Below are 72,089 nucleotides of genomic sequence, written 5' to 3' on the forward strand. Positions count from 1 at the left end.
ATTTGAGAATCATACCAAAAATTCTGAGCCAGTAATTTCTTTCTTTTATCCTTTCAACCCTTTCAAGAAACAGCAGTTCCCATGCTATATATAATATATCCTCAAACAGATACTCAGATGAAAGATACTTAATTCATTGTATTAAGATGGGCAAATTTCTGCTAGTAAAACTTGAGAAATATAACACCTACACAACACACAAAAGAAAAAACATCCTCTATGTTAATACATTTTTAAATCTCAATAAAAGAGTGATCTCGTATCACTAAAGTAGCTTCTACTGAACCAAAGTGGTTTCTTCAATTGCCACGTAGGTCCCTGACACCCTAGACTCATGGGTGAGCCCATCTATTAGAGGTGAGCCCATCTCTTACAAGATGGTGTATGAATGGGGCTGTGCTTCCCAGAATTATTTGAACCAACCAATACCCCTCCCATTTGTGCTTACTCATTTTCTAGCAATTGCTGACTATGGAAAGTTGAGTATCATGATGGGAGGGTAAAGGGTGGGAAGGACAAGAGTGCTTGAGCTACCTCAAAATCCACATTCATGGGTTACAGACTCTGGTTCTGAGACCAGAGACAGATAGTGAGGGTGGTACAAAGCATTTGCTTATCTATCTTCAGGGTGTGTGTGTTTGATGAAATGAAGTCTTTGTTTCTGCTTTGTTTTCAAAACTAATTTATTGTAATTTGCCTTGCAATTTGTAAAAATTCCTTCAAGATTCTGGCACTAATCTGCCTGCTAATTTGGATTTTCTGCTATTGTATATTTCTCTAAGTTTCCTTCTTGGGTCTTTTAAAACAAAGTTTGAGAGTCATAAACTGCTGTTCACTGCCATTTTGAACTGGAAGCTGAGGCCACTGGATTCTTCCACTGAGCTTATTCACCACTACTCATCAAAGCCAGTCATTTCTTGGGGCTCAGTGCTGACATCAGAGGCTGGTTGGGTCTGACAGAGTATGATTTCCCTCCAGCTTACCAGTTTCTCTTGATGATCTTGTCCAGAGCCCAACATTATATATTCCTTCTTATATCCGACTCCGTCATGTTTCCTGAGCTCAACTTATTGAATCATTGTTTTTATTCCTTTCCTAGCTATGTGTTACTAATTCTCCAAAGGGTATGGCTAATAACACAGTTAGAGCTGGAAATGTGTCCTCAAGCAAGAATGTCACAAGGGATCCTTTTGTGTCAATTGCAAAATAAATATATCTCCGGCCTGTGAAAGGAAAAAAAAAAAAATGTCAAGAGTTTTCCTTTATTTCCTAGAGAGACCAGAACCCCTGGGGGAAATGAGTCCGGTTCAAGCAGACATTTTTCATTAGGTAAAAATAATTAGCCAAAGTGCATCTTGTTTCTAAAAGCAAGGTTTGGCAGAGACGCCAAGTTTCTTAATAACACTCTGGATATAATCCAGAAGAAAGGAGGAAGCCTCTTTATCTTGGGGGCCTTTATTTCCCCAGCCTTTAGGGTGTGATCAGGCTGGTAAATATGTAAATGTAAGTATATGTCACTTCTCAGATTAGTTTTGAGCAAGAACAAAGTGCAGAGCAGTGCAAGTAAGGAAATTAGCAAAGAATTTGCAGCTTCCTGAAGTCTAAGGCATTTGGATTTCTGGTTAAAGGCTGCCTGGCCTGCCACCAATGCAAGGGGGAAGCTGCCTTGCTCCCTCTGCCTCCTTGCAGCCTTCCTTTGCTCTGCAGCAGGCAAGACAACTCAGCAGATAATTAGTAGCAGCCAGCAGGCCTCACGGGTGGTCCTCCAGACCCTGTGAGCATTTGGCAGCACCAATCAAGGCAGCGCTCCCGCTAAGGACAGGAGGCATCTGCCCTTGATCGCCCCAGTCTATTGTGGCCGTGCTGGCCCATCCTGCCACTCCTGCCCCAGGAAGCTGCTGCTCATAGACAGCACACACTTGTGATTATGCACTGCCCCCTTCCTGGCCCTCACCACTCTTTAGTTTTATCTTTTCCTGATTTCTAGAGAAAACTCTCTTTGCTGTACACAAGCTGTTCTCAGATGCCTTTGTACTGAAGCAGCATGGAAAAGCTTTGCAAACTGAAAAGCTGCTCCGCTGTAGGGATCAATGAACATTTCCTTACAACGTGCAGTGCTTTCTATTGTCCTGAGTTCTGTCTCAGTCTCCTTCTCTTCCCAGATCTTTCTGTTTCTAAGGTGCCAGGTCCAACAGGGCAAGTAATTACTCTTGCTTCTTGTTTAAAAGATGGGATCCCAGTATGTAGAGAGGAAATGCCATGTGGTATTGGGTAAAGCACACAAATTTTAGAAGCATCAAATTTGGACTTCAGACCTTGCCCTGCCACCCACCGACTGTGAGCTTGGTAAAATTACTGAACCTCAGTTCTCTATTTGTAAACCAGGACACAAATCCTTACAATGCAGAGCCACTGTGTTAGAGATAACGCATGCAAAGTGTCTAGTAACACCTGGCACTTAGTAGGTGCTTAATAAATAATTGCTATTATTATTATCACTAGCTGACTTGTATTAGGTTCCTTTTTTTGGTGAAAATTAATTGAGGTGTGAAAGTGCTTTTAGGGGCAGCCTGGGTGGCTCAGCGGTTTAGCGCCGCCTTCAGCCCAGGGCCTGATCCTGGAGACCTGGGATCAAGTCTCACGTTGGGCTCCCTGCATGGAGCCTGCTTCTCCCTCTGCCTGTGTCTCTGCCTCTCTCTCTCTCTCTCTCTGTCTCTCATGAATAAATAAATAAAATCTTTTTTTAAACGTGCTTTTAATAAATTGCTAGATAAATTCTAAAATATTTTCCTACTTTTCACATATAGAAAAGTAGCTTTTACACAGCTTTTACTCTCTCATGGCATTCTGTGTATAACTTTTCTAAATATAGTGGCAGATTTATCTAAATAATACATGTTACAGGAGGGTTGCACATTTTGGGAGTCATTTTCATTGTTCTATTACTAGTTATAGAATTCAAGTTTATTTACATGGTATTTTTGGTTGCAAGTGAAGGAAACTAAACATATATTATATAGAAAATTACATGTATAATAGGTATATAACTATGGATATTCAAATACATAGAGTATATATATAAAGAAAGATACAGAAGTAGCTCACAAAACCTTTAGAAAAGCTATGAAAACTAAGAACTGGAGCCTAGGGATCTAAAACTAGGTATTCAGCACTTGCTGGTATTGTCATTGTCCAGTTTTTATCTCTTCTCCATGTGTTGGGCACCACCGTCAGCAAACTACCATCAGCAGGTAAAGCTTATTTCTCTCCTTGTTTGCTTAGGTCATGTGACCACACTAGAACAAATCATTTCACAGGGCAATGGGGGCTCATGATTGGCCAGGCCTGGGGCAAGAGTGGCTGGACAGGATAAGCACAGCCACACTAGATAGGGGTGATCAAGGACAAATGTCTCTCTGGTCACTTTGTTAGCCAGCAGAGCAGAAGCTCTTAGTACAAAAGGAGGAAGGAAAATTTACTGGGCTGATAAGTATAACTACCATAGTTTATTACATTCCACCTTGTGGTTGCTGAGGGATTACATTATCCTCTATTCCAGTACTTACAATCAGTGTAGCATTCCTAGTGTAACTGTTCCATGTGAAATCATGTATGTATTCACCACCACCTCCTGAAAGGAAGATCACCCCAAATCATATCCAATCTAGCTTCAAGACCAGGACCCCTGGGTAATGGATATAATCTTGTTATGGCTTCTTTTAACCTGTCAATTTATAGCTAATTGATAAATTTAAGCATCCCCAACATGCTGAATAATCAGTAGTAGAAGAAAAGCAGGAAAACCACAACAGGAGCACCCATCTATAAAGGGGGAAGCTGAAAATGCATAAGATACCCCATCCTCATCCATAGCATGTCCTCTGCTTCTGTGACTGGTTGGCCAGTGTGGCTTCCTGGGTCTCCTCCTTGTGAGATTTCATATATCTGTTTCAGCTGCAGGACCATGGCTAAGAAGCGTGTAGGGATAAGTTCTCTTCAAGTTGCTGCTTTGGCAGTCCCCTTCCTGGTGATTTTGGAGCCTGGGAATTGTTTTAGGAGTTCAGTATCATAGGCTTTTTTCTAAACTAGATTTTCTTTGTTAGCTTAACTGCCCTAAAACCCTATTTAGCTGCCAGTCTTTTCAATTCCTGGAGAAATTTCTAGCCAGTAACCAAAGCAATATATTTAAAAATCATCTTTAACTCTAGGCTAACTTCATTCTCTTACAGTTTCCATCTCTTTGCAACAGGCCTAGCGGCTCTGCCCACTTGACCAAACTTCAGCCTCCACACTGCCATGGCACAGCCTAAAGGCAATAGGTCAGGCAGGGAGGCAGAGCCCTCTCTTCACCATCCCAATGTGTCACTGAGGAGTAGTTAATGGTGGGAAAATGATCACTTCTAATAGGTGTTACATGCACAGCAGGACATGTTTAGGGAGTTGGGGTTAAGTTCCCTTTTTTCTGTAGAGCAGAGAGATTCTAGTCTTATATCAGGTATCAGGAAGAAAAGGCACAAAGGAGCCCTATGTGGTGGGAAAAGGGCCAGGGAGCAGACTCTCCCCATTTGTGAGGACAATCCTTCACTCGGTTTCCATCATCACCCTGCTTCTACTCACACTGAGAATTCAACTCACCCTCATAGGTCCTGGATTACTGGTCACAGGAGAAAGATCAGCTGCATTTGGCTCTCTTTCTGCTTCTATTACATAGGTCAACTTGGACAAGAGCCTTTTCTTGAAGGATCTTCTTGATCCTTCAAGAGTAATAATTTAGTCAGTCGCTGTAGGACCAAAACTGAAAGAACTACAGCCTTTTGCCTCTTTCCAATCCCTTCGCTACCCTTCTCCCTTCCCCAGGGCATCCTAGAGGACACTACAACCAACAACTAAAGGGGCAGCAGGATTTCAGAGCTCAGGTCCACACCTGGCATCCGCCATGATTGGAGGGCCCTTGGGATTTACCCAGTTGTAAACTATATTTTGAGTATCACCCTTGCTGAGAACTACAAGAGGTAGCCAATATCCTTGAATAATCTGACATTTTCTGCTAAGTCCCCTGAAGTTCCATGTAAGGTATATGATCTCAATCCTAATAAACAGTTACTGTTTAACCATTTTTTTGTGTGTAATGCATTAAATGGGTCTGAGCCAGGACAGAATGAACTACAGTGCATGCTTCCTTCCAAGCATGAGTAAACCAAGTTTTATATTTAAGATAATATTTTAAGTTCTGTTATTTGAACACCTCACTTCAGGTTTGAAATTTTGTATTAATTAGTATTTTAAAATTTAAGTTACATAAGACAACTCTGTCCAACTTAGGCATAAAACAGTATTTATTGGAAATAAAATGACCAAGTTTTTAATAACATACAGAAAATCTGTATGCAGAAGAATGTTCACTTTCAAAATACTCACTGTGAAAAAATTCATATTTATTCCAACCATCTCAGACTTTATTTTTGGACTAACTTCGAATTGCCTTTAGAACCTACAGCTCATTCTTTTGAATATCTGAATTAAATCAAATTTTTGCCCTTTGAAAGTAGATTTGATTTTCTTAGAAAATCATTGAGATCACATCTAGTGAATGAGGTAACTTATCAAGGTAAGTAATACTGGTTTGGGTAATGATTTTTTTTTTTTTTTAGTTTTTTTTTTTTTTTTTTTGTGACAGAGATTGAAAAGTAAGGGTAAATTATTCTCTCCTTAATATTACCTAAGGTTCCTCCTCTCTTTACCTAGTGAATTTCTAGGCAGTAATTAGCTAATAATTGGCTGACAATCACCAACCACTAGCCCAAAAGAGAGAATGTGTGCCAAGGGAAAAGTAAATTTCAGAGTCAAAGTAAAATTCAGGCTCAAGGAGGTGCAGCAAACTGACCCAAGAGTTAGAGAAGGGAACCATCAAGGGAAATGACTGAGAACCATAATTCTGCCCAACAGACCAATTTAATCAGAAGATAGGGGAGCTGTAGAGAAAACCATCAACTCCTGGCAGTGTGTTCTTTCGAGAGAGCATGGTTATGGCAGAAAGGGCTTGGAGTAAAGTACACCTGAGTTCAAATCTGGACTTCTCCATATGACCTTAATCAAGTTACATAATTTTCCTGGAACCCAGTTGCGTAAGCCACAAGGTAGGGATTTTCACACCTACCAGTGGGTTGTTGTGAGACCTACATGCGAATCCTTATTTTAAAAACCTGGTGCAATCCTTAATAAATCATAAAGAAATAATAATACTATTGTCTCACCCTTAGTGCCAGAAATGAATGAGTGTTAATTTATTCTTAAATCTATCCCTGAGAAAAGACGAATGGAGGAAATGCTAATGCTACATACCAACGTAATAGCATAAGGAATCTCCAGATACGAAACCATTCCCAGAGTTAGAACGTAAAGACTGCTAACTCTGGGAAACGAACTAGGGGTGGTAGAAGGGGAGGAGGGCGGGGGGTGGGAGTGAATGGGTGACGGGCACTGGGGGTTATTCTGTATGTTAGTAAATTGAACACCAATAAAAAATAAATTAAAAAAAAAAAGAAACCATTCAAAAATAGATTCGGGAAGTTTAATATTCTATGCGATCCAAGGTCAATAAAAATGTATCAAAAAGTATGACAAGTGTGAGGAGATAAGAAATTGCTTCCTGGGTAAACATCTCAGCCTCCTTCCTCTGCTTTTACTGTCCCTGGCTCCCCACAACTGCATCTGATTTCCCTGCTGGCTGCTGCCTTCTTTCTGTCTGCCAGCTTCTGGGGTAGACAGGTCTACTCACAGGAGCCCAGCAGGGGCCTCTAGGCTCCCTCAGAGTGTTAAATCAGTGCTGATGTTAAGAGATGAAGCACAGTGTTCTGACCCCTGAGAGCTTTTGGTTTGTCAATGAATGTTCAGAGAAGTGTCTTTTCTTTTTTAATTCTATTTCCTATAGCAACTAATTTGCAAATGTATACCCTTTCTGAGTCTTCAAATATTTTGCTTCACTTGAATTTTTCCTTAGGGCCTTTGTTTGTAAATTTTATTACATTATTATTTTTTAGTCAACTAATACTTTAGAGAGGAGCTATCCAGGCCTGAGATCTATCCACAGAATTTTAAGAGGTTATCAATTTGGGAGTACCTAGCTACTGGGTGCTGCTAGCTCCCCTCTTCCAACTTGGACTTAGAGGCATATCTGACTGCTCCCGCCCCAAGTTCTTGGGCTTGGCCAGACATCTCCTGAAGGACTTGCTGAACTGAAATAAGCTTTTTCATCTGCTCTCTGAAGACAGAAAGGAGTCACCTCTAATCTGCAGCTCTCATGTTTATATTTGTGGTACCCCAGTCTTCACAGTTCCCAGGCTTTTTCTAGGGTGACCACATATCCCAGAACACAGTGTGGCCTGGCCAGTTCTCACTCACATCTGTGCCTTTTCTCAAAGTTGAGTCTGAATGGAAAGAGACACACTGCTGTGTGGTTGATACAGGGAGCAGCAGACCCAACCACTCAAAAGGAAGTTCCCATCACATGGTAGGTGTTGGGTTCCGTGGGTATCTGCCCATAGGGGCTAATGTTGGGGATGAGGTAGGGCAAGGTAGGTGCAGTCCAATATTGTGTTTCTCAATTTAATACCCACTGATAAGGCAGTCATTGGAAATTCCCCATTCATTGGAAATTCCCCAGACTGTTTTTCTTATCTTTATATTCAGTTGTCTTTGCTAGATATTTCCCTTGTTATATATCTCCTAGGGTATTAAAATAACATGGTGAGACAAGATGAAGAAAGCAGCATTGATCTACTACTATGCAATAAAGCAAGACTCGCATTTAAATTTTGTTTTCTTTGGTCTGGAGTGTCTCTATCATCATCTGCTAAATGTTTACATAAAGTTTATATAAATGTTTTTATAAAGTTCAGCCAATTGGTTATCCATTTTATCTTTTAGACCTCTCTGTTCAAAAACCTTTGAACTCATCAAATTTGTTGTTTAAAAAAAAAAAAAGCAAAAAAAAAAATTTGTTGTTTAACTAAAGGTGCATGGTATATTATACATATATTATCAATGTATAAATTATATATGTTATTCTATATTATATCATAATATGATATTATATGACATTATAATTATATATGTATACATGTGATGCATGTCCATTAGGCCCACCATTGCCTATTAGAATTATCGTTCCTTTGAAACCAGATGTGCACTTGTAGATGATATCAAGAATTTTTTTCCCATGGGCATTCTGCTGCCTTCCCTTGTTAACCTGCAAACCTCTGCCTGGGCATAAGACTTTACATCATGATAATTACAAACAGTCTCTGGCTCACCATAGAGCTTCTATTGCTAACATGACCCAGGCTTTAGATGTTCGAATATTTCTTAGAAATACATTTTGTTTATATACTAAGACATGGTTGAAGACAACAGGCTTTCATTATACAGAGGATGTTTTGCTATGGATAATTACAGAGCATAGGCAGATTGAAATGTTGATCAGCCAGGAGAATTTTATGATTGACTTATTATGATGCATTTTGGATAGATGGTTTTTGAAAACTTGCATCCATGACCTCATGATAAAATGGTTTCAGGCCTGTTATTATAAATTTGCTCAGTTCTGCTATCATCCTTGCTTGCCTGAAACCCACATAGTCCTTGCGTATGAGATAGTTTTCTCCTGGAATAGCTCTCTTAGATTTTATTATGTACCAGGTTATTCATCCGCTAAGCAAAAATGAGTCAAGCATCCCAGGATCTGTTAAGCACCTTCACGTTGGTCCATTCAAATCCACAGGCTTTCAGACATTAACCCATCCCCATACAGTCTTCGTGAAATAGCTCATCAAATGCCTGGCAACGGGATGAAGCCATCTGGTGAAGGGTGAATTGTAATTATAACCCATCCAAATCTGCCTTCTCATCAACAACAACACTATCATCTCCCTTACCCGTATAATCAGTCATGAAACCCTAGAGAAGAAAGATGAAAAATAAGCAGATCTGACCACTAGGGGAGTTTTGGTGTCTTGTTTTTTATTTTGTTTTTTCTTAGCTGGTGGAACCCAATCATACTCTCACACTCACCCCCGAGGTAAAAACACATTTACCTTATGGAAATTCCATCAGTCATTGAAGACCATTATCTCTTAGCATTCGCTTTCCCAGCTGCTGGGCACATGGAATATTCTGGGTTATCATTACACCTCTTCCTCAGCAGGAAGCCCCTGAAAGCTGACAATGAGGTGGTTCAACAGGAATTCAATAGAACAAGGTCTCTCGAGTGTATTTGGTGGGCCTCTAGGCATCCTCAGACCCCCAGAAAAGTGCTAGAGCTACAAAGTCATGCTGAGGAGTGAGTGACATATCAAGGCCAATTTTGGTAGAGTTCTAATCAGATGGCTTATGTTGCATTTCCTATAAAAACACTGCTCCAGTCATGTGGCAGTGGGCAGATGAACCAGTGATCTTGGTTGTGTGGTGAGACCTCCTGGTGCCTGAGTCTCACTCCTGAGGCTGTTTCCCCATTTGGTTTTACTGTGCAGCCAATATTGACTGCTCCGAGTGTTGTTAATAGGCCAGCCAGGGAAACATCATATGAGAGTTCATCAGATATGCAGAATCTCAGCCCTACTCCAGACCACTGACTCAGAACTTGCATTTTTAAAAAAGATTTATACATTTATTTGAGAGAGAGAGAGAGAGAGAGAGAACAGGGGGAGGGGCATAGAGAGAGCAAGAATCTCAAGTAGGTTCCCCACCAAGCGCAGAGTCAGACATGGGGCTCAATCTCACAATCCCAAGATCATGACCTGAGCCAAAACCAAGAGTTGGCTGCTCAACTGTCTGAGCTACCCAGGCACCCCAGAACTTGCATTTTCATAAGATCTCCAGAGACTTTGCATGCACATTGCTGTTTGAGAATCACATAGGTATAGCACTGCTTCCCAAAACAGGCTACTCTTCAGAATCACTGGGAAAGCCCAAACTAACAACATCAGCATCTCCAGAGGTGGAGCCTAGAAATCTTGATTTATAATAAGCTTTCTAGGTGCTTTGTATTCTGTCAACCTGGCACAAGCCTGTGAATAGAAGCATAGTCCAGTGGCTTCCAAATTCCTTTGATGGATGATAAGCATCACCTAGAGGAATAAACTCATTACAAAAAAAATTCAAACCCACTTCCCAGAGATTCTGTTTCATTTGGAGCTTGGGGTAGTACGTGAGAATCTGTATCCATTCCCCACGCATAGACAAACACAAGTAATTCTTGCAAGATTTGGAAAACATTAAGAGTGATTTCTAGCAATGGCTCTTAAATGTTAATGTGCAGCAGAATTATCTGGAGAGCCTGCTGAAAATATTGTTTCCTAGAACCCGTAAGAATAAATAATGACTACCCAAATGAGAATAGGCAAAGTCTATTTATTCAGAACTTGCTGTTACAAGGGAGTTGGCCACCATCACTGGATTTTGCAGGAACACAAAGGCAGGTATAGGGAGTGTAAAAGGTTCTGTGGAAAAGGGAAGGATTCTGGTGTGCTGTGATCAGAGGTTGTTGGCATGGGAAAGCGGGAGGAACTAACTGGAAGTGGGGCATCATATGTGATTGGTTAGGAGAACACATTTAGATTTCTCTGGTTTGTGCTAAATTAGGAGCAGGGACAAAAATTAGGGAAGCTGGCAGTTAATTGATCAGATCATGGCTGTTTGGGGCTGATTGTTGTGGAGGCTGTGGTTTGGCTTCATGGACTGGTTGCTGCAGAGGCTGTGGTCAGAATTCTATTTTTATATATGTACTCTGGCCATGGTCAGTTTGTTGGTTTGAGTCTCTAAGCACCCACACCAGAATTACTAAATAGAACAATGGCAAGGCTTGGACATTGATATATATTTAGATTTTATTTATTTATTCATGAGAAACAGAGAGAGAAAGAGAGGCAGAGACACAGGCAGAGGGAGAAGCAGGCTCCATGCAGGGAGCCCAATGTGGGACTCAATCCTGGGTCTTCAGGATCATGCCCTGGGCTGAAGGCGGTGCTAAACCACTGAGCCAGCCACCCAGGCTGCCCTGGACACTGATATTTTAATGAGCTCTACAGATTCCCAAATTTGTGAACCATCCATCTGGAGACATCCTCCACCCATCTGGAGACATTCAAAGATGTTAAGTAGCTTTTACCCTAACTCTGACCCACACACACTATTTGAAGCAAGAACTTCATAGTTGAAAGGGGCTCATTGGCAGCTTCTCACCATTTATACACCTAACTATAGCTCCATTATGGGTGGTTGGCATGATGTCTGAATTCTTAGGCTGTTAGGCGTTTTATCTGGGGATGGGACAGGGGAGAAAAATTAGAAAGAAGACATCAGGATGCCTTTCAATAGTTCCCATCTAAAGAACAGATATAGAGTTCTCCACCACATAATTATATCAGAATCTCCTAGACAGCTTCCATAATCAGACAAAGCTTCCAGAGGGGCATGTATCCCAGAATTGTCCATGTGGAAGGAAGCATACTTTGAAAAAGCCCCTTGATGATTCTGATACTCCTCTACACCCCTTTGTTGAGAATCACTGGTGCAAAGAATGTAATAATTTGGGGACTGCAAACTTCAGTGCCTACATGGGCCATGAAAGTAACATAAATTAGTGGGATGGCTGGATGTTGTAAGTTGTCTTCTTTTGACAAAGACCCAACTTGTTTGCTTCTTAAACATATGGATTTTTTTCACTTGTATAAATAAACATGGTCTGTCATTTATCTTGGGGGAAGAAAGTTTTCAGCCTGCCTTTCATTTTTTACTTTCAAGATACAGTATTTTCACTATTACTAAGAAACAGCTTGAGTGTGATGATGCTAAATGGCAAATGAAACTCACTGTCAAGAAAGGAGCTCTAAATGATAGACAGACTGGGGGTGGACAGCTGCTACTCAGTTCTAGGCAATTAGAGTCTGTGGGTAATGCAGACTATTGTTGTCTTACCTGATTTTATCCTATTCTGATTTTCCAAAATGCCCAGAACTGAGAGTGTTTATATGAAATCACCTGTTTATAGGAAATCACCTGATCTTTAAATGTTGGCTCAATGTTTTTTTTAACTGTGAAGATCAAAGAAATAAGCCCCGATGGGCTAGACAGAGTTTGCAACCTTGGCATTATAGCATTACTTGTAAACACAATGTTAGCACAGGATCCAGTTCTTGCCAGGAGCATCAGTATGTTCCCCAAACAAATACACGCTAAGAACAGGACCACATCAACCCCACTCAACCCCCATTTCCATTCATAGTTGATTATTTTCATAGTAGATTTCAACTTTGCTCAGTATGTCACCAGAAAACAAAGATGTCAACCAGATCCACTCATAGCCTCCTTTTCAATGATGAGCATAATCTCTCTTTCCTTTCCCTTTTGTCCTTTTTAATTCACAAATCCCAGTGGTTAGGTAATCTTTGTAGCAGAAAGTATGGGATTGGAAAGTGACTAGTCTCTTTTAAGCACTAACTGAGGTAGCTAAACTGTTTGTATTTTAATTTTAATTTAAAATGGATACAGAATCAGCAGTTACTAATTCTTTATTAAATTAAAGAAAAAAAAGATTTTACATTTCCAAAAGTTTTCAGTTCTATTTGGAATCACTGGACTCATATTTGGGTCAGGATTGGGGTTTTGTTGATTTGGGGAATCAGAAAGGAGGAGTGGAAAGTTCTTAAATATTTTAACAAAATCTTTCTACAAGGGATGTTTTTAGAAATTACTGAAGATTTCTAGTATTTTCAGAGTCAGAGTCAAGCAAAAGTGGGCTGTAAGACTTGGAAGGCTTACTGAGATTAATATTTTTTGGTGGAGCACTTGATTAAAATTGATATTTTGGTTAAAATGGTTGATTCACTTAAGCAATACTTTGACAGGTAATATCTTTTCTAAAAATCACTGAGGCAAATCTGAATAATGGTATTAATTAATTAAGATTCCCAAGTAGTGAAATATAAATTGGAATTTCTCTCCATCAGCCTTCATGAAAAGTCTTGGAAAAGCATTCTTAAACAGCATCTCTTCATTTTTTTTTTCTTTTCTATTTCTGTAACACAGGTATTTATGCTGCATGGAACCCAAGGCTGGACCACGAACTGAGACCAACAAAGCCAGAAGTCAGGTGAGCTACCATCCTGAAACTAAGTGGTACGTAACAAAAGGCTGATTACCTGCAAAGGTGGTAAATTGTATTAGCTAAATTCTCAACTGGTTTAATATGCTTCACCCAGGAGTTGCCTGGTTTGAAAAATGACATGTAGGAAATTTTTTATTCTAAAAATAAATATGGAGTATAAAATCTTTGTAAGTAGTAAATTAGTTTCTCATCTTCATTTTTTAAAAAATGAATAAATATCTGTACATTGGAAATAATTTGGTTTGTTTCCTCAAAGTTTAATTGGACATGGTTTTACATGACCCCTGGAGCCAATAATAGGCAAACTTTTAATACTCATGCCTGTTCATTACTAAGTACTAAAAAATGATGAGCCAATGAAGAAGAGGAGATGGCAATTTTTAGAATTAAGTGCTTATGACCATTGATTTAATTAAAGGCTTAAATTTTAATAGGTCTAAAAATGAAAAGACTATGTGTAAGAACGTTTAGAAACTGTGAGGGGGAAATGCTTATGAAACCGTAGGGCAGAGATCAAATAGATTAGAATAAAAATGGTAGGGAAGAGATCAAATAGATTAGCTAGTCTAAGCTAGCTCAGTCTAAGAATGAAGCCCCTAAAGAACAATTGAAACTGAGAAGAATCACCAAACATGGTAGGTCTAATCAAAAAGAGAACCAGATATGATTAGTCAACAAGCTATAATCAACACAGAAGAGCAAACAAAAAAGATTGCTGGAAGAGCAAGTGCTGATGTGAAATTTGAGAATGTTCTGTTAACGTGAAGTTCACACTTCAAAATCTGAAACAGATATGTTTTTCTTATTCAAAAGAAATCAGTTTTCTATTTGCCTAGCTTTTCCAATAATCAAGTCACAAAGAGACTTTTGAAGAAATTTGCTGAAACCTTTTAATTAGCTGTCCACTCTGTAGGGCTTTTTCAGGTATTCTCATTGGCTTCCTTAGGAGTTATAACTGAGAGGGATCCCTGGGTGGCTTGGCAGGTTTAGCACCTGCTTTTGGCCCAGGGTGTGATCCTGGAGTCCTGGGATCGAGTCCCACATTGGGCTCCCTGCATGGAGCCTCCTTCTCCCTTTGCCTGGGTTTCTGCATCTCTCATGAATAAAAAAATAAATAAAATCTTTAAAAAAAAAAAAAAAGGAGTTGTAACTGAGAAAAACAGGATGTTCCTTGAGTATATAGTGAAATTATATATTTATATAATAATATATATTATAATTTATATATAATAATAAATATATAATTTCACTGTATACTATAAATAATATATATTAAGAGTAATTTGTTGAAGTATTATCAGTAGCTAATAAGTTCAGTCATAATGGATTATGTTTCATCTGGGAGAGCTAATGCAAGCATATCTGTTTGAAGGGGTATCAAATTATTAGCCCACCTGGGGCACCCTATGCATTGTCTAACTGTGATCTGGGCTAATATGAGATAATAGAATATATATATTTATTTATATATTGGTTTCTGCCCTTAGTTCCTGGCACAAAGTTCTGAAAACCCTTGTAACTTCCTAAGTGATAAGAGCACTAGAAGCATCTTTTTTGCTAATGAAGTGACTGTGGGTGGGCTCCCAGATGGAACTGGTCACCAGAAAACCAAGCCATGATTAGAAGCTTGGAATTTTCAGCTCCAAGCTTATGCCCCATCTTCCTGACTAGAAAGAGGGGCTGGAAATAGTTAATAATAGATCAGGCCTACATGAGGAAGCTTTCATAATATCCCAATAGTATGGGGTTTTGAGAGCCTCCAGGTGGGAACACATCCTCATACAGGAGGGTGACACACCCCCAGCTCCCCAAGGATAGAGCTTGTGCACTTGAGACTCTCCCAGACCTCATCCTATGTATCTCTCCATTTAGCTGTTCATCTGGATCCTCTTTCAGATCCTTTAGTGAATTGGTAAATGTACATGTTTTCCTGAGTTCTGTGAGCAAATTTATTAGACCCAAGGAGAGGGGGTCATTGGAACCTCTGATTTGTAGTCAAATTGGACAGAAGTTGTGGGTAACACTGGGGGGAGGTGGTGGGCACCTATTATTTGTAACTGGCATCTGAAGTGGGTGCACTCCTGTGGGCCTGAGCCTATAACCCGTAGGATCTGATGCTGTCTCTGGATAGATGGTGTCGGTATTGAGTTAAACTGTACGTTGCCCAGCTGCTGTTGGGGAAAACCTTCCCACATCTGGTGTCAGAAATGCTGGGCATGTGCTAGTGTGTGAATTCTACTCGGTTTAAAAACCTTAGACCCCCCCCCCCAAAAAAGAAAAAAAAAAAAAAAAAGCTTAGACCCTATTCTCTGTGTGCCTTCTCCTCACTCCCGTGTGATTTGGTTCCTCCCACCTCTAGCAGACACTTAGACTCATTAACCTAATGGCCTACTTCCTGCTTCCTGAAGCATACTGTGGCAGGTAGATGGGAGGAACAGGAGGTGAAGAAAAAAAAATCTTTGAACACAAGTTTCTTTTGTGTCTCTGAGGAGCTCTATGACCCAAGAGACTGGAACATTTGTGAGACTAGGGTAAAGGGTTATTACTGATTTATTATTTACACTGATGTTTTCTTTATTTAATTAAGCTGTTTCCCCTTTTATTAAGTTGTATCAGTTGCCTGTAAGGATGGGATGGAAGCAGAGACTTACTGCAAAAGTCCATCAGAGATAGTTTCCCATGTCTCTGGGCTTGGGCAGGAGTTAAGTACAAACCCCTAAAATGTTAAGGCCCCGGGATATCTCTGACCAAAGGTCACAGACTTTTTGTCTGCCATCTTCAAACCCAGTCATAGGTTGCCTCATGCATTTTTGTTGTACTGCAAGCAAGTTTCTTTTTATTTTTATTTTTTTTATTTATGATAGTCACACACAGAGAGAGAGAGAGAGAGAGAGAGAGAGAGAGGCAGAGACACAGGCAGAGGGAGAAGCAGGCTCCAGGCACCGGGAGCCCGACGTGGAATTCGATCCCGGGTCTCCAGGATCGTGCCCTGGGCCAAAGGCAGGCGCTAAACCGCTGCGCCACCCAGGGATCCCCGTGCAAGCATGTTTCTAAGCATGTCTGTGTGCCCTTTTGAATTTTTGAGACCTCATTTTTAAAAAGTGCTGATCCATTGTTAGAGCCTTCTTTTAAAATTTTGGTTTTTCTTTCATATAGGAAATAACACTCAAGATAAAGCTGTTGTCTTCATTTTCCTGTAGCTTCCAGCTGTTTGGTATTTGTGCTACTTTATATGGAGGTTTGCAACCATTTTCAGTAGACTAATTTTTCAACCTCAAGAAGAGTCACTAATAGTAATAAAACTTTATGCTTAAATAGACTTTCCTCAGGAATTTGAAAATGGATTCCAAACTTGTGCTTTGATTCTTTGCTGTCAGATGGAACCAATTATTCCCTCTAGCCATGGAGAGAAGCAAATTTTCCTCTACTCCCCAAATACTTCTCTTTTAAGTTAGATTTGAAATTGCCAATTCTCCCAGCTGCTCTAACTTCTAGGCTGCTTTTCCACTGACACAGGAAAATACAAGTAGGAATCATATAAAAGGCAACCTAACTCCTTGTGTCCAATTTGTTCAGTACAAAGGATTAGCCCAAGACAAAATGGTTGTTCACTCTTGGATTTGGAGTCCTTTCCAATTACTACCTTCTGCTCTTGCCCTAGAAATCTACTACTTGATGATGTTCTTAGGCCACTCCTGTTTGGACTAAGGCTCCTGTCCAGACCTGCTTCCCCAGCCAGATACCCATTTTTTGCGCCCAGATCACCTTCTATCCTTTGTGGGAAGAAATGTATTCCTAAAAGAAAGTTATCTGATACGGTGATTATTTATAAAAAGTTGATGCCTGAAACCTCCCAACAGATTTCAATTTTAACAAAAATATGCTTACCTCAAAGGAGTTTAAGGCCAATTGAGGAAATACTCTTTTTAGTGAGGCAGGGGGACCCTTTAGGATACTTTCTAATAACCCTCATATAATCGTGAATGTATTCCACCTAAACCAATTCCTTGGTCAGTGCCCTATCATCCAGAGTGGATATAAAGCCTCCCTGTATATCCAAGGCTACCTTCAGAGGTTTCCTTCTCTAACCCTCTCCACCAACAACCCGGGACCACCTCTTCGGTCTGCAGGTGGTCCTGTCCCATGCTCACCAGCTCACACACTCACTCCCACTTCCTGAGCACCCACCTCGTGTTAGGATCATGTAAGACACTAGGAATGGAATATGATAATAGTTCTGTTCCCAAGGAGCTCACCATCTTGTGAATGAAGCAAATGTGCAGACAAACATTGCAATGTACTAAGTATTGTAGTAGAGCTTGGACAGGGCTTCATTCTGCCAGGAGAGGTCAGGGAATTCTTCCCTGAGGAACTTTTCACTGCCTGCTTCATCATGTTGGTTTACATGGGTATAATCTTCCCACATTCATTATAAACCATTCTTGTGTCCCTCATAGTTCCTAGTACAACACTTCATATGCACTAAGCGTCCAATAAGTGTTTTTCAATGTATTGAATAATCATACATAAACATTTCTTTGCCCAACTTTTCATTAACCACTTCGTGAGGACCAGTGATGAAGAGCGTCATCCAGTGGGCAGTCTAGCTATTACTTTCAACCCAACCTTTACTTGTTTAGTGCCTTGATATTGTCAACTCTCCAAATTGCCCCACATACCCTACCCACACTACCTATATACATTCGCAGACAATGTACATACATTTTTCTGACATGCTGGAATTTTGAACAATCTGAAAATGAGGCAATTGCATCTCAAGACTAAATACAACAAGCTCTTATCGGCTCATCTGTCCCCCTGGATTCCCCCAGGGGGTGGCTCTCCAGCATTTGTCATAAACAGAATGGAGGTCATTAAAGCCTGGCAAAACCCAACAACATATCTAATTATAGGATTGAAATCATAGAGCCAAGCAGTAACAACAGGGCATGCTGAGTTTAGTTACTTCTGAACACACTTTATTGCTTTGCTCTGGTACATCATTCCCCATACTTAAAAAGAAGTGAAGATTTGTAGCATCTCCAAAGGGGGAGTCAGTAGGACAACATCCTCAGGCAGAAATAAAGAGTTTTTAAATTTTTCTAAATGGACTTTTTAAATGCAGTTGAAATGGAAAGTGCAACCCTTCACAGCAGGCAAAACGAACCTTAAGGTCATCTGGAAAGTGTGTCTGATGACTTACATTTATCTCCTAAATATGTCCCCCCTAAGTTCTCACTAGCCATGAGAGAGTTGCCAATATTTCTTTAAATTGCAGGGGGAAACTAGGTAATTTGGTCAACAGAAAAGAAAATTAACAAAATCACAGTTGTGGTTTCTGTTTGTACATTGTTTCTGGAAAAAACTTACATAATATATATGTATACAGATGTGCATATGTATTACATATCTGTTTTTCTAAGCCTTTTTAAAGTAGTTCAGAAACGTATGTTTTGTTCTATGCCTTTTTTATTTTAAATATTTTTATTTATTTATTTTAGAGATAGAGCATGTGCATGAGTGGGTGGGGAGGAACAGAGGAAGAGAGAAACTCAAGCACACACCCCGCTGAGTGCAGGACCAATGTGGGGCTCTATCTCCGGATCCATGAGATCATGACCTGAGCCAAAATCACAAGTCCATTGCTTAACTGACTAAGCCACCCAGATGCCCATGTTATATGTCTTTTTAAAGTAGTATGAATATAATATACATATATTTATATATGTATGTATACATCTGTATATCTTGAATCTATGTTTTGCATTATACTTTTTAAAAGTGGTCCAGAATATGAAAACCTTACAATAATGTGTATGTTGCTATTATGCAATATAAAATAAGAAAGTTTAAACATATTTTCAAGACTTACTGATTGGCTTTTTTTATTAATAAAATAAGAACATGTCACTTAAAGTAATCATACTGATATAAAAATAAAAATGTATAATATTCTATATTTTGTATCATAATAATATTGGATGATCATCCCTATAGTGCACATAGATTATTGGTAAATTAAAATTTAAAAAAAAGTTTTTTAAATACATGAAACAAAAATAATTATTTTATTATTTTTTTAAGATTTTATTTATTTATTCATGAGAGACACAGAGAAAAACAGAGACATAGGCAAAAAGAGAAGCAGACTTCCTGTGGGGAGCTTTATTCAGAACTTGATTCCAGGGCCCCAGGATCACAACCTGAGCCAAAGGCAGACATTAAACTACTGAGCCACCCAGGTGCCCCAAAATAATTATTTTCAGAAAGATTTTTATTACCTTGTAAAGCAAATCATTTTATTAGTTGTCTTTTCAAAATGTTATTGGATAGTCTTGCCCTTTTATTCCTTCAGAAAAATCTAAGTATATATGTCCAATTCCTGAAATCTCCCTTTACAATTTTGAAAAATATTATAGGTATAAATTAATTTGGGGGACATTGCCAGCTTTATAAAATTGAATACTTTTTTAAAGATTTTATTTATTTATTCATGAGAGACACAGAGAGAGAGAGAGGCAGAGACACAGGCAGAGGGAGAGGGAGAAGCAGGCTCCATGCGGGGAGCCCGACATGGGACTCGATCCTGGGTCTCCATGATCAGGCCCTGGGCTGAAGGCAGCACTAAACCACTGAGCCACCAGGGCTGCCCAAATTAAATCTTTTTTATCTACTTTTCTGCTGTACTTTTAATTCAAAGACCTTTTGCATTTTTGTTTTTAATTTTATTCATATAGGGTCTAAACAATTCTGAGTATGTTGATCTCTCAGTATTGTGACTATTATATTTGAATTATTCTTTTATTTTAATAAACATTCTACTAGTATTATACTGCTAGCATCACTTAGGAGAAATATTAATCATAATGAATGAATCTTGCTACTCTTCACACTTCATTACTATATAAGATGACATGTGAGAAGCAGCTTGACCATAAGTTAGGGATTGCAGTTTGGAGAGTTTTCCCCAAGAGTTCTGATACAGAGTATTTATTTGAAACCACCATTTGACTGATTGTTTTTGTGTGTGTGTGTGTGTGTGTGTGTGTGTGTGCATTTTGCTCCTCTTTCCCTGTCACTTTATTACCCATTGTATTTTTTTACTCCTTGACATTCACATCTGCCTCCCATGCCTCTCTTTGGGTAGAAAATATTGCCCATATCTTCAAAGGCGTTCCTGGGAGACCTGAACAAAAGTTTATGTCTCTCAGCCTGTTTAAAATCAGATAACCCAGCCTCCCAAACACAGCTTCTCAGTTTGTGTAAATCTATCCATCCATTTTCAAGAGATATAATCATAAGCATATTATATTTATATAGTTTATTTAATCTATATTCATAAGCCAGATTTGTGATTTTCTTTTTCACAGCCTATAGATTTTGTTTTCAGATAATACTTGTTTCTTAATATAAACTGTATACATTGCTATCATTCTCTGAACTCTGAAATAATTCCCATAGTGTGGCTGATGTTAAGTTTTTGGAAGTTTGAAAAGATGCTTTAGTCACCTAAATGTGCTTTGATACCTGTTCCAAGTCTTCTCTGTCCATTCATTCAATTTATTGAATGCCTACTCTTTGCCAGAAACTGTATTAGGTATATTTGGATTTCTACTTACTATTGATTAAATTTGCAGTAAGTATTTTGTCCTGGAGACTCATCCAATTCATTGAGCTATTCAAATTAGTTGAATGGCATAATGAACTTTTATCATTTTTAGATCTCCTTTAATTTCAACTTTATAATTGTGTCCTCTCTTTCCTTTTTGATTAAACTTGCCATATTTGTGTCCTCTATTGCTTATATTTAAAGAATTTGTTCTAAATATCTCAATTCTGCTTTTCCCACTTTTAAGTATATTAGCTTCTGATCTCATTATTTAAATTTTTCTATCTTTAGATTTTTCTTTTTAAAATTTATTAATCTATATTAGTTCTTATCTTAATAATAAAATTATTAGTGAATTTATCTTTAATAACTGCTCTGGATGCCTCCCCATACATTTTTATATATACTATTTTATATATACTATTTTCATTTTTATATACACTGCTTTATATTTTATATATACTTTATAAAAAATCTGTAATTGTGAATATTATATTTTTGTTACAAACAATATATATTCAGTCATTTTTGCATTTCTCAAAAGAATCAGACACGTTTAAGCAAGCAAAAAACTCTTCTACAGAGCCTATATGTCTTCTGGCTTTGAATAATAACAGTGATCATAATAATTTCAATTGTTAAAAAGCTTAATGTTAAAAAGATTAAAATTAAGCTACAGATATTAATTAATGGAATATATCCAACCTAAATTTCATTACTAAGAACCTTATCCTCTTGTACTGACTTTTAGCTAATTGTGTACTCTACTGATGGGGTTCAGGGCATGCTACCCCAAAATACAGCAGATTGGCATATTGAATATTTTAAGCTGAAGGAGTTTGAGAAAACAGGAGAAGCAGGAAGATCACTCTGACCTTCTCTCTCACCTTACCTCTCCTGAAATAAATCATAAAACCCTCATGTAAAAGGTGCCCTGCCTCTACCAGGAAAAAAGGAGCATCCTTATCATTGAAGATAAGCAGCCACAAGAAGAATCCAAGCAGGTTTCTCCTGCACTTACCTCACACTGTTTGACCTATCCTATTTCTCTGTGACTGTTCACTCTTCATCAAACCCAGCATAAAAATACTCAGGTTTTATCACCTCTTTGGATCTTCAATTCCTTATGAAGGTTCCTGTGTCATGTAAAACTTATATTTTAAAAGCTGTATGCCTTTCTCCTGTTAATTGGTCTTTGTCCATTTAATTTTTAGACCCAGCCAGGGACCCTAATAGGGTTGAGGAAAATATTTTCCTCCCCTCCACAATGAAGGCAAAAAACTGGGCTTTGTTCATCTTTTTTATTCTCCAGGACTTGCATAGTTACAAGCTCAGCTCATAAGTTTAGTATATGTGCTGCTAAATTGAGCACTACAAGCTCATAAGTTTAAATAAGTTTTAATTCAACACAAAAAGCAGGCAATAGACAACATAGTTGTCAACTTCAGGAACCTGGGTAGCCTTTGGAAACATATCATATTAGAGCAGCCGCTGTTACAAGTGATAGAAACTCAACCTAAAATGATTTGAGAAAATAGAGAGATCTGGGGTAGAGTCTGTGGATTGAGTAGGTCCAGGCAAATGTGCCAGGATTACAATGATGTTATCAGGGCCCCTTTTTATTCCATCCTTTGTATCTACTTGCTTGCGTATTTGTCAGCTTTATTCTTAAGCCTCTGTCCACATGCTGGGAAAGATACCAATGGCAGCTGTAAGCATACATGACCTACCAGGTAGCAATCTCAGGAAAGAAATCAAGATTTATCTCCCAAGTAAAGCCACCAGAAGGGCTCAGTCAGCCTGTTTTGGACTTAGTTCCTGAGGCCAGGAGGGTGAAATGTTTAGAGATTTCAGGCCTGGGCCATGTACATTTCTTTCTTTTAAACTTTTGAATATCCTGTTATTTCAGTTAAGACATGCTTGCCTGACATTAATCCCCAACTCTGAGCTCCCTGAACAGTTCCCTGGTCCTGAATTTTCTACTTTTCTTTAGTCAAGGTGCTTCAGCTAGATCTCAGCTCCAATTACATGGCTTCTCTTTTTTTCTTTATGGTGGGGGGAGGGAGGGTTCCACTCCAGACCTTAGAGAAAGTTAGAAGCAAAAGATGGATCTAAATGCTGTTTGATAGGCCATTTTTAATCAGAGGAGAGCAATCTTCCCCTCTCAAAGGAGGACTCTTCACATCAGGTATTTGGCTTGAGAGGTGCTCACTGATTAATTACTTACATTTACATAACATTAATCTCCTTCCTAACAATTTAGCAAGCTTCCAACTGCTGCCCCCCATATCCGTCTGGCAAAACATCCTTGCTCATAAAAGGGCCAGAACTACTTTTCCAGTGCATGGATTCTGAAAACATACTTAAACAGAATCAAGGTCTTTTTTTTTTTTTTTTTTTTTTCAGAATCAAGGTCTTAAGCAAAGCAATAAATGATTATTTTATTTCTTCCGTGTATATTAGGAAGATATTTCAAAGAAATGCTTGAGCTTCACAATCTGTTTTGAGTTGTGTATATAGAAAATGTGTTTCCTTCTACCTAGAGCTCTCTTTCCTGATTTTTCCCCCCAGAATCCTAGTCATTTATCAAAGCTCTGTTCTAATAACACTACTTTTTGAAGACTTCCCAGGCCTCTTGGTCCATAGACATTTTTCATTCCACATTACCAGGTAGACCCACATGGGATTCATTCAACACACACTCACTGAACTCTTCCAATGCTAAACCTTGTGTAGATGCTAAGAACACGATGTGATTTAAAAATAGTTCCTTCTCCCACAGAGTCCCAAGGTCAGAAGTGTGTGCAAGGTATAGTGATGACACAAAGAAAGGAATTTAGTCAAGAGGAGATACTTGTGTTAGATCTTGAAGAATAACCACAAATTCACCACACCAGCAAAGAAGGTAATTGGCAGTACCGTTGTTAAGGTAGGGCTGGAGGACTCCTTGCCTGGTGCCCCATCCTTGCAGGGTTCTGATATGGCTCTTCCCCAGCTCTACTACCCAATGCCTCCCCCCCACCCCACTATCTAGACCAAGTTATAAGTAGCTAGTAGTTTGAATCTCCTGCCTAACATCATCAACTCCGCTTCCTCATCTGTGCTGCTTCTTCCCCAAGTCCAGCCTCTTGAAGGCAGAATGTACTGGCAGTGTGTGCACTCCTAGTTCCAGGTGTAGCCAGAGGTGATTCTGGGGAGTATGGCAATTTGGATGTGTAAACTAAGCTGTCCATACACATATACATGAAGCCCTTTGTTGTAGGAGTGAGGGAAGAAGTAGGGCAGGCTGAGGTCCAAGGCACAGGGATAGGAGTTGGCCTCTTTACACCGCTAGGGTCCAGGGTGGAAATCCAAAGAATCTGAAAATTCTGAAGTTGAGCCTGGCCTTCAGGTCAATAGGAAGATACATTTGTCAAGGTAGGACGGAATAATACATTTTATATCACGGTTTGTTGGCTTGATTTATAATCAATATGTACATGTGTGGTAGGTGTGCCTCCATTTATACTCTTGCAAGGGCTGCAGAAATGTTAGAGTAGTACTGGGAGTTGGAGAGGCTCAGAGGCTGTCCTGAGTAGAGAAGAAGACAGAAAAACGTAGAGGTAGGATTCAGAGAACACAAGCACAAACAGGTCAGTGTGATCTCAAGACGATGTGGAGAATAGTTAGTTGAGCATATATATCCCTCTCTCCCACCAGACTGTAAACTCTTTGAAGTGAAATCCTGTGGAACATTCATTCTTGTGCTTGGCACACCGTTTTGCACAGACTAAACTCTCAACTCGTGGTAGATGAATTTATGTTGAACAAATGAGGTAATATGTGTCACTCAGAGGGAAAGTGCAAATACACTTCTCACTGTTTACTCATCTTAAAGACAACTACAGATAAATGAATAGTAGTCTTTAACTATATTAACTGATGCTGTAAGTGGACCAGTTTCCATGCTATGTTCATCCCAAATAACTGATAATGAGAAGAAAAAGAAGAAAAACAAAATATGGCTAGCATAAAATAATTTTCTATCTACTTTTCTAAAAAAAAAAAAGAAAGAAAAGAAGAAGAAGAAGAGAGAAGAAAGAAGAAAGAAAGAAGAAAGAAAGAAAGAAAGAAAGAAGAAAGAAAGAAAGAAGAAAGAAAGAAAGAAAGAAAGAAAGAAAGAAAGAAAGAAAGAAAGAAAAAGGAAAAATGGGGCCTGTTGTATTAACCTAGACCAGGAGTGCAGAAATGCACTGAGCATTCTGAGGTGATATTTTGTCAATGACAGTTTGGCAGAACCAACCCTCAAGGTATCCATGAGGCTTGAGAGTGTTCACTCTTAAATGTACAATCTTTCCAGGGCTATTTAGAATGGATTGTGAGTGTAGGACTTGAACATTTTTAAAAGTATTTTTTTCCCACAGGTTCAAGTCAGTCAAAAAGAGTATGCCGGTGACCAGTCCCCCACAGGGCCTCACACAACCTTACCCATTGTAGGGAGTTAGCCATCTTATAAAACCCCTCATAGATGGACATACACCTTTGTTGTTGGAGTGTTTCTTTCTGCCAGCCAGTGGAGGGGCAGAGGAGAGAGAAGAGAGATAGAGGAGAGGGACAAAGGTAGGTAGTAAGGGAGCCCTAAGTGGAAGACACGCGTACAGATAAGAATCTCCCTGGAATGCACAGCTTACTATTTTCTTCATGGCCTTCTGGGCCCTCTCCTGTGCAAGTGGACCCTGACCTCACCACAGGGTGCGGTGCTCTCCTGGTGCTCAGCAGTCTCTTCTACTGTGGAGCCCTTCCACCTCCTTGCACACAACTAATCCCTCTCAGCTCTGCACCTTTGTACATGGGCTTCCCTCTACCTGGTCCTCTCCTTCTCCTGTCTTATTCTCCAGATGGCTTTAAGTCATACTCCTCAGTCCCATCTCAAGCCACAGAGGCTGCCCTCGACCCTCCAGTGCTGGGTGGCTCCCCCTCCATCTACTCCCATTTTTGCCTAGGTTTTCCCCACTGTGGCATTACTACATGATATTGTAAATATCTGCTTACTTACTTGTATCTTCTGCTTGACTGCAAGCTCTATGCAGGTAAGAAATGGTGTCCTCATAGCCTTGCTCATGACCTCCATAGATGTTTGTGCATCCATTTGTTGAATGAATGATTAAATGAATGAATACAACCTAGGTTGGCAGATAAGCTTCTGGTGGAGCCTAAACTTTCCATTCATTTCTCATGTGAAAACCAGGACTCTGCCACAGGTAGAGCCACATTTCAAACAGATGCAGGCAGAAGATGAAGTAGGCACAAGTCTATAAAAAGTGAGAGCCTACTGTGGCAACCATGGGCAGGAATGGAGGAATGCACTGAGCACCCCACAAAGGGTGACAATGCTACCAACCCAGTTGCACATATGAAGGGAAAAAAGGCATTCCATACCTACTGAGTATCTACTCTTTGATAAGCATTATGTCAATTATTTATATATGTGATCTCATTAAATCATCACAACAACTCCATTGAGGCATTAACTGATACTTCCATTTTACCCAAGAGGACACTGAGGCCCAAAGAGATTAAGCAATTTGCCTCAAGTCACACAGCAGTGGATTTTAGGTCTAGGATTTAAATCCAAGTCTGCCTCTTACTACTGTATCATTCTGCTTCTGGAGGCAGCGTGAGGTATCTCAAAAGCACCATGACTTCCAACACTTGGAAGCCCATTGGCATCTCCTGGCAGGAAATAATGAGGATCTGAACCAAAATACTGTGGACAGCTTTGGGGAGAGGAGACAGATGTAAGAGCTCTCTGTGAGGTAGGAACTAAATTAGTGAACCTAATACAATGTTTACTCATTTACCTATTCAACCAATATTCATTGAGCTTTGTTACCTGCCAGACACTGTGTTTAGTTGGCCCAGGAATGTAAATAAGAGTAAGACTTGGTTTCAGCACTTAGTGAACTCAGATTCTAAAAGAAGCAGTAGATGAAAACAAATCATGATGCTTCAAGCTCACTATGTACTTTGACTCTGTCTTTTAACATCTCTACCCATTTCTTCTTTTTTCCTTCCCTGATGTGTGGTTCACAATCCTCCTAATATCCCAACCATTGCTGTAAGCATCACACACATGGCCTTTGTGGCTTGCATATATCACTAGCTCTAGCTGCATTTTAAGGCCATCTCATGAATACCAGCCAGGAACCAGTTCCTCAGTTCACTGGCTTAACCGCTTACCTTAAAAGCTGACACATAGGGGCACCTGGGCGGCTCCATCGGTTAAGCATCTGCCTTTGGTCACAATCTTGAGGTCCTGGGATCAAGCCCTGCATCAGGCTCCCTGCTCAATGGGGAGTCTGCTTCTCCCTCTCCCTCTGCTGCTACCCCTGCTTGTGCATTCTCTCTCTGTTGAATAAATAAAGTCTTTTTGAAAAGCTGATATATGAAAACATTAAAATATTAATAATCATTTATTCAGCACATTCTATACATCAAGCTTTTGATCAGGCATCAAGTACACCACCATAAACACAGTAGATGTGACTGTCTTCAAGATTACATTTAGAGGGAGATACAGACAAGTAAATGGGCAAATGCAAAACAGTTGTAGTGTTTAAAAGTGCAAACAGTATAATTGGGTAAGTGATGGTAAAATATAGGAGGGACATCTCATATGACGTAAAGGAGTCAGACATTCAAATTAAAAACGAGAAATATGTATGTCTGGAGATTCTATTCAGTATAGAACCCCTTGTCTCACTCAAAAGAATTGTTCTGAATGTATCTTTTGAGATAGAAGGAGAGAGAAATATTAAAGAAAAAATTGATTATTTTCCCTGGAACCTAAAGAAATAAGTTGAAAGATGGAGAATGTTCCCTCACTAATGACTTCAGTCAAAAACTCAGAATCTACATATCATCTTTAATACTCAGAGGCATGTTATGAGGGCACCAACTAGATTCTGTCTTTCTAATCCTTTTTCTCAGTCATCTTTTATCCTTTCCATTGCTTCTGCTGAAAGAACTGTCAAACCTCTATTTCCCTGCTCTGGAATTTAGGCTGAAAAATGGAAAGACTATTTCCATTGGGAATATTGACAGTCTCCAGGCCTTGACTCTTGGGTTTTGAAAGAGGATGCTGTTTTTGTTAATGGAAATTCATGAGTATTTGGAACACACTGATGCAATAGTCCCTAAGTCAAAGGTCAAAGGGGGCCTGTGCGTGTTAGCAGGAGGCACTGGCTCAAATCTAATCAGTGGTGGGACGCCTGGGTGGCTCAGCAGTTGAGCATCTGCCTTTGGCTCAGGGCATGATCCCAGAGTCTAGGGATCAAGTCCCACATCAGGCTCCCTGCAAGGAGCCTGCTTCTCCCTCTGCCTATGTCTCTGCCTCTCTCTGTGTCTCTCATGAATAAATAAATAAAATCTTAAAAAAATCTAATCAGTGGTAACCTTAAGACCGTTAGAGATCAAGCAGCTCCTTAAGTGAGGCCATATCAAAGTTTGCTGCATAGCTGTAAGTGGTGTCACTGCTGGAACCCACAGGATCTCTCTGTGCTGCTCCATCAGCTCTGCTTGCCGCATCTGAACCCAGCTGCAGACCACCTTTGCCTGATAATGTTTCCAGTTCCCTAATGGGCCTCTGCCAAGAACTCCAGTCCACTGCAACAGAACCCTGATGCTTGCCTGACCTCCCACAACCCTGTGTATAATAGTTTGAGAGGAAAGAAGGCAAGGAAGAAATCTATAAACACATATTCTCTGTATCTACATCTTTCTCTGTCCCCCTCCTTCTCTCTCCCAATGCAGACTTGAAAAGCCAGCTCATTTTCACAGTCATGAAACCATTCTGAAGAGTGACATTTCATTTTAAATGGATTTTATCAAAAGTGCAGCAGGCACGTGGACTTGTCATCACACGGCTCTATCCATGGTGACTCCTGAAAACAGCATTTCTCACAATTAGGACTACAAAGGCAGCATTAAAGTACCCATAAGGAGAAATAAAATAATAACCACAACCCCAAAGCCCACAGGGTATTTCTTTAAGAAGCATTTTTTTTTAAGTTTTTAAATTTTTCCCCATATCTAATTAGGAAAAATTTTAAATGGCCTATCCCCAAACCAACCCCTGAAGGCTTGTGCTAGGCTTGTTCTGGGCTCATGGACTGAATTTGCACAGAATGGGAAGAGGCTCCACCGAGGCAGAAGGCTGAACCGGCTGAAGCTGATTTAATAAAAATCCACGGGGCAGACTACAGGGGATCAGCCCAATGCAACAGCTGTAGCAAAGACCGGCAAAACAAAGGAAGTCAGACTGACACTTGTTAATGGCATTGGTCCTACCAAGGATCAGGCAGGATGGTAATGAGGCAAGCTTTTAAATTCTGGAATTTTCAACTGAGATGAGAGCAGGACTGACCTTGGCTTAACTGGTAAAGTTTATGTGCGTAGTACCACTCTCTCCGGGGTTACTTTGGCTGGCTTTCCAGGATGGGGCCTTTTAAGTAGATAGATATGCAAGATATATATAATGCCTCAAGTGCTCCCATTTGATGAGGTTTGTTGTCAGCATCCTCAGGAGCCTCTGGTCCTAGATGAGGGAGCTCCTGTCCAAGAACTCTCCTGTCCTGGATGATATTTGTCTTTCAGTTTAGGAAGGAGCTTCAGCATGAAATCTGAGAGCATGAGCTTTGAATATGGCCTATGTTCAATACTGCACCCTATTTGCTAACTGTATCACAGAAGGAAGTTCCTCCATCTTTCTGGTGCTCTCTCTACTCATCCATGAAATATCGGTGCTATACTAACTGTACCTACTTCAAAGTTGTGAGAATATGAAAGCGATAAAGTAAACAGAACTTACACTCTGAGCCTGGCACATTGTAAAATCTCAACAAATTGCAGTCATCGTTGTTGGTGGCAGTGTTAAGATGCCACAGGTTCCTTTATCTAGGGATAATGAGGTGTTGCATCACAATTGCCAGGCATTTCTCAAAGATGGACCAAGCAGTGTCTCCAGGTCCTGCCTAGTTTAGCTACAACTCCTGTTGGGAGAGACCAGATCATTCAGCTCCCCCTGCACATCTCCCTCAGCACCGTCACTGCTGGGCTTCTGCACATTACTGAGTCCTCCTCATCTCTCTACATCAACTTGTGCTGCCAAGGCATCAGAAAGATGATTTTTTCTTCTTCAGGAAGAGATTGGGACTCTCTCCCCAAGTTCCTTCACTCCCCACTAGCAGTTTCCACCTGTTGGCCCAGCCTCATGTTTAGCTGTGCAATTCTAAAACGTTTGAGCTTCTGACTTTTACACTGAATACTGGATGCTCTTCCAAATGATTGCCCAGTGTTTGTATATTCCCCATGAAAAGCAGGGCTTTTTTTATTCTTCCTTTTTTTTCTTTCATATCTGGCTACCTTGGCCTGACTTTCTAGCTCTTGGCCTTTTGGGAATAGGCTATTCTAACAACAATTGAGACCCAATCCAAACTGATCCCATTTTTTTAACCTAATTTATACCAGTAACAGTAGCTTTATGAGCTATCCTTCTTAAGATTTACTTTTAAATGTAGAATTCCTATACATGGCAATAATTAAATGCAAAATCACTTTATTACTGGTGGAATTTCAGGTGCCATGGCAGATTGTGAAGAAATATGTTTAGTCAGAAAATGTTCCTACTAGCCCTGACTTTTCTACTGTATCTCCCCCAGCACATAACTTCTCATGAACTGCTGGGCATGGACAAAGTGGCTGAAAATATGTCTTCATTTATTAAGAGAACTAGAACTTTTTGAATCCTATTTCCCCCCTTCATTCAACTCTTCTAGTCACTATAGCAATTTGGCATTTAAAATCAAGTATGAACAAATCTACTTATCTCTTATTCTAGAATAAATACTGTCCAGCTATACCAGACAATCAATAGCGTTTGACTTTTCATTTTGTAAACATAAAAAAAATTATTGGATGTATTTCTGGACCTCACAAAATTGACAGGAAGCCTGAAGATCCAGACATGATAAATGTGCGGGAGAAGAGGGGTCAGGCGGCTGACAGTGCGCTAAGGTCAGGCCCCAGGAGTGTCTGCAAGGGAAATCACTCTGCTCTGCTACCACCAATCTGAAAAATCTCCAATTATTTCAGGCACTTCGGATCACCAGGCTCAAGGTTCAAGTCCCAGGTGGGGGCATCCATTTGGCTTAACCTAGACCATCCCCATAATGAGGAAGAAAGGAAAGGGGAAATCTCTCCTCTTTAGCTTCTTTAATGGGAAGTAGTGTCCTGCCACCCATATAATTTGTGAATTCTTTCACGTAGCAGAAGTGTTCATATGCCAGGTCATCCCCCCTACCGACACAGACATACTCTTTAAAAAGGGGGGAGAAGGAAAATATTTCCTCCATTAGAAATCCAACAAATTTGATCTTATCTACATGGTTTTGTATAATAGCTTAAGCCAAACCATTGTCTTTTTCTTCTCCTTAAAACAGCTTGGAGAACAGATTTGTTCATTATTTTTTGCCTTTTAGATCATGTTGATTTCTCATTTTACATGAATAATCTTAGAAAACTATAAATTTTGGTTAAATAAATTATTTTCATCATTTGCTCATTTTCATTATTATCTGTGAGATTGTACTTCCTTCAGAAAAATGTTCCTCTTTGATTCTGTTAGAATCTCTCTTCACATTTTGAAATTGATGCTCCTGCTAGGTTATAGGTGGTATTTATAACAACCTTCTTTCTTCTACTACCTATTCTGTATTCCCTTTGCTTTTGGCAAGCATCTCAGCTGGTTGTTGTTCTTTACCTGGTGGAATGATCCAAATCTTCTTTCCTGCGAGTCTGGGTTATTACTAATTCTGCTTGGATTGGATTGTAGTTCTCTATTGACTTTAATAACTGGGCATGGCAATACTAAAAGACACCCTAAGGGATCTCCTGTATTCCAGACATATCTCCCCTTACCTCCATTTTGTAGTAGTAGTCCAAAATTCCCTTGGTAGTCAGGATCAAATCACCCTCGCAAACACCATAACTCCCTTATTTGCCTATTTTTTCAGAGGCATGAGGCCAAAGTTACCATGTAGCCATCTTAACTTCTAGTCCAATTCAAATTATGGTTTTGTACCAGGGTTTCTTTTGTTCTGAGTCCCACTCAAAACTAGAAGCTTTTGGGGTCACTCAGTAAATGGGTCATCGTAACATGAGGAGTATGTTGTTTCCAAAATCCAAAGAGGCAAATTAGACACTGTGTCTCTTTCTTGGTTATAGGGGAGGCCCAAATGCAACAACAACTTATCCTTCTTCTTAGAATTCATCTCATCATGCTCCATACCACGACCCTAGAAATTTCACTGTGATAGAAGGTCCCTGAATTTCAGTTAGGCTTATTTCCCACCCTGTCTCATACAAATGTCTTACCAATAACTCTAAAGTAATTGCTACTTCTTGCTCACTAGACCCAATCCATGTAATAGTATTAGTATAATGAATTAGTGTGATGTCTTGTGGAAGGAAAAGGCAATCAAGATCTCTTCAAACTAAATTATGACATAGAGTCGTCATAGAGAGTTAGAGAGTCAGTATATCCCTGAGGTAGGACAGTGAAGGTATATTGCTGGCCTTGGCAGCTGAAGCAAAGTAATTCTCGTGGGCCTTATGGACAAGTGGGGAGAAAAGGGCATTTTTCAGATCAATAGCTGCATACCAAGTACCAGCAGATGTGTTAATTTTCTCAAGCAATGAAAGCACATCTGGTACAGCAGCTGCAATTGGAGTCACCACCTGGCTTAGCTTATGATAATCCACTGTCATTCTCCAAAATCCGTCTTCTGCATAGACCAAATAGGAGAGGAGAAAGGGTATGTAGTGGTAATCAGCACTCTTGTGTCTTTTAGGTCCTTAATGGTGACACTAATCTCTGCAATTCTTCTAGGGATGCTGTGTTGCTTTACTATTTCCCTAGGTAGAGGCAGTTCTAATGGCTTCCATTTGACCTCTCCTACCATATTAGCTCTTACTCCACAGGTCAGGGAACCAATGTGAGAATTCTACCAGCTGCTAAGTATGACTGCCCCAATTATGCATTCTGGAACTGGGGAAATACCACAGGAAGGGTTCATGGACCCGCTAGACCCACATGGACCTGCTGGACCCACTGTGAGACAGACTTGGGCTAAATATCCATTGATCACCTGACCTCCAGAAGGCCCTACTCTGACTGCAGGGCCACAGTAATGTTTCAGGTCTCCTGGAATTATTGTCATTTCAGACCCAGTGTACAATAATAGTCTCTGAAAGTTCTAATTATTTCCTTTTCCCCAATGTTCAGTTATCCTGGTAAATGTCAAAGTCCCTTTGGGGAAGGCTGAAGAAAGATTAATAGTATAGTTTCAGTAGTGTGCCCTGGTCCTTCCTTAAGGGGACCCAGACTCCTAACTATAAAAAAAGAAAAAAGGCAGGCTATTCAATAGAAAAAGAGCATCCAAAGATCCAATAAGACAATGAAAGGTGCTCAATATCATCAGATAAATACAAATTAAAGCCACAATGAGATGCCCCAATGCATTCATTGAGATGACTAAGATTAAAAAGACTGAATATAACAGACATGCATAATACATATGTATGCCAAAAAACATATCCAAGAGCATTCACAATGGCAACATTTTAATATTTCAAAGCAGTAAATAGCTCAAATAACATAAAAAATAAAATTAGTAAATAAAATATGATAAATTTCCTAAATGAACTACTACACAACAATGAAAAAGAACAAACTACTGCAATATGTAATTAAGATGAATCCCACAGACACACTCTTAAGCAAAAGAAAGCAGTATTAAAGAGTACACACCATGTGATTCCTTTTATTCAAAGTTTAAGAACGGGCAAAATACTCTATAGTGGTGAAAGTTTAAAAATAGTTAATTTTGCAGAAGGTGTAATGAGTGTAAGGGACAATGTAGGGGTTTCTAATGTGGTGTTAATGTTCCAGTTAATGTAATGGTTGCAAGGCTGTGTTCACTTTGTAAAATTCATGGAGCTATACACTTACAAATTTTGCATTTTACTCTCTATGTATGTTATACTTCAATTAGAATTTTACTCAATGTGATTCATCATATCAGCAAGAGAAAAACCAAGAACCATATGATCCTCTCATTAGATGCAGGGAAAGCATTTGACAAAATACAGCATCCATTCCTGATCAAAACTCTTCAGAGTGTAGGGATAGAGGGAACATTCCTCAGCATCTTAAAAGCCATCTACGAAAAGCCCACAGCAAATATCATTCTCAGTGGGGAAGCACTGGGCGCCTTTCCCCTAAGATCAGGAACAAGACAGGGATGTCCACTCTCACCATTGCTATTCAACATAGTACTGGAAGTCCTAGCCTCAGCAATCAGACAACAAAAAGATATTAAAGGCATTCAAATTGGCAAAGAAGAAGTCAAACTCTCCCTCTTCGCCAATGACATGATACTCTACATAGAAAACCCAAAAGCCTCCACCCCAAGATTGCTAGAACTCATACAGCGACTTGGTAGAGTGGCAGGATACAAAATCAAACCCAGAAATCAATGGTATTTCTATACACTAACAATGAGACTGAAGAAAGAGAAATTAAGGAGTCAATCCCATTTAAAATTGCACCCAAAAGCATAAGATACCTAGGAATAAACCTCACCAAAGAGGTAAAGGATCTATACCCTAAAAACTACAGAACACTTCTGAAAGAAATTGAGGAAGACACAAAGAGATGGAAAAATAGTCCATGCTCATGGATTGGCAGAATTAATATTGTGAAAATATCAATGTTACCCAGGGCAATTTACACGTTTAATGCAATCCCTATCATAATATCATGACTTTCTTCAGAGAGTTAGAACAAACTATTTTAAGATTTGTGTGGAATCAGAAAAGACCCCGAATAGCCAGGGGAATTTTAAAAAAGAAAACCATATCTGGGGGCATCACAATGCCAGATTTCAGGTTGTACTACAGAGCTGTGGTCATCAAGACAGTGTGGTACTGGCACAAAAACAGACACATAGATCAATGGAACAGAATAGAGAATCCAGAAGTGGACCCTCAACTTTATGGTCAACTAATATTCGATAAAGGAGGAAAGACTATCCATTGGAAGAAAGACAGTCTCTTCAATAAATGGTGCTGGGAAAATTGGACATCCACATGCAGAAGAATGAAACTAGACCACTCTCTTGCACCATACACAAAGATAAACTCAAAATGGATGAAAGATCTAAATGTGAGATAAGATTCCATCAAAATCCTAGAGGAGAACATAGGCAACACCCTTTATGAACTCAGCCAGTAACTTCTTGCAAGATACATCCACGAAGGCAAAAGAAACAAAAGCAAGAATGAACTATTGGGACTTCATCAAGATAAGAAGCTTTTGCACAGCAAAGGATACAGTCAACAAAACTAAAAGACAACCTACAGAATGGGAGAAGATATTTGCAAATGACATATCAGATAAAGGGCTAGTTTCCAAGATCTATAAAGAACTTCTTAAACTCCACACCAAAGAAACAAACAATCCAATCATGAAATGGGCAAAAGGCATGAACAGAAATCTCACAGAGGAAGACATAGACATGGCCAACATGCACATGAGAAAATGCTCTGCATCACTTGCCATCAGGGCAAGTATTTTCAGGGAAATACAAATCAAAACCATGATGAGATACCACCTCACACCAGTGAGAATGGGGAAAATTAACAAGGCAGGAAACCACAAATGTTGGAGAGGATGCGGAGAAAAGGGAACCATCTTACACTGTTGGTGGGAATGTGAACTGGTGCAGCCACTCTGGAAAACCGTGTGGAGGTTCCTCAAAGAGTTAAAAATAGACCTGCCCTACGACCCAGCAATTGCACTGTTGGGGATTTACCCCAAAGATTCAGATGCAATGAAACGCTGGGACACCTGCACCCCGATGTTTCTAGCAGCAATGTCCACAATAGCCAAACTGTGGAAGGAGCCTCGGTGTCCATCGAAAGATGAATGGATAAAGAAGATGTGGTTTATGTATACAATGGAATATTCCTCAGCCATTAGAAACGACAAATACCCACCATTTGCTTCAACGTGGATGGAACTGGAGGGTATTATGCTGAGTGAAGTAAGTCAATCGGAGAAGGACAAACAGTGTATGTTCTCATTCATTTGGGGAATATAAATAATAGTGAACGGGAATATAAGGGAAGGGAGAAGAAATGTGTGGGAAATATCAGAAAGGGAGACAGAACATAAAGACTCCTAACTCTGGGAAACAAACTAGGGGTGGTGGAAGGGGAGGAGGGTGGGGGGTGGGGGTGAATGGGTGACGGGCACTGAGGAGGGCAGTTGACGGGATGAGCACTGGGTGTTATTCTGTATGTTGGTAAATTGAACACCAATAAAAAGTTAATTTATTAAAAATAAGAATTTTACTCAAAGAAAAATATAAGGGAATATATATGGGAATGAATTTTAAGGGTATTTGGATAGGGAGAAGACATTTAATTTCAGATTGGGTTAATTTTATCAACAGAAGTGCACTTAGCGCATAGTCTGGATTTAATGTGCTGGCTTGAACAGATAAAACTCCTTTAAATTATTTGCTCAGTTGAAAGCTGAAAGTTAGACTCAATAGTGGCTTACATCTAGTAAAGTTGGGATTATATAAATTAATTTTGTAATTGCAATGTGAAATTAGCCAATGAATTTTGAATAATATGTATGCCTCAAAAAAAATATGTATGCCTGGATCCTACTTGCTACAGAGTCTTGGACAGAGATAGACTGAGCAACAGGATTTTCAAGAACTCTCCACCTGATTCTAATGAGCAGTGAGATTGAGATGTACAGAAAGGAACCTAATAACTTATGAAGATATAGATGTAGGTTAAGTGGGACCCATTCCCTTACAAGGACACACCCCCACTTTCAAGTGGTCCCTGAATATGCTCACTTCACAAATTTGTAGGGAAATACACTGATGAAGAGATCATCAGTAAACACACACACACACACACACTCACACACACACACACACACACACAAAACAAAGCAAAATTGAAAAAAAGAAAAACCTCAGTGGCTGATTCCTGTTGAACAAGTATGTGGGTAGGAGACACCATCATTGAAACAAGCTTCATAATTTCAATGGGATGGTGGGATCCTAGAGCAGAAACAGGCCAACTAGCAGCACTTACCCAACCAAGACAAAATGGAACCGGTTATCATCATAGATCCTAGTACTAGATTGATAACCAAATAACACATCCACACAGATCTCTGGTAATACCTAATTAATCATGAGGTCTTAGGACTAAACTACATGGAAAATGAACTAAGGTACTAATTAATCTGTATAATAACAATAAAATAAACCATCTAGATCTGGCCAACAGAAGTCTGATTTGAGCCATGATAATAGTGAAACATAGTTCCTCACTGAATTCTCAGACCTGTCAGTTCAGATACCCAGAGTCCCTTGACTGAATGGAAGCCTAGTATACTTAAAGTAATAACATAAATTGTATCAAAATTTTCTCACTGCCCTTCTCTAAGGGATCTGTGGCCATGGACCAGGAAACCTGTACCTGGGAAAAGGAAAATACACAGATATTTTAAGAATTTTAGAATCTTAACTTTGAGCTAACTGCTTGATTCCTGGGGACCCAGAATGCCATAAGTCAGATGATAAATACATAAGTTTTGCCCAGGGTCCATATTATAGTATGAGTCTAATTGTCTAGTTCTGGAGTGTTTACTTAGAAACAGGTTTACCTGATAATTGGCAGAAGTGCCATCTTAGCAATCTGACCCATGCCAAAATTATAAAACAAAACTAAAACTAATACTAATCCCTGAGAGAACAAAGGAATTAGTGATACTATCAATGGTCTGAAAGGTTTAGGAATGCTGATTCCTAAAAAAAAGAAAAAAAAGGAATGCTGATTCCTTTCATAGCCCTATTTAATCTGGACCTCCTAAATCAAAAACTCTGGAGGTGTTGCCTAACAGCCTGTGTGGAGGTGTTGCCTAATAGCCTGTGCTTTCATGAGCCCTCTAGGTGATTCTGATGTACATTTAAAGAATCACAGACACAAAAGGAGTGTTTTTTTCTCTTTCCCAAAAAGAAGACAACAACAGAAGCACATAGCTATAACCTGGAAGAGACAGGAGTACACTCACCATCTAACCTGAGAGCTACACCAGTTTTTCAGATCTATGCTGCTATTTAGTCCCAGTTGCCTTGCTTATCTCAACATCACCATAGGACATCAGCTGGTCTCTCCATTGATGGTGTCATGTCTGTAGGAACTATAGTAAGATATAATGGCATTCTAGGTAGTGTTATGAGATACATATGTGCCAGAAGATAGAAGATATTTCCCATAAAAATACAAACTTGAGCCACTACAGTGAAGTTTGTAGGAATCAGTGGTCCAGGACATTGTGGGACATCCTTTCCAAACTGAAAGACAACTTGCTGTACTCTTTATCCTCACCCTCTTCAAATCCCAAATATAAAGGCATATTGGTACTGGATCTCTAGGTTTTGAAATTAATAGTGTAGTTGTGTGTATTGTTCTATTTACCAAGTCTCAAAGGAAGAGGTAGGTCTCCAACTGATCCAGGTGGATAGTTTGTGTGAAGGACCCAGCAGATAATCTGTGGGATATTAGTGTGTTAAACGGAGCCTATGGAAAGATAAAATAGAAAAATGAAAGCAGAGTGTCCTGATGGGTTAATATATCTTTCTTAGACAAATGACTAAATTCTTTTTGAGAAATGGCTACTGGCTTATTACTAAACCTTGGTAGGCTAAATGCTAAACCATGAAACACTTGGTCATCATACAATCTGAGATGCCCATAATTTACAGGGTTTTACGTGATTCATCGAGTCAAAAAATTGCTCATGTTCAACAACACCCCACGAACAAGCAGAGGTGTTATATAAAGAAGCAAGGTCAAGCAAATCCTGAAAGCTCAAGTAAGTTACATAAATGGGTGAATCACAACCTCACTGCTATCTCTTCCTCAACCCAAACCAAGGGTGTTCCAGAGAATTTCTTATGATCACTTAAGAGAGAAGAAAACACTTTAAGCCTGACTTAGTGTGCTCTGATGACAATGCAGTGGTAATAGAGATTTATAAAAATATTGGCTAAGAGTAATCAATCCTCTCAGGAGGTAGAAATCAATCCATGAAAAAGAAAGATGGCCTGAAGTATGCATAGCTGTAGTAATTCACAGGAAGTGACTGATGGCCTGGCTAGATTTTCAGAGATATTAAAGGGAAAAGATTGGTGGCAGAGATTTGGGGATGAGTTATATGAATGAAATTCACAGAATTCACCCTCATTGGATCTCATGTGAACATACAAAAAAAGGTCCCACTATGCTGGAGATTATCAGTAATCATGTGGGTGAAATCACTGTCTTGAAGATGTCAGTCAGCCTCCCCTTTTCCTAGTTCTCTCAGTGCTTATCTATTGCACTCAATAACAAAATATCCATCCTGGCAGGGAGGGAGGCTAAGCATGGACTCAGTCACAAGATTTTCCCTCATCAAAGCTGACCTGGCTATCACCACAGCTGAGTCCTCATTATGCCAGCAGCAATGACCAACCCTTAGACTTTGATAGGCTGCCATACACTGAGGTATCAGCCAGCTACCCGGTGGTAAGTTGATTGCATTGGACTCTTTCCATCACAAGGTGGAAAATGATTTTTTCTCACTGGAATAAACACTCATTCTTGATATTTATTTTTTTCTGCCTGCCACTCTTGTATGCCAGCTATACCATCTGTGGACTTACTGATTATCTTATTCACCATTGTGAGATTCCACACAACATTACTTCTAATAAGAAAACTCACTTTTCGGGCAGCCCCAGTGGCTCAGTGGTTTGGCGCTATCTTCAGCCCGGGGTGTGATACTGGAGTCCCAGGATCGAGTCCCGTGTCGGGTTCCCTGCATGGAGCCTGTTTCTCTCTCTGCCTCTCTCTCTCTGTGTCTCTGATGAATAAATAAATAAAATCTTTAAAAAAAATAAAAGAAAAGAAAATTCACTTTTCAGTCAGGAGGTATTGGTTTGAAACCTTAGGAGTCCCCTGGGGAGAAATTCAAAACTGGTTGTGGTATACTCAGGGCAAAGGGAGACCAGAGAAAGAGGCAGACCACTCCAGATTGGTAGATGGCAGTTTTAATAGGCAGTTACTTTTGAGGCTTGTCTTGGGTGGGCACAAGATGAGTAAATCTCCGCACAGTGCACCAGAATCTTGAAAGTGTACGTAGAGGCCTTAACGAGATTCAGTCATGTACACAGTCCAGCCAGTCTCAACAACACCTGCCTCTCTCAAGGCTACATCCTTGAAATGGCTCCAGCTATGAGAACAGCAGGTGTAATATACATTCCAAGGACAGGGGAGTGAGTAAAGAGCCTCCAAGAGCCTAGGGATAGCTCACGGATCAACCAGTGGTCACATCTTCTTGTTGACTTCCTCCAGCCAGAAGGAAGTCAGTGGACTGACACCCACAACATTCACCGGTTTTACCATCCACCTAATAAACCCCAAACAGCTGGCCTTAATGAATGGTAGGATGGTCTATTAAAGGCTCAGTGTGTTGGTGGGAGACCACACTCAGTGAGGTTGGCACACTGTTCTATATGGTATTTGTTCTGCCATAGTCAGAAAATATGGTTCCAAGGCTAAAGAAGAGGAAGTGAGAGGGAAGCAATACCTCTCACCATTATAACCGAAGGGGAGACTTACCAAGTTTTTCTTTTCATTCTCTCTGTAATTCTGGTCTCTAGAGGTCTTAGCACCCAAGGAAGGAAACCTGATCCGGTTAGCCAATATTACTTCAGACAGTTCTGAGATATTAGGCAAAAAGATAAAAGAAAGTCATAAGAAACCCTAACTATTACTAAAGGGACTGGGAGGAATATGAAAGAACATAGAACTCTTGGAAGTTCTCTAAAAAATAATTAAATTTTAAATGGTCAAAAGGCTCAAAAAGATGTTTCACAAAAAGAGATATTTTTTAAATGATCAATAAGTAGATTAAAAAAATGGTCTACATCTTTAGTTTTGCAGTGTAAATTAAAATCACAATGAGGTACTCACTAAAATGATTAGCGTTCAAAAAAAATTACCAATACAAAGTGTTGATGTGTTGATGAGGATTTGGATCAACTTGAATTCTCACACATTGTTGGTTGGAATGTCTTATGATACAACAATCTTAGAAAATAGCCTGACAGTTTTTTATGATCTAGCAATTCCTCTCCTAGGTAATCACCCAATAGAAGCGAAAGCATATGTCCACAGAAATAATTGTACATGACTATCCAAGAAGCTTTATTTATAATAGTGAAAAACCTAATGTCCATCCACAGGTGAATGGATAAACAAGTTATAGTATATTCATCAAATGGAAGGCTAATCAACAAAGATATGAACTAATGAAGCATACAACATAAATGAATCCCAAAAACATTGTGATGCAAAGAAGTCAAGCATAAAAGAATACACACTACATGATACCATTTATATGAAGTTTTAGCACAGACAGAACTAATCAGAAACCAGATCATTGGTTGCCTGAGGGAGGGCATGGGATTGATTGTAAAGGAAGTATCCTAAGGAAGCTTTCTGAGGTAATGAATGTATTCTATGTTTCTATAAACCAAGGTTTATATTAATCAAACCGCATTGAATGGGCACTTAAAATGTGGCGTAAATAAATAGTAAATAAATAAAATGTGCATTTTGATATATATAAATTGTATGTAACCTGATTTTAATTTGATTATTTGGGATTTTTTTTTTGTGTTGAGTTGTATAAATTCTTTATGGTTTGAATATAGCACTTGATTTTAAAACTAAAAAATAAAATATCATTTCTTTCCCTTTACCCCATAATTTTATATTTTATAGGAGAATATTAGTAGTGGTTAATACTCTGATCCATAGCTTATGAAATATTAAGTCAAAGATTGTGACAACCCTAAAGGAGTAATAAACACAACCAGAGGTCCCAGACTTGAAACTGAATGCAGTGTGGGGTTAACTGCATTGGGGGAAAAAAGCAAGCTTTTTTTTTAATGTAATGAAGGATTATTGCATTATGCCAGATGGGAGCATTTTTTAAGTGTTCAGAATGGGAAAAAAAGATGTGAATTGTTGTTGGAAAGCCAAATAAATGAAATGTAGTGGGCATTTGAAAAATCTTTTTGACCACTCAACATATGTACCCCTTTCTTATGTTTGAGAAATTCTAGCTTACAAATAATGGATGTCTTAAAGTTATATACTATTTTCCCAGCATGCTTTGCAGCTAGGACATAGACATACAACTCAGACTCCTCCATTTGGTTACTCTCTGCTCAGGCTTAGAATATGGAGGTGATGATGAAAAGAAAAGAGTCCCACAAGGATCTTCTCGAGGGCAGGAGCAATAGTGAGTGCAGAAAAATCAAGTCCCCTTGCTGGGAGTGGCAGAGGTGATAGTGATGGATCCTGGGTCAAGCAGCAGTGGATTTGGCAGCGCTATCTCCAGCATCTGGTCCTTCACTGCATGGTAGGGGCTGAACTGTGTCTCCCAGAAATTCATATGTTGAAGCTCTAACCCCCAAAGTGACGATAATCAGAGATGAATCCTTTGGAAAGTAATTAGGTTTAGATGAAGCCATGAAGATGGAGTTCTCATGATGGGCCCTTATAAGAAAAGCCAGAGTGCTTGTTCTCTCTCTCCACCATGGAAACGGTGAGAAGGTGGTTGTCTGCAAGTAGAAAGAGAGTCCTCAACAAGAAGCAAGTCAGTGGCACCATAATCTTGGACTTCTCAGCCTCCAGAACTGTGAGGATGAATGTCTATTGTTTCAGCTGCCAAGTCTGGCATTTTGTTTTGGCAACTTAAGCAAACAAAGGCACTGCAACAATGGTATTTTCCTCATGGGTCAGTTTTGAGATTTTTAGCTAGTTTTCCTTACTGTGTAGCTCTGAATCTGATTTTCTTAGATTTCTGGAGATTCCATAGGACACCAGACATTTATTAAATATTTGTCTTAAATAACTCTCATTTGATTTTCGTTGATTGAACCTAAAACCCAAGCTGATAAAGAAGGCATGACACAGCCTGTACTGTGTCCAAAAAAGATTAAATTAACACCTACACAATATAGGAGATAAAAGGCAAAAAAGGGTGCTAGGTTAGAAGAATTATAGGCATTTGAGTGTGGATGGAACATGAATTTCAAAAGATTCAGAAAACTGTAAGCTGGACGGATCAGCAGAAAACAGATAATTTAGGATCTTACATGTTATATTAAGGAGCTTGAACTTTATCCCACAGCTGATGGAATGCCATGAAATGGTTTTCAACAGGGGGATGACATGGTCTTATTTGCATTTTATTTTTTTATTTTTATTTTTTTCTTATTTGCATTTTAAATAGATCACGCTGGCAGCTGTGTGGAGAATGAGTTTGACTGGGATATAATTGGAATCAGCTAGAGCTGTTAGCAAGTATTTCAGTAGTCTACATAAGATATCATGAAGTCCCCAACACAGCAATGTTCATCTGGATAGGACTGAGGACACTTTAAGGGATATTTAAAGGATAAAATCACCAACCCTAGGTGTTTGAAGATACGGGAGCAAAGGATATGGAGAAATAAAGCAAAGTGGCAAGTTTCTCCAATTGGCTTTTGGCAATATCAACTGAAATAGGATATATCAGTGAAGGGCTCCATTTAGAAAAGATGATAAAGTCTTTTTGAGTTATGTTGAGATTGAGGCATGTATGACGCATCCAGTGTAAATGTCCAACAATTATCTGGATACATTCATATGAACACAAGAGAGATGACTGGGTTTGATCTGCCCTATGAATGATGAACTAATACAAGGTAATTCAACCTCTAATGGTAGATTAAATCACAAAGAGAAGTAGATAGGGAGTAGAACCACCACATATGACCATGGAGATGGTGCACTGCAAAAATACCAGGTGGTAAAAAGACCTGTGGAGTAAGGACAAAACCCTATGATATCCACTGTTAAAATGTAGACATATTAGAGCTCCCAAAAAAGTCAGGGAAGAAATGGTCAGAGAGGCATGAGAACAAGAAGAAAGCTGGAATGTTTTGCCCAATGGATTGGAGAGATGTTTAGGTTACTTACATTTGACTGTGAATAATAGGAAAATCTACTACAATGGCTTAAATAGAAGTTTATTAATCTGAAGCAACAAGAAGTCTAGAGGAAGGCAATTCCAGACTGACACACTAGTCCTATACCCTGTATCATGGGGCTTTTGTCCTTGTGCTTATAATATGGCTGCTGCATTTTCAGATATTGTATCCTCATTCTAATCAGGAAAGGAAAAAAATTGAGTCCTTTGGCTCAGTTGTAAATAAGTTCTGTTACAGCTGGTTATTTTCCTCTCAAATACAGTAGAAAGCCATTTCTTATTTTTCTGCTTAATGAGGATATTTCAGGTTAGTGAGGATAAGGGAAGAGGACTCTACCTGTTTAAGGGCCTAGGGTGACAGCAGCTCTGCCATGTTCAACACAACCCACGGTTTCAAGGTTTCTCTGTTGGATAGCCCAGTTAGATAGAAAAATGAAAAAAGGCCATCATGTTACTCAGCTATTTGTTATTTGACTAGGGAAAAACTGTTGACTTTGGAATATTAATTTTGTGCCCAACCACCTTAACATCTACATTGTTTTTCAGATGATCTGTAATTATATTAGCTGTAAATAATGATTATTTTATCTCTTCCTTTCTAGTTTTTATACTTCTTATTTCATACTTTCTACTTACTTAGGGTAGTATCCCTAGAATTACATGAAACAATAGAGGAAAATCATGAAATAGGAAATAGTCTATAATTGATTAAAAAGAAGCAGAAGGAGGGGCACCTGAGTGGCTCAGTTGGTTAGGCATCCGACTCTGGTTTCAGCTCAGGTCATGATCTCAGAGTCATGAGATGGAGCCCTGCATGGAGCTCCACACACAGCTTGGAGCCTGCTTAAGATTCTCTCTCTCCCTCTCCCTCTGCCCCTCCCCCTTATCCTCTCTTTCTATAAATAAATAAGTAAATAAATAAGTAAAATCTTAAAAAAAAATAAGCAAAAGGAAATTTAGAGGGTAATGGAAACTTTGGGGAGTCTGTGGTTACATAGATGTATACATTTACATTTAAAATATAAGCACTCGGGCAGCCTGGGTGGCTCAGTGGTTTAGTGCTGCCTTCAGCCCAGGGTGTGATTCTGAAGACCCAGGATCGAGTCCCATGTCAGGCTCCCTGCGTGGAGCCTGCTTCTCCCTCTGCCTGTGTCTGTGCCCCCCTCTCTCTCTCTCTCTCTCTCTCTCTGTGTCCCTCATGAATAAATAAATAAAATCTTTAATATATATATATATATTAAAGCACTCTACTGTGTGTAAATTCTCTGTCATCTATATTGATTTAAAAAAAATCAAAGTGATATTAAAATTCTTTTTCAGGGCATGTTGGTGGCTCAGTTGGCTAAGTGTCCTTCTCTTGATTTGTCTCAGGTCATGATCTCAGGGTAGTGGGATCAAGCCATGCTTTGGGCTCCAAGCTCAGCACAGACTGTGTTTGAGATTCTCTCTCTCCCTCTGCCCCTTTCCCCACTTGTACTCAAATAAATAAATAAATAAAATCTTTAAAACAAAATCTTTTCTATTCCTATCTTCAATAGGAAGTCTTTCATTGTTTCTCCATTACATATAATGCTGACAAGTTTAGAGATAAATATGCTTGATTATCTTGAGGGAATAATTATCTATTTCCATTTATTAAAGAGTATATGTTGAACTTCACAAAATATATTTTCAAAATTGCTATGGACTGAATTATGTCTCCTCCAAATTTCATATGTTGAAATCTCAACCCCTAATGTGTTGGTATTTGGGTCTTTTGGAGATAATTAGGTTTAGATGAGGTCATGAGGGAGGCATTAGAGCCTTTCTGTGAAGAGACATCAGAAACCTTGTTCTCTCTCTCTCCAAGACCTCCCTGCCATGTGAGGACAACGAGAGAAGGTAGCTGTCTACCAGTCAGGTAGAGAGCCTACACCCAAAGGCAACCATGCTGGCACCCTGATTTGGACTTCTGGCTTCCAAAACTGTGAGAAAATAAAGTTCTGTTGTTTAAGCCACTCTGTGGTATTTTCTTATAGTAGCTTACAGCTAAGACAAACAGCTATAAAGCTAATTATTTGACTTTTATCCTTTGATCAATTAATTCAAAGTATTCACATATTTTCCCAAAATGAACTACCCCTGGACTCTTTTTGTATGAGTCCCATTAAGCCACAGTTTATGTTTTGAATGTGCCGCTGGATTCTATGATCCAATATTTTATTTTGTATTTTTACATTTAAACTCTTTAATGAGATTTGTATTTTTCTTTTTGTGCTATTTTTTAAAAGATTTTTATTTATTCATAAGAGATACAGAGAGAGAGAGAGACAGAGAGAGACAGAGAGAGAGACAGGCAGAAGGAGAAGCAGGCCCCATGCAGGGAGTCCGACGTGGGACTCGATTCCGGGTCTCCAGGATCACGCCCTGGGCCGAAGGCTGGTGCTAAACCGCTAGCCACCAGGCTGCCCTTTTTTGTGCTATTTTTATCACAGTTTAGTATTTAATGTTATAATAAAAAAGAAAATCTTTGCATCTCTTTTTCAGTCTTCTATATTAATCAATCTGTTTAATTTTATAACTTCTTTGGAGTCAATTTGATCATTTATATTTTTTTCTCAGAAATACCTACTACATAGTTTAGGCTTAATTTGAATAATGGTGCATTAAGTAGTTTTGCAAGTGTTTCTCTACAGCTGTTACTCTTCTTTTATATTTTATTTTGAATGTACTGCTTCCTCCTCTTACTAAATTCATTAAATCTGTAATTCTGCACTATCACCATTAATTATTTTAGCTTTATTTTTCTAATTTCTTCATTTGGCTTGCCATTTATTTTTATATCCTCTTGATTAATAGTGTGGAGATTTGAGTCTATGAAATTTGCTCTAAGAACATCTTTAGCTATATATAGGTTTTGATATGTAGTATTTTATTGTTGTTAATTCATATTTATTTTTTATTTCTGCTTTATTTCTGCTTTTGATTAACTCTTTGACCCAAGTATTCTTTAAAAGGGTTTTTTTTTTCAGTTTTCAAGTTTCATATTGTTGTTCTCTTTTGTTTGCAGTGCTTTGCTATTAATATTTAGTTTTATTGAATGGCAATAACACTACTTCCAAATAGATTTCATCCTGAGGTATAGGGGTTTAGGACTTCAACATATGAATTTTGGGGAGATACAGTTCAACCTATAGCATTGCTTTCAGCTTTTTTCTTTGTGCTGCTTCTTATTTAGCCTGTAACCTATGATACTTTGATTGTCTCTTCCACTTTTCCACCTGAGCTCTGCTCTTATTTTTAATCTTATTTGATTGTCTCCTCATTTCTTCTTTGAGCTCTTTTACTTCTACTCTTAGCTCTTGTTTTAGAAAGATAATATTTTTTCTTTTTTTTTTAAAGATTTTATTTATTTATTCATGACAGACATAGAAAGAAGCAGAGACATAGGCAGAGGGAGAAGCAGGCTCTCTGAAGGGAGTCTGATGTGGGACTCCATCCCAGGACCCCAGGATCACCACCTGAGTCAAAGGCAGACGCTCAACCTCTGAGCCATCCACACGTCCCAAAAGATAATATTTTCTTAATATTTTTACTTTTGGTGATATTTTCATTTACAACATGAGGATTCTTTTTGTTCCTCTCCTACCATTTTATAATATCTTTTGTAGCTCTGATACGGGTTCATTATTACTATTACTCATCTTCCTGGAACAGTTATTAGGAAGTTCATGTGGGAGACAACTAAGCCAGTGTTTTGGTTTAATTAATAGTGTTGGGCTTGTATGGTTAGGTTTTGCTTTCCTCATTGCATAGAAATTAGCATCTGCAAAGCATGACATTTTCATTTTTGTTCCATGCTGTGTGACTAACAGTTTGGTTTCTTGCATATATGGTATATATTTACATCTCCACATCCAGCTAGGTATTCTCTGCCATTTTGTGGCATAAAGCACATCCATGGAAGTTCCTTTAAATAGACCTCAGAATCCTTGGTTTAAATTAGCACATGCTGTTTTTATCTATCCTGCTGAGTGTACCCTTGACTGCCCTTTTTTTTTGGAGAATTCTGCCTTCCACTGGTTCTTCATTAAAACTGAAGTTACTTTGTATATTGTACTAAGCAAGCTTCCAAGCAAATAGAACTTTTGGCCTAGTGAAATAAATTTCCAAAATTCCTTACAGCTGTCTAAATACATGAAAAGTGATAATGAAATGAAATGTGGAAGTGTATCTTACATATCATATTGCCATACTCCAATTGTTCTAAAGTTTTTATTCACATAATAATATATATGAAATTAGACTATATTTTATAATCAATGGAATCATATAATTGCTATAGGTATTGTGACATGGTCTTCATTACCTGTGTATGCATAAACTTGAACATAGTTGTTCACAGTGTCATCATTTCAGTAGAGTTATGTGCATTGTTGGACCTCTATGCATCGAATTTAACTGACATGTCAAATGTTCTCAAAAAGAATATACTCTGATTTGGCATTGAAACAAAATGTTATTAAATACACAGGTATGGACAGAGTATATCAGAACATGAATTTGATATTAGTAAGGCAAACACTATTGTAATGATAGCTACATTTTTATATTTTCATACAAAACAACAACTAAATGTTTTATAGGGCCTAAGAAAGGATGACATCCACTAGTAAGTGAGGCTCTGTTATGTTTTATTATTAAGATCTATGTGCATGTGATGTCATGAGTACTGGGTGTTATATCCAACTGGTGAATTATTGAACTCTATATTTGAAACTAATGATGTACTGTATGTTGGCTAGTTGAATTTTTAAAAATAAATTTTTAAAAAGAAAATCCTTGCAAAAGGATTGTCTATCACTGACTAAGCAATGTCTCTGAAGGCAGGAGAAATTGCTACAGAACAGATGAAAGAGGGGTATCTGGGTGGCTCAGTGGTTGAACATCTGCCTTTGGCTCAGGTCATGATCCTGGGGTCCTGGGATCCAGTCCCTCATCAGGCTCCCTGCAGGGAGCCTGTTTCTCCCTCTGTCTATGTCTCTGCCTCTGTGTGTGTGTGTGTGTGTGTGTGTTTCTCATAAATAAACAAATAAGATCTTTTTTAAAAACCCAAAAGAACAGATGAAAGAAATTTCTGCCCAGAGAGAAGCTGTATGACCCTTTCACTAAGGCATCAAATATCAGTTTTTTAGATGCTTCTGATTGTCACATTTGCTTGCACAATTTTACTGTACTAGACAGGTAAAGAGCTTCCATCTGTCCGGAATCTTTCTTCTTTCTCTGTCTCTGTCTCTGTCTCTGTCTCTCTCTCTCTCTCTCTGTTTCTATCTTTCATTTGAAATATAGACTTTCTGTTTTTACTAGGCTAGGACATACTCTTCAGTCTTCTTATTTGGGTCATGACCCTTTCCCTTGCGTATGTATATCTTACAAGCTCTATCTAACAAACTACCTTTCTTCTTCCTTTCTTTAAATCTCCCTTTGTCTTGATTCAAGTTACTTTTCATTGGCTACCTGCCCTGCCCTGAGTTTTCCAAATGTTACTATTACATACAGTGTAATTATAGAGGATTATTATTTTTTTAAAGATTTTATTTATTTATTCATGAGAGACAAACAGAGAGAGAAGCAGAGACACAGGCAGAGGGAGAAGCAGACTCCATGCAGGGAGCCTGACATGAGACTCAATCCCGGGTCTCCAGGATCACGCCCTGGGCTGAAGGCAGTGCTAAACCGCTGAGCCACCCAGGCTGCCCTAGAGGATTATTATTAAAATAAAATGAAGTAAACTATATATAAACAAGCAGAAATATATTCAAATTCCATCTACCCATCCTCCATTTTGCCCCAAGGGTTTTAACACCATCTTCAGGCAAAATCATTAAAGTGCTTATCTGCATGTAAGTTTTCCTTTTATGTTTTACAATTTTTCTAGATAATTGTTGTAGAATACCCATTAATTACCATATCTCTCTTACTTGTGTTCTTTTGGCTCTTATGAAAACTCATATCAGATTTCATTTTATGGAAAAGTTAAACACATTAGGATCTGCAGAAGATGATCATCTTGGCTCCAGAAAAGCTAAAATGTGTCTTTGAGATTTTGTGTCTATGTAAACCGAGGTCAAAATGAGATACATTGAGATGAACTTAAGATCTCTCATTACCCATTCCTCGGGAGTCTCTTGTCCTTGCCCTTGCCATAGCAATATATTTACTAAGTTGCTATAATTGCGCTTTGTCATTTCAAATTCACCTAGGATCCTGATGGCATTCTACATTATAGGAGAGTTCTGAGTGTTGTCAAGGTTACTAAAGGTTCCTACAGCCCATTCCAATTGTATTCCTTGATTATTTATCACCTACTCCCAGCCATGTGAGGCTTCTCTTCTGAACTTGACATTTTATTCCACTTGGGTCTTCACAAAATACATCTACCTTTTATTCTTACTATCTGGGATGTCAGCCTGAACTCACAATAGTGTGGCACCTGTAAAAGATGGATCAGCCTTTTGTGCTATAGTCAGCCTTTCAAAAGAATTCTACAGGCAAAGAGTTAAACAACCTACACAATCTCTCTGCCTCTCACCCATTCATTTCAGTCACTTTCATTTTAGAGTAAACCCTTTCATTTTAGAAGTTAAATTTGCATAAATGTGCATAATATTGAAGTTGCTTTTCGTTTCTTCCTCTCTTTTCTGTACCAACAATTCATTACTACCTGCCTCTTCATCATAAAGAAAGATTTATATTTTGAGACTCATACAACAGTAGTTCTATAGTTCATAAGTCTGATGAAAACATGCTTTCAGTGTATGAGGCTTCTTTCTTATCCTTGGGCACAGGAAAATCCTTCCTATGGTGATGCTCTGCCCCCAGCTGCATCTCTTTCACACATCCTCTTCCATTTTCTTTCTTTCATTAAATTAATAGAAAGAAAGAAAGAAAGAAAGAAAGAAAGAAAGAAAGAGAACTGAAACTTTTAACTGCATTTAAATGTACATTAAAAAGAGCTCTTGATAATGTTTTGAAGTTTGTGGAAAGTTTTCTTTTTCTCTTAAAGCCTAGAATAGGTACAAATTTATATGCTTTACTGAGCCTTTAAAATTATATTAACATTTAATTTATCAAAGAACCCAATTCTCTCAGCTACCGTATTACATCCAAAAGTAAACTAGTGACATGAAATTTTCAAGTCTTCTTGACCTTAATAGAAGGTGGCAGTGGATAAGATGTCACGACTGGTTTTTAGTACCTATGAAATAAAATGAACAAAATACAGCTAGCTATAATGGGTTAGGGATTTGACTTACTTTAAGCTCAATTATAATTATAATTAATATATATATTGAATTTTTTCTGAGAATAAAATAACAAGTGTATATATATATATACATATCACAGTAAGATGACAACAGTGGAATACAATGTGAGAGGAACAAAAAATATCAACCCTATAAAATACCCAGTGAAACAACCAGGCTGAAGTCAAGCAACATACAGCAAGAATTGGGTCTTTCATAAACCAAGAAGCAGTTCCAAGGCTCTATGAACATCAGAATGAAGAAACCTGTCATTTGGGAGATTTGAGGAAGACAGGGAGAGGAGGACTGGCTTGTAAAAGGAATACAAATATTTTTAAGGGACTAAAGACCAAGGCCTTACACCAGAGCAACAATAAACTGACTCAAATGTTTTGAAGGGGACTTCACAGGACAAGAGATGACTTATAGCAAAAATGTTGCTGTCATCATGGCATTTTTTAATAAAAAGATAGAAAAAATAGATAATTTAGAGATTTTCTCAAAAATTTGACAATAGCTGACTCTCCATTCAATTTTAATAGAACAGTGGGCAGAGTTGACCAAGAAGGTACACAGGAGCCTCCTCTGGCAATGCATCAATTGTACAGCCACACAAGGAGAAATTCCCTCTAAGCAGTTCTTATTTCGATCCTTGGGATCATTTCCCCAAATAAACTATTGACATAAAAGATCTTGTGTTAGACTTGACATATTTGGGACATCTAGACTAAGACAATTTCTACTTATGAGAGACTTTATCCACTTTAAAAAAAAAAAAAAGAATTTCAGACATTAATTTGGCTGCCTACTCTATTTGTTTCTAAGACCAATCCAGCTAGAGTTAAGATTCGCAACAGTAAGAAGTCAGCATTGTCCTCCTCCCTTAGCTATGTTTCATTATATGAGCTATCTGTATAATATCAATGCATCTGTGAACAATGGAATACTTTTTCTTGGCAGAATCGGAAAGCACATGACATGGTCTCCCTTAGAAATACTTGTAGCACAGGGAGGAAGAGCCAAGAAATAAAGCCAATTTGAGGTTGAAAAGAAAGTGATCTCTTCAAGGAGCCACATACTCCCTGAATTTTTAAAAGCAAAAAATCTATTTGTTTGTCTTAAAAATCTCATATCATGAGCCTGAGTAATTTATGCAATTATGATATTCTACATCTTAAATGAGATTCCACCGCCCCTCATCCAAGAGAAATAAGCCTTGGAATAATTTTACTCTGAAGTCCCTAAATAACATAAAATTCAATTCACAAAATTGCATTATTACTGGGAGAACCGATAATTTTTTCAACAAATGAGTTTAACAAAAAGATTTAATTTAATCTCCAAGTTTATGAGGGTAATTCTTGCTTGTTTCCTACAACTATTACCATACTTATTTCAGGTTAACTGCATGAATAATATCATCTAAGCTGTTTCTAATGATTGATCTGTGTAATAAAAAAATTCCTGTATACGCCATTCCTTGGAAGAAATTAAAGAACTTTGCCAGCATTAGTCAACGTCCCACAATTTGCACCATAAAATGCTCAGAGCAGTCAGCTCTGGATTCCCATGAGAACACACAGTTTGTACAAATCCCCAACTCTCAATAATAGGCAAAGATATGGAGTAAGCAGGATTTCTCATTGGGACCTTATCACCTCTGCTTGCCCTTCCTGAAGGTCCTCCTATGACCCAGGGCTTTCAAGTGCTTCCTGGCTGTTCTGGTCTCTCTACTGCACCTCTCCTCCCTGACTCCTCCTCCTCTAACCTTCTTCCCTCCTCCCCACTCCACACTCTAACTGTACTTGTTTGTGGGGCATGCTGTCCCTTATTAATTGCTATGGGATGGGGGAGTGTGTAAACAAGGCACCAGTTTTCTCCTTCCGACAGAGAATTACTAGGGAGAATATCCATGATCCCGAGGTCAACATTTTTGAAGGAGACACTGTTCTCTGGCCAAAAAAAAAAAAAAAAAAATTAGAATTTTCTGTCAAGTCTTCTGTTTAGAACTACTGTATGTGAGTCTGTGGTATAACCAATGCAAAATGCATTCACATTTTTTGTCAGTCTACTTCTTGCTTAAGACACTGTGAGAGTGAATGGGGGCCTCAGGGAAATTGCAAAGCATGAGGTTACAGATAGCAGAGCTGACATCTTCTATCATTTACTTCTTGACATCACAGCCTGTGGCTGTGGAAGAAAAGTGGCTGCAATTTGCTTATTCATTCTCTCTCTCTCTTTCTCTTTCTCTCTCTCTCTCTCTCTCTCTCTCTCAGTCTTTCTCTCTTTCTCTCCCCCACTTTGGTAAACACCAAATCAAACACTCCCAGAGCAGAAATAAGAAAGCAAGATCCATGTCTCAAATATTGGGAAGACAAATCTATTTAACTTATTTGACTTGATAACTGTCTGACAGCACAAAGAGCAAACAATAATTTTTCCTCCTGACAGGTATAAAATCTTGACATTTGGGGACTGAATTGAGTTTCTGTTGCCTTTAGTAAAAATTTCCTCATGGGAATGAGTAGGAAACTCAGTGGCTTGGCAGTCTCCAATTCACCTTTATTCCTGCAAAATATGTGATTTTTAGAAAAGATTTTTAGATAAGATTTTTTTACTTAAAAAAAAATCTTTCAGAAAACCAACTGCTTGTTTTTCATTCATGTTGGAATCAAAAGATGTGCAGTATAAAAGAGACTCTAAAAAGACCTGCTCACCCTCATCTGCTACAGCCAAGAAGACAGGGGTCCAGAAACTCCAGAAAAACAGCTCACTTGAGCTCACAGAGCTAGATGTGGACCCTAATGAGAACACATAGTTTGTAACAGGTCTCTGAGCTAACCGACATCTGCATGAAAACAGGCAGCCTTTTTTCTTGGTAAGAAATGGGGAAAATTAACAAGGCAGGAAACCACAAATGTTGGAGAGGATGCGGAGAAAAGGGAACCCTCTTACACTGTTGGTGGGAATGTGAACTAGTGCAGCCACTCTGGAAAACTGTGTGGAGGTTCCTCAAACAGTTAAAAATAGACCTGCCCTACGACCCAGCAATTGCACTGTTGGGGATTTACCCCAAAGATACAAATGCAATGAAACGCCGGGACACCTGCACCCCGATGTTTATAGCAGCAATGGCCACGATAGCCAAACTGTGGAAGGAGCCTCGGTGTCCAACGAAAGATGAATGGATAAAGAAGATGTGGTTTATGTATACAATGGAATATTACTCAGCTATTAGAAATGACAAATACCCACCATTTGCTTCAACGTGGATGGAACTGGAGGGTATTATGCTGAGTGAAGTAAGTCAGTCGGAGAAGGACAAACATTATATGTTCTCATTCATTTGGGGAATATAAATAATAGTGAAAGGGAATATAAGGGAAGGGAGAAGAAATGTGTGGGAAATATCAGAAAGGGAGACAGAACGTAAAGACTGCTAACTCTGGGAAACGAACTAGGGGTGGTAGAAGGGGAGGAGGGCGGGGGGTGGGAGTGAATGGGTGACGGGCACTGGGTGTTATTCTGTATGTTAGTAAATTGAACACCAATAAAAAATAAATTTAAAAAAAAAAAAAGAAATCTTAGCAGAAGCACTGGATATATTTTAATAAGTGTTCATCCATTGGTGAAAGTCCTTGACATTTGCATGTCCTTTTCCTTTTACCCTTATCTTTAAATCATCTCGGTGCCCCTATAAAATCTCTTACTTAAGTCTTTTATTGGGACATTGGAACGGTGAGAATTGGCTTTTAGATTGAGATGTGCCCTCTATAGCCCATTCATTTCTTTATATAATAAAAATTTATATCAAGAGCTGTATGAAAAAAAAAAAAAAGAGCTCTATGTACTGGGATACTGCCACCAGGATATGCAGACTGAGACTCGGTTCAAAAAAAAAAATTGTCATTGCTCTTAATGGTTTTGTGGGCTAGTGGGGATTATCTACATATAAATAAATATTTTAATTCAATGTGGTAAACACTGTAAAAAAGATATTTACTGGTGCTATGGGAATCTAACTTTCTCCTTAGTGGGACTTCTCTGCTTTTCCCTTCCTAAGAAGTTGTCATTATTATGACTTAGAACTCTATTTAAAGTGACTGAGCAAAAGCCAGCCAGTAACTTCTAAGAACATAGGGTTTTTCAAGGGCTAGAGGACTTGATAATTTCAACTAGAAAATCTTTAAAGTCCTTTCCTTTTGGTGGGGAGAATTGAGACAATTATTTATTTTTAAATTTTAAAAAATGCCCTTTCAAGATATATTAATAAAATGCTTTGGTTTTTGTGAGTCCAGGGTCTAGGTCCTATTCCTGCAGTATGTGAAAACTGCCTAGTTTGTTTTTCTCCCTTTGTTTTAAATTGTTCCACGCTTTCAAGAAACATTAACAACTGCAAAACATAGAAAAACATAATCAAAAACTGAAAAATGGTGGAAATAATGACACAATCTCATTTTTTATAAAATGCTAGATAAAGTAGCAGCAATTTAAGTCCAGGTAAATTTAAATGATTACCCACCTCCATCTAGTGTATTGTACTTTGATTATGCAAGGTACTTTACTATTAGAATATCTTGAGACATAAAGTATGATACAAATAGGTCTAATATGGAAATGTATATGAAAATTTTAAGAGACACTAAAAAGTATATGATAACTTTTAGTGTATGTAATTCTTCAACATGATTTCTAAAAAAATATATCTTAGTGATTACATATTAAAGCCGTATCTACTGAAATCAGGACCAAGAAAATTATATATATCATCACCATTACTAAGAAAGCTTTCGTAGAAGTTATGACTTATTCAATGAGGCATGATACAAAAATAAAGGTTATAAGTGCTTTTCCTTTGTAGCACTCACTACGTTTGTAACTAAATAATACATTTTATAGTCACTTGTTATCTTCCCTGCTAAAATAGAAGTTCCATAAGAAGAGGAACTAGATCTGTATTTTTTATGTAGATATCCTCAGTGCCCAGAAAAATATCTCTCACATGAAAATGCTACATATATATTTATTGGATGAATGAAGCAGAACTTACTTCAGAGTATAACTTGGTTAGGAGGTTAGCAAATCTTTTCCTCAAAAAACAGTTATAAAACTGGATCAAAAAATCACAAAAACACCCATTCCCATGTTCTGGAAATCTATGAAAGGTGTGCCATTATTATAGAAGCATTTATGTTTGAAAAGCTGTAGAGTTTTTAAGACTAGTGGAAGCCTATGGTGTTCATTACTGGCATTGCTCCCATCCTCCACCCAGCATGGTTGACATGGATGCTATGACAAGGTGTGACAATGAGCAATTTTGCTATTGTGGCATATTGACAGACTTGTTTCGGGGAGATGGGCCATGCCCAGGCAATATTGTCCGAGGAAATGACAATCTCAGCAGTGGGCCAGTGGAAAGGGCCAGTGCCTCTGCTAGCCTGAGGTTGTGCTTCGGACAAGCCTAAAATTAGCTGAGACAACATACATCCACATTCAGGCCAGGGAGGGCCGAAGCCCTCCACATACTCCTGACCGATACTGAGACTGTACCTGCACAAAATAGATGCAAAAGAGGCCAGGAGGGGGAAAAAATCAGAATTTAAAACAGCTTGAACATTGAATGTGGTGCCCTCTCCAAACAGACCATCCATCAGCAGAGAACAGAAACCTCACTGGCTCAAGAAGTTGGAGGACAGCCTCCGTCCAATCACTGCTGACCACTAAACTACACAGAAAGAGGAGCAACCCCTAGCAAGTCAGGCTTAAAAATAAAAACAACTATAATAATGATTTTTTAAAGGAGCAGACATACACAGTCATCAAGGAGATTAATTTCATAGACCTAGCCCAGGCAAGTTACTAAACAAAGCAACAAAAACAAATATCAGGAGAGAAAAATCATGACCCAGAAGTGCTACAATATATTAGAGGTGCTACAATATATTATAAAACGTCTTATAGTATTACAATACAATGTACTATAAAATTTCTAGCTTTCAATAAAAAATTATGAGATATACAAATAAAAGGAAAGTGTAACACACACTACCATAGTCTGAGTTGCATTCTCTGCCTTCCTGGTTCTCTCTGACTGACCTTTGCAAACCTAGGCTTTCTTACTAACTGGCTTCTATCAGGTTCAGCCAGGGGTAGGTACCTGTAGGAGATAGATGGGCGGAAGGGAGGGAGAGGCATCTCATCTCCTCTGCTTTGGGCTGTCTGGCTACATCACGTACAACAACATTCTAGCCCCACATGGGAAGCTCCAGCAGATAAAGCCATATTTTCTTTTTGTCCTCTTAACCCTGGACATGGTAGTAGTTGCCTGCTGTTGCTTATCTCTGTTTCCCATGATCCCATTTGTCCTTTAGTTCTTCTAATATCCTTGTAATAATTTCCCCATATTAATTCCCTCTCAAGAGCCAGCCAGTCACTTATTAATAGACATTTGTGTCATTTCCAGTCTTTTGCCATTAAAAATGCTATAAAGGAATAGCCTTGTGCTTTTATGTTTTTATAGTTTTGCAATTTTATGTTTGGGATAGATTCCTAGAGTTGAGATTGCCAACTCAAGGAGTAAATGCATATGTTCAATCAGCCAGGAGAAGCACTGTCATTTCAAGCCAAAGTGTTTTTTCCCAGACATTAACTTTTTTGAAGAAATCAAATTAAGAGAGCTTTGAAATATGCAAGACTTTTTAACTGATTCTCTTTGGGGGTGGGAAATCTTCCATTGAAGATTGAAGAGTGAGTGGAAGGAGCAGCTTGTTCTTGAATCATCCTTAGTGGGAGGAATGTGGAGGGGACCTGAGGAGAGATATAGAGGCCGCTTTGGAGAGATGCCACCCAAGTGGGGCATTTCATAGTTCTGGCGCTGTGTAATTAGGGCCATAGTGTTATGTAGTGTATATATATCAGATGGTCTGTAACTTTGGCTAGTAAAGGTCATTGACCCTCATTCAAGACAGAAAGAGGAATACTGAATGAATTCTCACCTAGTGCCAGAAGTTGGGTAAAGGTAAGTCATGCCCTTGACTGACCTATTTTACTGGGTGTTATATGTAACTGATGAAATTACTGAACCCTACATCTGAAACTAATGACGTACTATGTGTTGGCTAATTGAATTTAAAATTATTAATTAATTCAATGTAATTAATTAATAAAATGTAGAGAGTGATTCCAAACTTTGAGCTACTGACGTACTCTTGTTATTCACCCCAGGAGAATATGAAGACACAGAGACAAGAACTAAGGAAGTAGACACATGAGCTAGCAGCATTTTCCTGATTCTCTGAGGATGTCCCCGAATAGGGACATGGCCACAACCCAGAGACTACCACCTTCAGTGTAAAGTATTTGGGATTAACTAGGGAAAGAACAAAAATGGAAGAAATGTTGGCTTCTATAGGGAAAATGTAGAAGAGATATTCACATTTCTCCTGCCCATCTCCTTCTTTACCCAACCCTGAGGAGGAGTTTTGAAAATGGTTTAAGCCTGAGGCCCTACGGATCATAATTCTAGTCAGGAAGCCTTTAAGTAGATTAAAAGGTCTCAGGCTTCTAGTCAGCTGTATGGAAATATCTGCTTATTTCAGTTCTTTTACTGTTAATTATTTTCTCAGTATAGAATTCCAGTTATTTTTTTTCAACACTTAAGATGTCATCTATTATCCTCTCTGCCTCAGCAGCTTGTATCTGCCATCAAATGGGTATTTTTTGTATTTTATTGAGCTTTTCTTGTTTTCTTGGCTGGAGAATTGGTCTATAGCAAGGTCTTCCACCATAGCTACAAGTCAAAGCTTCCACTCTAATTATTTGAAATTTATCTATTTCAATATCTCACATTATGGATCTCCTACAGCAAGATTAGTTTTGAAATTTTATTAGCTGTTTATCTTTATTTACCTTGTGAACTTTAGAAGGTCAGTATCATGTACTATAACTGTGTTACTAATTTCACCAAATGTATCAATCTATTTGGAGACATTTATGATATTGGGTAATCTTTATCTAGAAAGCATGATATCTTTCTTTCAAATTCTTTTTCTTTTTTTTTTTCTTTATCTTAGTAGGTCCTGAATATTTCTTATTAAGCTTAATCTTACATATTCTAATTCTATCATAAATGGGCTCTTTTTACAATACTACATTCTGCATTGTTGAATATGTGCAAAATCCTGAATGTTGTATATGCCATTTTTAACTGTTCATCTAAGTAAATTTTTATTAGTTCATTTCTGTTGGTTATCTAGACAAGTATCACATGGGAATTATAATGTCGTTTGTCATTTCCAGTAGATACCCCAACTTAGTTATTTTTAATGGCCCATTGTTTTCAATGAAACTTCCAGAAAAGTGTTAATCAATACTGGTCACAACAGCCATCCTTCTTCTATGCATGTCTTTAATGAGAATCTACCACTATTTCACAATAGTGTGTGCATGTTTCTCACTAAAAAAAATGAAAATAAAAAAACAAAACACGTATCATCTTATTTCTAAAAAGACTTCTGTCAGAAATTAATTTTAAGTTATATGGACACCTATTCATTTGTTTTTTAATTTCTTTTTTAAGTTGTTTATTTCTAGTGTAGTTAATACATGGTGCTATATTAGTTTCAGGTGTACAATATAGTGAGTCAACAATTCTATACATTACTCAGTGCTCATCATGATGTGTAGTCTTAATCTCCTTCACTGATTTCACCCATCCCCTGCCTACCTCCTCTCTGCAACCATCAGTTCGTTCCTTATAGTTAAGAGTCTGTTTTTTGGCTTGTCTCTCTTTCTTTTTCTTTCCTTTAATCATTTATTTCATCTCTTAAATTCCAATATGAGTGAAATCATATGGCATTTTTCTTTCTCTGACTGGCTTATTTCACTTAACATTATAACACTTTCTAGCTTCATCCATATATTGTAAATGGCAAGATTTCCTTCTTTTTATGGCTGAGTAATATTCCATTGTGTATATATACCACCTCTTCATTGTTCATTCATCAGTTGATGGACACTGGGCTGTTTCCATAATTTGGCTATTGTAGATAATGCTGCTATAAATATCGGGGTGTATGTATCCCTTCAAATTAGTATTTTTTGGCATTATCCTTTGGGTAAATACCTAGTAGTGTGATTGCGGGGTCATGGGATAGTCCTATTTTTAGCTTTCTGAGGAAGCTCCATACTGTCTTCACAGTGGCCACAAAAGTTTGCATTCTCACCAACAGTGCAAAGAGGGTTGACCCTTCTCCACATCCTCACCAACACTGTTGTTTCTTGTGTTATTGATTTTAACCATTCTGACAAGTGTAAGGTGATATCTCATTGTAGTTTCAATTTGCATTTCCCTGATGATGAGCATCTTTACATGTGTCTGTTAGCCATCTGAAGTCTTCTTTGGATAAATGTCTATTCATGTCTTCTGCCCATTTTTTAATTGTATTATTCCTTTTTTGAATGTTGGTTTATATAAGTTCTTTATATATTTTGGATACCCTTTATCAGATAAGTCATTTGCAAATATCTCCTCCCATTCCATAGGTTGCCTTTTAGTGTTGTTGATTGTTTCCTTTGCTGTGCAGAAGCTTTCTTATTTTGACATAGTCCTAAATGGTTTATTTTTACTTTTGTTTTCCTTGCCTCAAGAGACATATTATAGAAGAATGTTGATATGGCTGATGTCAGAGAAATTACTGCCTGTGCTCTCTTCTAGGATTTTTATGATTTAAGGTTTCACATTTAGGTCTTTAATCCATTTTGAATTTACATTTGTGTGTAAGACAGTGCTCCAGTTTCATTCTTTCGCATGTAGCTGACCAGTTTTCCCAACACCATTTGTTGAAGAGATTGTCCTTTTCCCAATAATATTCTTTCCTGCTTTGTCAAAGACTAATTGACCATATAGTTGTGGGTTTATTTCTGTGTTTTATATTCTGTTCTACTGATCTATATGTCTAGTTTTGTTCTAATGTCATACTGTTTTGATTACTATAACTTTGTAGTGTAACTTGAAATCTAGGGTGATGATACCTCAAACTTTATTTTTCTTTTTCAAGATTGTTTTGAATATTTAGAATCTATTGTGTTTTTATACAAATTTTAGGATTATTTGTTCTAATTTTGTGAAAAATGCTGTTGGTACTTTGATAGGGATTGCATTACATCTATAGATTTCTTTGGGTTGTATAGACATTTTAACAATATTTGTTCTTCCAATCCACAGGCATGGAATATCTTTCCTTTTGTTTGTGCTGTCTTCAATTTCTTTCATCAATGTTTTATAGTTTTCAGAGTCTTCCACCTCTTTAGTCAAGTTTACTCTTAGATATTGTTTTTGGTACAACTATAAATGGATTTCTTTCTTAATTTCTCTTTCTGTTGCTCCATTTTTAATGTAGAAATGCAACAGATTTCTGCACATTGATTTTATATCCTATGATGTTACTGAATTCATTTGTCAGTTCTAGTCATTTTTTGGTGGAGCTTTCTATATGTGTAGTATCATGCCATTGCAAAATATTGCATCATCATTGCAAAATAATGGAATTTTTATTTCTTCCTTACTGATTTGGATGGCTTTTATTTCTTTTTGTTGTCTGATTGCTGTAAGTATTAATTCCTATACTATGTTGAATAAAAGTGGTGAGAGTGGATATATTGTCTTGTTCCTAACCTTAGGGGCAAAACTGTCAGTTTTTCCCTATTGAGGATGATGTTAACTGTGGGTTTTGTCATATATGGCCTTTATTATGTTAAGGTATGTTACCTCTAAACACACTTTTTGGGCAGCCCAGGTGGCTCAGTGGTTTAGCCTTCTGCCCAGGGCCTGATCCTGGAGACCCAGGATTGAGTCCCACATTGGGCTCCCTGCATGGAGCCCGCTTCTCCCTCTGCCTGTGTCTCTGCCTCTGTCTCTCTCTTTTTGTCTCTCATGAATAAATAGATAAAATCTTTTAAAAAAATAAAAAAATAAACACTTTGTTGAAAAATTTTATCATGCATATATATTGTACTTGTCAAATACTATCTATGCATCTGTTGAAATGGACATATGGTTTTTATCCTTTCTCTTATTGATGTAATGTATCACATTGATTGATTTGTGAATATTGAACCACACTTGCATCCCAGGGATAAATCCCACTTGATCATGGTGAATGGTTTATTTTTTTAATGGATTGTTGGATTCAGTGTGCTAATATTTTGTTGAAGATTTTTGCATCTATGCTAATCAGAGATATTGGCTTATAGATTCTCCTTTTTTGTAGTGTTTTTTTCTGGTTTTGCTATCAGGATAATGCCAGTCTAATAGAATATATTTGGAAGTTTTCTTTCCCTTTCTATTTTTTAGAATAGTTTGAGAAGAATAGGTATTCACTCTTCTTTAAATGTTTGGTATAATTCACCTGTGAAGTGTGCTGGTCCTGGACTTTTGTTTTGGGGAGGTTTTTGATTACTGATTCAATTTCATTGCTGGCAATTTGTCTGTTCAGGTTTTCTATTTCTTTCTGATTCAAGTTTGAGAGGTTATATGTTTCTAGAGATTTTTCCATTTCTTCTAGGTTGTCCAATTTGTTGGCATATAATTTTTCATAATATGTTCTTATAATCCTTTTTATTTCTGTGCTGTTGGTTGTTACTTCTCTTCTTCCATTTCTAATCTTGTGTGGGTCCCCTCTCTCTTTTTTTAAGATGAATCTGGCTAATGGTTTATTGATTTTGTTGATCTTTTCCAAGAACTAGCTCCTAGTTTCATGGATTTGTTCTATTTTTTTAGTTTCTATTTTATTTATTTCTGCTCTAATCTTTATTATTTCCTCCCTTCTACTGGTTTGGGGTTTTTAAAAACATTTTTCTTTTGTTTTTTGGCTGCTCTTATGTTTTTTATGACCAATGTTTATTTTTTCCCACTTTTATTGAGATAGATATAGTTGACATATAACATTGTGTAAGTTGAAGGTTATAAAGTGATGATTTGATATATGTATGTATTGCAAAATAACAACCATGATAGAGTTAGTTAACACTTCCATCACATCGAATAATTACCATTTATATTTTTGTGATAAAATATTTACGATCTACTATCTTAGCAATTTTCAAGTATATATTGAAAGTATTGTTCACTATTGCCCCTAATTTCTTTAAGTTATTGTATATACTAGGCTGAACAGAATCTCAATTGATACTATAAATTTGCTAGATTTTGGAAATTATATAGGAGACTTTCTATTGTTTTTAATAGTATGAAACAAGATTTTAATTAATAATAATGTATCTATATTGGTTCATTAATAACAAACATGTCAAAATGGTATTAGATGTTAACAGTAGGAGAAACTAGGTGCAGAGTATATGAGAACTCCCTGTACTATCTTCTCAATTTTTCTTTAAATCTAAAACCAAACTAAAAACTAAACTCTATTTAAAAAACTAAATCTAACCGATAAATAGGTGTGTACATATATGTATACATATACACATATATTTAGTGTGTTGCACACATTCTGTACCAACACACTAAATATTCACAAAAAATGGTCAGTTGTTAGGCACAAGGAAATCTCAGTAAATCCCAAAAGGGCCAAATTCTCTGACCATATTAGAACAACTAACAAAACAAATGTTCATTTATACAAATATATATAGTATATTATATATTGTTTCAGAAAAAGAAAACTTTCTTCAAAAATTTTTAAATCTCTCAAAGAAATTCCTATATAAAAAGGTAAATCAAAATTGAAATGACAAACTATTCAGAAGTGAGAAATAATAATATAAGAATATTACAAGTCAAATTTATGAGAATAAGTCCAAAGTGTAAACACAGGATACCATGCACTATATCAGAAAATACAAAAGATTAAAAATGAGCATATAGCATTCAATTCAAAAAGTTAGATAAGAACCACAAGATAAAACAAAGTAAAGGGAGCAATGAAGATAAAGAGCAAATATTAAATTTAAAAACAGAAAAGATGATCAATAAAAAAAATTGTGTTCCTTAAAACAACCAATAATATATTCAAACTTTTGGCATATATAATAAACATCAAGGAGGAGAGAAAAAAATGAATTTAGCAATCAATGAGAGAGAAGTAACTTCATAGTCAAAGAATATTAGCAAAAAAAAAAGAATATTAGCAAAAAAGAACAAGTAACACTTTATACCAATTAACTTAAAAGTTTATATGAAAAGGATGCATTTCTAGAATAACGATTCTCAAATTTGAGGGCATATCTAAATTTCCTGGAAAGATTGTTAAACACAGATTATATGGTCCCCCTCCCAAAGTTTCTGATTCAGTGGTCTGGGGTTGAGGCCTGACACATTGTATTTCTAAAAAGTTTCTGTAGGTGCTAATGCCGCTGGCCTGGGAACAATACTTTCAAAATCACTTATATAGGAAAATATAAATTTCCAACTTTGACTTAAGAATAAATTGAGGGCCAAAAACCTGAATGTAGAAGCTGAAACTATAAAATACATAGAAGAAAATATGAATAAGTTGTTGTAACATGCAAAATGTCAGTAAACATTAGCAAAATTGAATTAAAAAAAAAAAACTCTAAGAATCAAATGAGGAAAAAACAATACCATAAATAGATCCAAAAAAGTCACTTAAAACTTTCAAAAAAAATAGGTGAGAATTTGGAGTTTGCTAGTGGAAACTCTTTTTTTATTTAATAATAGAATGGGTGACGGGCACTGGGGGTTATTCTGTATGTTAGTAAATTGAACACCAATAAAAAATAAGTTAAAAAATAATAATAATAATAAATTTATTTTTTATTCGTGTTCAATTTGCCAACATACAGAATAACGCCCAGGGCTCATCCTGTCAAGTGCCCCCCTCAGTGTCTGTCACCCTATCACCCCCACCCCCCGACACCCTCCCCTTCCACCACCCCTAGTTGATTTCCCAGATTTAGGAGTCTTTATGTTCTGTCTCCCTTTCTGATAGTTCCTACCCATTTCTTCTCCCTTCCCTTCTATTCCCGTTCACTATTATTTATATTCCCCAAATGAATGAGAACATATAATGTTGGTCCATCTCCGATTGACTTATTTCATTCAGCATAATACCCTCCAGTTCCATCCACGTTGAAGCAAATGGTGGGTATTTGTCGTTTCTAATGGCTGAGGAATATTCCATTGTATACATAGACCACATCTTCCTTATCCATTCATCTTTCGATGGACACCAAGGCTCCTTCCACAGTTTGGCTATTGTGGACATTGCTGCTGGAAACATCGGGGTGCAGGTGTCCCGGCGTTTCATTGCATCTGAATCTTTGGGGTAAATCCCTAACAGTGCAGTTGCTGGGTCGTAGGGCAGGTCTATTTTAACTCTTTGAGGAACCTCCACACAGTTTTCCAGAGTAGCTGCACCAGTTCACATTCCCACCAACAGTGCAAGAGGGTTCCCTTTTCTCCGCATCCTCTCCAACATTTGTGGTTTCCTGCCTTGTTAATTTTCCCCATTCTCACCGGTGGGAGTGGTATCTCATCATGGTTTTGATTTGTATTTCCCTGATGGCAAGTGATGCAGAACATTTTCTCATGTGTGTGTTGGCCATGTCTATGTCTTCCTCTGTGAGATTTCTCTTCATGTCTTTTGCCCATTTCATGATTGGATTGTTTGTTTCTTTGGTGTGGAGTTTAAGAAGTTCTTTATAGATCTTGGAAACTAGCCCTTTATCTGATACGTCATTTGCAAATATCTTCTCCCATTCTGTAGGTTGTCTTTTAGTTTTGTTGACTGTATCCTTTGCTGTGCAAAAGCTTCTTATCTTGATGAAGTCCCAATAGTTCATTTTTGCTTTTGTTTCTTTTGCCTTCGTGGATGTATCTTGCAAGAAGTTACTGTGGCCGAGTTCAAAAAGTTGTTGCCTTTTTGAGGCCTAAGATTTTGATGGAATCTTGTCTCACATTTGATCTTTCATCCATTTTGAGTTTATCTTTGTGTATGGTGAAAGAGAGTGGTCTAGTTTCATTCTTCTGCATGTGGATGTCCAATTTTCCCAGCACCATTTATTGAAGAGACTGTCTTTCTTCCAGTGGATAGTCTTTCCACCTTTATCGAATATTAGTTGCCCATAAAGTTCAGGGTCCACTTCTGGATTCTCTATTCTGTTCCATTGATCTATGTGTCTGTTTTTGTGCCAGTACCACACTGTCTTGATGACCACAGCTTTGTAGTACAACCTGAAATCTGGCATTGTGATGCCCCCAGATATGGTTTTCTTTTTTAAAATTCCCCTGGCTATTCGGGGTCTTTTCTGATTCCACACAAATCTTAAAATAATTTGTTCTAACTCTCTGAAGAAAGTCCATGGTATTTTGATAGGGATTGCATTAAACGTGTACATTGCCCTGGGTAACATTGACATTTTCACAATATCAGTTCTTCCAATCCATGAGCATGGAATATTTTTCCATCTCTTTGTGTCTTCCTCAATTTCTTTCAGAAGTGTTCTGTAGTTTTTAGGGTATAGATCCTTTACATCTTTGGTTAGGTTTATTCCTAGGTATCTTATGCTTTTGGGTGCAATTGTAAATGGGATTGACTCCTTAATTTCTCTTTCTTCAGTTTCATTGTTAGTGTATAGAAATGCCACTGACTTCTGGGCATTGATTTTGTATCCTGCCACGCTACCTAATTGCTGTATGAGTTCTAGCAATCTTGGGGTGGAGTCTTTTGGGTCTTCTATGTAGAGTATCATGTCATAGGCGAAGAGGGAGAGTTTGACTTCTTCTTTGGCAATTCTAATGCCTTTAATGTCTTTTTGTTATCTGATTGCTGAGGCTAGGACTTCCAGTACTATGTTGAATAGCAGTGGTGAGAGTGGACATCCCTGTCTTCTTGTTCCCGATCTTAGGGGAAAAGCTCCCACTGCTTCCCCATTGAGAATGATATTTGCTGTGGGCTTTTCGTAGATGGCTTTTCAGATGCTGAGGAATGTTCCCTCTATCCTTACACTCTGAAGAGTTTTGATCAGGAATGGATGCTCTATTTTGTCAAATGCTTCTCTGCATCTATTGAGAGGATCATATGGTTCTTGTTTTTTCTCTTGCTGATATAATGAATCACACTGATTGTTTTATGAGTGTTGAACCAGCTCATGTCCAGGGAATAAATCCTACTTGGTCATGGTGAATAATTTTCTTAATGTACTGTTGGATCCTATTGGCTAATATCTTGTTGAGAATTTTTGCATCCATGTTCATCAGGGATATTGGTCTATAATTCTCATTTTTGGTGAGGTCTTTGTCTGGCTTTGGAATTAAGGTGATGCTGGCTTCATAGAATGAATTTGGAAGTACTCCATCTCTTTCTATCTTTCCAAACAGCTTTAGGAGAATAGGTATGGTTTCTTCTTTAAACGTTTGATAGAATTCCCCTGGGAAGCCATGTGGCCCTGGACCTTTGTGTCTTGGGAGGTTTTTGATGACTGCTTCAATTTCCTCCTTGGTTATTGGCCTGTTCAGGTTTTCTATTTCTTCCTGTTCCAGTTTTGGTAGTTTGTGGCTTTCCAGAAATACGTCCTAGATTCTAGGACGTAGATTCTACGTCCTAGAATTGCCTAGATTTCTAGATTGCCTAATTTATTGGCGTATAGCTGCTGATAATATGTTTTTAAAATCGTTTGTATTTCCTTCGTGTTGGTGGTGATCCCTCCTCTCTCGTTCATGATTTTATTAATTTGGGTCTTCTCTCTCTTCTTCTTAATAAGGCTGGCTAATGGTTTATCTATCTTATTAATTCTTTCAAAGAACCAGCTCCCGGTTTTGTTGATCTGTTCCACAGTTTTTCTGGTCTTGATTTTGTTGAGTTCTGCTCGAATCTTTATTAACTCTCTTCTGCTGGATGTAGGATCTATTTGCTGTTTTTTCTCTAGCTCCTTTAGGTGTAAGGTTAGCTTTTGTATTTGAGTTCTTTCCAGTTTTTGGATGGATGCTTGTATTGCAATGTATTTCCCCCTCAGGACTGCTTTTGCTGCATCCCAAAGAGATGAACGGTTGTATCTTCATTCTCATTAGTTTCCATTAATCTTTTTAATTCTTCCTTAATTTCCTGGTTGACCCTTTCATCTTTTAGCAGGATGGTCCTTAACCTCCACATGTTTGAAGTCCTTCCAAACTTCTTGTTGTGATTTAGTTCTAATTTCAAGGCATTATGGTCTGAGAATATGCAGGGGACGATCCCAATCTTTTGGTATTGGTTCAGACCTGATTTGTGACCCAGTATGTGGTGTATTCTGGAGAAAGTTCCATGTGCACGTGAGAAGAATGTGTATTCAGTTGAGTTTGGATGTAAAGTTCTGTAGATATCTGTGAAATCCATCTGGTCCAGTGTGTCATTTAAAGCTCTCGTTTCTTTGGAGATGTTGTGCTTAGAAGATCTATCGAGTGTAGAAAGCACTAGATTGAATTCACCAATTATAAGTGTATTATTATCTAAGTATGTCTTAACTTTGGTTATTAATTGATTGATATATTTGGCAGCTCCACATTTGGGGCATATATATTGAGGATTGTTAAGTCTTCTTGTTGGATAGATCCTTTAAGTATGACATAGTGACCCTCTTCATCTCTCACTACAGTCTTCGGGGTAAATTTTAGTTATCTGATATAAGGATGGCTACCCCTGCTTTCTTTTGAGGGCCATTTGAATGGTAAATGGTTCTCCAACCTTTATTTTCAGGCTGTAGGTGTCCTTCTGTCTAAAATGAGTCTCTTGTAGACAGCAAATAGATGGGTCCTGCTTTTTTTCCAGTCTGACACCCTGCACCTTTTGATGGGGTCATTAAGCCTGTTCACGTTCAGAGTTACTATTGAAAGGTATGAGTTTAGTGTCATCATGATATCTATTCAGTCCTTGTTTTTGTGGATTGTTCCACTGGACTTTTTCTTAAAGGGGAATTTTAAGAGTCCCCCTTAAAATTTCTTGCAGAGCTGTTTTGGAGGTCACATATTCTTTCAGTTCTTGCCTGTCTTGGAAGCTCTTTATCTCTCCTTCTATTCTGAATGAGAGCCTTGCTGGATAAAGTATTCTTGGTTGCATGTTTTTCTCATTTAGGACCCTGAATATATCCTGCCAGCCCTTTGTGGCCTGCCAGGTCTCTGTGGAGAGGTCTGCTGTTAGTCTAATACTCCTCCCCATAAAAGTCAGGGATTTCTTGTCTCTTGCTGCTTTAAGGATCTTCTCTTTATCTTTGGAATTTGCAAGCTTCACTATTAAATGTCGAGGTGTTGAACGGGTTTTATTGATTTTAGGGGGGGATCTCTCTATTTCCTAGATCTGAATGCCTGTTTCCCTTCCCAGATTAGGAAAGTTTTCAGCTATGATTTGTTCAAATACATATTCTGGACCTCTGTCCCTTTCAGCACCCTCGGGAACTCCAATTAAACGTAGGTTTTTCTTCCTCAGGCTGTCATTTATTGCCCTTAATCTATCCTCATGGTCTTTTAATTGTTTGTCTCTTTTTTCCTCAGTTTCCCTCTTTGCCATCAACTTGTCGCTATGTCACTCACTCATTCTTCCACCTCGTTAACCCTCCTTGTTAGGACTTCTAGTTTGGATTGCATCTCATTCAATTGATTTTTAATTTCTGCCTGATTAGATCTAAATTCTGCAGTCATGAAGTCTCTTGAGTCCTTTATGCTTTTTTCTAGAGCCACCAGGAGCTGTGTAATAGTGCTTCTGAATTGGCTTTCTGACATTGAATTGTAATCCAGATTTTGTAACTCTGTGAGAGACAGGACTGTTTCTGATTCTTTTGAGGTGAGGTTTTCCTTCTAGTCATTTTGCTCAGTGCAGAGTGGCCAAAAACAAGTTGTATTGGGAAAAGAAGAAAAAGAGAGGAGAGAAAGAAGGAAAGAAAAGAGAAAAAGAAAAAAGAAAAAAAGGAAGAGAAAAAAAAGAGAGAAGAAAAAGAGAAAGAAAAAGAAAGAAAGGAAATAAGGGGGTGTGGGAAGCAAACAGAAATCAAAAAGAAAAAGAAAAAAAAAACACGGGGTAGTATCCTCTGATTTTGTATACTGTAAGTCCCTTGACTTCCCCTGGAACTGGTCTTTCTAGCTGGTCTTCTGGGGGAGGGGCCTGTTGTGCTGATTTTCAGGTGTTAGCACTTGGGGGAGCTGCTGTGCCCCCACCTGGTGCAGGGCTCAGTGGGGGTTGTTTACCCCGTGAGGCCCCAGGAGCAACAGCCCTAGTGGCGGGGCAGCTCTGGAAACCTGGATTCAGCCCCCGCAGTAGCTCCGGAGCTCTCGGTCTGCAGGGCCTGGAGGCTCCGGGGCGGGGCCGCTGATCTGCTCAGCTGGGGCAGGAGCGTCCTCGCTGTCCTGGGCCCTCCCGGCCTCTGCCTGTCCCGGGGGAGGCCGGATCCTGGGCTGTGTCCCGGCGCCCTGTGCTCCGGAGCCTGCGCTGTTGGATTCGTGCTCCCGCCCCGCAGCCCCCTCTGCGGAGCCGCCGCCCGAGCCCCTCCGAGCTGCTCCGGGTCCCGCCATGGGTGCTGCAGCTCGCCCGCGGGGTGTGGGGCTCTCCCGGGGCGCAGGTGTCTGTTTCTGTCCCAGGGAGCCCGAGGGCACCCCCGCCCTCCTCGGTCCTGCTCCACCTCCCTGCGACCCCTTTCCGCCCGGGAAGGTTGGTGCAGCTCCTACTTCTCCGGGACGGGGCTCTCCTGTCCTGGGGACACTCGCCCCGGCCTCAGCCCGGCTCCTCGCGGGGCCCCTCCCCCTTGGAGGCCTTTTGTTTCTTTATTTCTTTTCCCCCCGTCTTCCTACCTTGATAGAAGCGCGAACTCTTCTCACTGTAGCATTCCAGCTGTTCTCTCTTTAAATCTCAGGCCGAATTCGTAGATTTTCAGGATGATTTGAAGGTTATTTAGGTAAGTTGGTGGGGACAGGTGATTTGGGGACCCTACTCTTCTGCCATCTTGCCCCTCCTCTGTGGAAACTCTTTATGTCAACCAATTTGTTGTTCAAGAAAAGGCACATGGTCTAATAATTGAAAGAGAATACAAGATCAAGGGTGAAGTGTGTGTAACATGAGATGCACTTGAACATGTTGATTTGGAAGGAGCCAGTAGATGGAGGAACACTGATATACAAGAGAGGAACTATTGATTGAATACCATTCTAGGGGAAAGAGAAGGGAATAGTATCAAGAATGGCACTTTGAACAAAAGATAGGCTTAATTTTAGAATAGTAAGTTGAGAAAGTTCAGTCTGGTTCACATATATTTTCCCTATGAAATTGATTGTAAAATCAGATGTTACAATCAGGTGAGCAAAAGGCCGAAAATTTTGGAAGTTGAATTTGACCATTAGGAATTCAATGGTGATCTTTGACATGAGCTGTCATGGGAAGATGGTGGCCCAGAATCCAGGGACCAAAGGACTGACTAGGGTGTGAGAATGTGGCAGCAAGTGCAGATATCTATTTCAAAACTCAAGACTGAAGGGGAACAGAGAAATAGGGTAGAAGCTAGATTTCAAAAGAAAACACTTCAGATTTTAAAACAAGTTCTCAGTATTCAAGAATTGTCATACACTGTGGGAGAGGATATGTCATTAGCTCACATGTGATGCAATTTATTGTTTTGTTGCTAATCAGACATCAGGCACTGCATTACAAATGTACAATGAACTACAAATTACCTACCTCTCTTCCAAAGGAAAGAAAAATTGGCACCAAAATCCAGCAAGTACATAAATGTAAAAGCTAAGAGCTTCTGGGCTTCCCATTCATATTAATTTTTTTTTTAAAAAAAAGAAAAGATAAATACTGAATGAAGCTCCTCATT

General features: G+C 38.4%; 1 long non-coding RNA gene across 1 annotated transcript; it reads right to left on the minus strand.

Annotated features, from left to right (window-relative positions):
• Nucleotides 1–703: 703 nt before the first annotated feature.
• Nucleotides 704–39,916, minus strand: LOC140600656 (uncharacterized). Its single transcript, XR_012003829.1, has 5 exons — nucleotides 39,669–39,916; nucleotides 38,382–38,483; nucleotides 26,991–27,158; nucleotides 3,567–3,631; nucleotides 704–1,223 (listed from the first exon to the last, which is right to left on the minus strand). It is a non-coding gene; the product is annotated as an uncharacterized lncRNA (long non-coding RNA).
• Between the last annotated feature and the right edge of the window lie 32,173 nt (nucleotides 39,917–72,089).

This window comes from Canis lupus, chromosome 12 (genome assembly GCF_048164855.1).
Source record: "Canis lupus baileyi chromosome 12, mCanLup2.hap1, whole genome shotgun sequence".
Lineage (NCBI taxonomy): Eukaryota > Metazoa > Chordata > Mammalia > Carnivora > Canidae > Canis > Canis lupus.